Source organism: Lepisosteus oculatus, chromosome 16 (genome assembly GCF_040954835.1).
Source record: "Lepisosteus oculatus isolate fLepOcu1 chromosome 16, fLepOcu1.hap2, whole genome shotgun sequence".
Taxonomy (NCBI): Eukaryota; Metazoa; Chordata; class Actinopteri; order Semionotiformes; family Lepisosteidae; genus Lepisosteus; species Lepisosteus oculatus.
In genome coordinates this window covers 11,265,454-11,337,542 of record NC_090711.1, presented here as the reverse complement: position 1 = coordinate 11,337,542, position 72,089 = coordinate 11,265,454, and the positions used below count along the sequence as shown (strand labels likewise).

Here is a 72,089-nt window from a genome sequence, read left to right as displayed (position 1 = left end):
TCCATGGTGTATCCTACCTTGCACCTGTTCCTGTCTGAAATCGGCTCAGGCTCCCCCTGTATTGACTAAAGTGGTTAGAAAATGGATGGATTGTGTGGTGTTTAATTTTCTTACTGTCTGTTACCTCTCCTGGGGAAAAAGCAATGATCTACCTCATGGTGAAAAAGAAAAAAAATATTTCCTTGCATGTGCTCGACCCAGTCTTCTTTCTGTATAACAGAAATAAATAGTTCAGAAGGGGTTTTAAAGAGACCTTACTTCAAACTGTTACAAGAAAGTTGTTTTTTCACCTCAGGTAGCCAGTTTGTTACTTTATTTCAGGTCTCTGTTCTAAACAGTTGTAATCAAAATATATTTCATTATAAACTTAACATCAGATTAGTTATTATAAATAGTCAAAGAGCAGAAAATGCTGCAGAAAATGCAACCAATGTTAAATAACAGGTTACAAATAGGTAAAAATGTGAAAATCTTATTCTCTACTGCATTACAGCCACTTCAGGATTTATAAACTCTTACTTATAGGCCAACAAAGGATATTCAATAGTCTTGAGCTTGTACTAGTGTTTTTCTGAGTAAATATGCAACAAAAGTATATTAGAAGTTAAAATTTTAAAAAGCTGTTATTTTCTTGTTTTGCCAGTAAAATATGTGACAGTTGCCACTAGACAGCACATCTCTGTCTTACCCTTTTGGCTGAATGAATCTACATACATACTACTAAAGAAGCAATCATGTTGCATTTTATTGTTCTCTAAACCTGTTTTCTTAAAACAAGACTCTGGGCACAATATCATTGCAATCAGTAAATTCCAGAACCTAATTTAATTGAAACAGGATACTGTCCTTTTTTTATTCAAAAGTAAATCTATTTATAAAAGAACAAGAAGCTACACCCAGCAAATTGACAGCAACAAAGGCCAGAAACACTGCAGCTTATGTATTATTGTTCTTCTTTTCCTTTGTGATGTGGACTTATGAATCAGTAAGCAGCTGAGCTATGACAGAAAGGCATTTCACATTTAGCTTTCACATCTAAGGCAATTGAGAGGGAAAAGGCAACCTTCACAACTTTGAAGCACATATAAAACTTAGATCAATTGTATTTTTCAAGGTGCCAAAGCTTGCCATCCTCAAACCCCTAAATCAACATTTCAAAGTCTTTAAAGTGCTTTCTACTTTTGTGGGATCACAGGAGAGGGGATTCAGAGGGGCTCATTTACATGGTTCAAAAAAGCATCAGCCACATCTCAAGAGGAGATGGGGAAACTTCATGAGATACCCTTCACGTGGCTCAAAATAACCTACCTTCTGTGCCGGGATAAAATTATATATCCAAACAAACATCAAAGGGAATCATAATTGACATTACATCCCTGTAAACAGAGAAGGCTGGACAAAGATTCCTAGACAATGACTGGAAGAGGAGGGTGCAGAGAGATAGAAGGGAGACGTTTCTGGATTTTTCCCCTTTTACGTCTGCGGTCATTAAAAGAAGAGGCAGAAAGAATGAACCAGCTAAGTTTGAGTGACTCCTTGAGCAAGCGAGATCAGTAGACCTGTCAGTTGATTAGTCCTCCTTGATTAGCATTTATAAGAGCCCTCACGCTACACTATTTGCATTCCTATTTAGCCACGATATTGCGGGGGGCGCCCATGATTAAACTTGTCACGGGGCCTGATTGACAGGGTCAGATCTTCACTTAAACAGTTCTTTTGAAATTAAAAAAAACCAACAAACGTGTCGGCTTCTCCCTTTCGCGCGCCCGCCGAGCTCGCCGGAGCTCTTGCTGCCTTGTCATCGCGGCTGGGTCAGGAATGTTTTCATTTTAGGGATGGATTCTGCCTGTCAAGCGAGCGGGATGGCGTGTAGTTCAGGAGATGAGATGTGAAGGGTGTAAAACAATGGAAAGTGGGAAAAGAAGAACAAAGACAAAAGCTCTCACTTTATTAGACAGATTTAATTACTCTGAATGGAGATTAAGACAGGCGACACAGTGAGCTGTGGAATTAACCCTTGATTACTGAAAAGGCAGCTATAGTTACTAGAACTGGGAAAACAACCATTAATAATAACAATTTTAATAGTATTTTACTACTGAAAAGTACGTTGGATTTGAGGAATCTAACTAGAAAGGGTGAAAGACCACTACAGGAAACATGAACAGAGAGGAAAAACTGTGGACACCAGCAGTAAGGATTGCAGTTCTATGGTCATGGTTGCATCAGTGACTAATCTTTCTGAGAACCCGTGAAATGAATCATGCTGGGAAGTTCTAATCTCTTCAGCAAATGGCCTTCTTCAGTTACATTCCAGTTGCGTGAAAGCTGAAAAAGCAAAGCAACAGAATTACAGTCCGCTGCCACCTCAAAGCCCAAACTCCAGTCAGACATTTCTTAACCGGGGCGACAACCTGAGTGGTTTAAAATACCAGCCAGACTTCACATCACACATCACTGAATATTTTTTCATGATTATCAGCTTTCGCATTAGCCTAAAAACAAGAATAGAACACTACAACTTATCTGAAAAGTAGTATAAGGTAGAAAACGCCATATAAATTATATAAAGATGGGAGAGGATGCATTGCTGTCCAAAGAGGGAATCTATCACACTTTTATCATATAAAGTGCCTCTGACACGTATAGTATTAGCTCAAATAATTTTCAAAATTATGTTTTAGAAAGTGACAGCTATGCAGTGGTTAGCATAGCTGCCTCACAGGGCTGGGCCCTGGGTTCAGTTTCTGGGGTCTTGTCTGTGGTCAGTTCTTCCCCTGCAAATAGGAGTTTCCTCTCCTTGCTTCGCTTTCCACCCGCAGTTCAAAAACATATGATCTGCGATGGACTGGCATCCTGTCCATGATGTACCTCATCTTGCGTCCATTTCTTGCCAGGATAGGCTCTGGCTCCCCTGTGATCCTGCACTGGAAGAATTGATGAAGAAGATGGATGAACAGAAGTTTTGAAACGAGCATGTGACATATGAAGTTGTGAAACGAGCATGTGACATGTGACATGCCGACAGGTCTGCCGTGGCTCAGCTCTCCAGAAAAGTGGGTTCTCAGGTGGGGAAAAAAGTCCTGGGGATGTGGACAGGGAAGTATTTCTACTGGCAGGTTTGCAACACAGTTCTCACAGTATAAAAAAACTGACCATACTGTATGTTTTTGTGAAACAAAATCTTTCATTTTCTAATTAATCGTCCCAAATAAGAAAAAATGTTGTAAAAATTGTCATGCTCTTGGGGGTTTGCGGGATTTATAGGTGTCACTGTATTCCAAGGAGAATAGACTTACACTGACATGGTGTCTCTCTCCTCACAAAGCTCTGGCTCAGAGAGCTAAAGGAACTCTTCACCATTCTCTCACACAAGCATCCACATGCTGTAGTACTACCAAGCCAACACTGGATAATTGTGGTGGTTCGAGCTGCAGTACTGTGTGACCTGTGAGACAGGAGACACATGGCTCACCTCACACTTCACAAGATTCACAGTTTCACCCAAAGTATCACTTTTGATGATCAACGACATCAACTGTAGGTCACACAGGAAGGATGACTAATCCTGTGCATGAAATGCTGAGGATGCTCTCTGAAGCAGTTATAAGGGTAACACATTCCTAGCCAAGGTGCTCGCTCAGAGTGCAGATTGAAGTCCTAGGTAACAGGATGTCACCTCTGTGATTGCCTATGCAGCAGTGCATGACTGGCAGAAGGCTGTCAGGGTAAGGTAGACCTTAGTTGGCCAGGACCCAGCGAAACAAAAGTTCTAGTGTTTAACCAGGCACCTGCAGACTTGCAGGAACATCAGTGAGAAACAGGCACTCACTGTAAACCATATTAATGGAAAATGTGAATTTTGCTGACATGTGGACAAGTCAGAGGACTACTGTATGTCTGCAGGTCCTGACAGCCCATGTGCAATAAAACAATTGTAGCCAGAAAGCCAGCTTTTAAAAAAATGTCAGTTAAGGAGGTAAAAGTACAAAGTATAATATGTCCGACTAAGTGACCTGACTATTAATTCAAAGTTAAAAATAGGAGTTTTAATCCCAGTGTTTTGGCCTGCAAAGTTTTTCACATTAGGTCTTGACTCCTTAAAACTCCTTAATTCAGTTATTAAATATCTCACTTCACTCTTCCCTCTTGATCAGCACATTCAAATCATTGTCCCAGTATCATTACTAGAGACAGTTTGCTGCAGGTGGTGCTGACCTTTGGATGAGATGTTAAAACAAGATCCTGACTACTTGTCATGTAAAATCCCATGGCACTTTTTCAAAACATTTGGGGTGTCCTGTTGAAAGTCCACACAAAGTTAGTACGACCTGGCTTATCTCAAGTTCACTCGTAATATAATGGGTTTAGTTCACTACAAGTAGCTTAATTCAACTTCTTACTTCTCCATTTGGTCTCTTGCTGGTGCGCAGTGCCTGCCGTCAGCAACCAATCTAGGTGCTGCAGTTCAGTAGAGATGATGCAGGTTCCGTACTGAAATTAAAGTATGTCAGATTAAAAATGTTATTTGTTTACTTATTACTCATCTTACTATTTCTAATCAATAAATAAATTAGTAATAACCAATCCTGATCTTGTATAACTGAACCATTATATATAGATAATTTCAAGGTTAGAGACTTGGAAACAGGGGTAACTTGGGATCACTTTAGATATCTAACCAATTCTAACAAAAGCCAAAGTGTCCTTTGTCACTCAAGATGTGTCTACTAGTGAAATAAACAATAGTATTTCTGCACCCAGGCTAGGATGATATTTTTCAATAATCTTGAAAATACTGTAAAAAGGACATGAAGCAGCTTTTCCATCAGTAGTGTTTACCCTGTTTGGCGTGTTCCGAGATTGACAAACCACAGAAATGTTCCTCTTTTTTCCTTATCTAGCATAAGAAGCTACCGAGTAATTTTCCCTCCTCATCTTTGGTTAATGAGTGTTCAAGCAATGAGGGGGTGTGAGAGAGCAAGACCCATAGCGTGGTAGGAAAATGACGCAGAAAGTGGAGGCAGAAGATTAAAAAAATACAAATAAAAAGCATGTTCCTTTATTTGCATTAATCCAATCTCCAAACTATAAAAGGGGTCGCAATCATGTCATGAATATTCATAAACAACTAGATATTACAGACACAGATCATTCTAATCAGTGAGACAGAGTTAAATTCAAGTTCTAGGCCTCGAGTTTGTCCCAATTTCTATTAGAGCTCAACAAGACTTTCCCTGGATGGGAAACCAGTTCACCTTCCCATTGATACCAATCCGTACAGGATACCTAGTTACAGGACATAACAATAGTATCTGAAGGGAGGAAATGAACTTGAAATCGTATGGTTACGGATTCAAGCCTTTAACAGGTCATGTTTTCTCTATTTCAGGCATTTTTCTCAGACAATTAGCAGAAAAGCTGTATAACATATTTATAATTCCTTCAAATGTGTGTCTGACTACAAAAAAGTAACCTGGTATATGTGAAGAAATGTCAAACAATAGAACATGATATTTTTCAAAGAAGGAGGTGGGGGTGTGCAGTATCTAAAGTATCTGGCCTTCAAGGCGTTGCTATCAGAGCTCTGCATGCCTTGTATATTATGACAAAGAAGCAACTCAAAACACTGGAGGCCAAAAGTAGTGTGGTTAGACAAAAAGGGAATCATAACTATTCGTTATTTGTTAGCTGGCATGTCCAACAACAACAACGTCTGCTATTGCAATGTTCTAATCTATTGGAAAATTCCAGAATATGAGTCCAATTATATCAATGTCAGATGAGTCAATCTTTCAGGACCAAAAGATTTATTTCCAGGAGAGAATAAAAGCATTCCCAAAATGTACATCTCTGATGGGGAATGGGCAGGAAATTTCAAAGATCAGGGGGCAGAGAAGCAAGGAGAGAGTGTTGTAAAATAGAGTAGGTGTAACAATGCCACCCCCTGTAAAAGACAGACACTTGTGCAAGCGTCTCTGTACTTTCCTGAGCAATGTTTTCAGCTAGCTGCCTAGCGTTTGACAATGATTGCTTGGTGACTAAGTGGAATGGCAGCTGTCTGTTCATCCAGACCAGACAGAGTGTTGCTACTTCATCAGTCCCCACAGCCTTTTCCTGTTTTAAAGGTTATTCCTTGAGAATGTGGCACTAAAAGTGAACAGCTTTCTCCCAATCAGGTATTGCACTTCAAAAAGCACACAGATTCTAACATTCAGCCTGCATCTCTGCAGCATGCATACCTTCATTGTGTTTGTTTTTTCCTGATTTGCTGCTCGCTCACAGAACTACAGTTGACATACTGGGAGATCTCTATTTCAGCGAAGTGCTTGGAGCTCAAATGTGATATAGCTTCATAAGTGTCTGAACAAGAGGGTTTGTGATCATGTAATTAGCTGTAATTAATGAACAGAAAGTGAGGACTCGTTTGCACTTTAAATTATCCCATTAACTCTTGTCACCCTCTATATACACAAAACAGCATGAATTCAATTAGTTTTGTTGTGTTTTTTTTTTTGCAAAAGCAATTATTTATGTTACCTGATGTTGCTCTCTTGTGGCAAGACCTTTTAGTATCCTGCTTGGTTTTACACTGCTGAGCTTTTTTAAGACACCGCACCAAGAACCGGTTTGGGCTTCTCCAGCTTCCTCCAGACTTATTTCAAAGTGGCCCCTACATGCATTTTATGATAGTGGAAAGATATTTTAATTGTTGTAATGCAGAAGATCCTAATGTACATCTTCTCATCTGCCAATTATGTAGAGTTGTAATAGGACTATGATATAATATTTGAGTAGAATATTTATATAATTATATGTAATTTTATTTTACATTGGGCTTGCTAAAACAGCCATATATACAAATTTGTTCTAAGTGCTTTAACAATCTCCTGCTGACATTTTATTCCAGTGTACAGTATGTGTGTTAGATCTTGTGCTTCTCCATTCCACTACTTTTTTCTCTTAAATTGAGTTTTATTGTTTTAAAGCTGTGCATGCAATCAGTTGAAACAATGTAGATCTACATTTAGTAGGATGGCATCTGCGTAAACAGAAAGGTCTGAAAAGCTAATGTCATAGGAAAATCATAGCTGTGTAAATTGGTACTGAGCGGATACCTAGAGACAACCTTTTTTTTTCCTTTTTGCAGTCTTCCAGAATTCATACATACCTTATTTCAGTCCAAAAAGGAAAATATACATGATAAAAAACAATAAGCTCCAGGAGAATATGTTCAATAGGGAACATGGTTCAAGTTAATTATTGCTATCCTTTCCAAACAAAACAAATTTGCCCGTTATAGTTTAAGGGTATATTACACTCTTTTGCATTCTTCTTACATCCTATGCTTCAGCCATTGCAATATATTTAATACCTAAGGCTGGTTTTGCCAGTAATCACAAAGTAAACGCAAGATTGTATTATTGCTACAGTAAAATAGGAATTGCACCGTTAGACAAAATAATCCTATTTACATCATGATAAGTAACTTCTGGCAGGCTGTTTCTTTTAATTACTTTTCTATTTTATTTCATAATTCCTTTTAGAACTAATAAGAAAATATCATGTAGGATGCAGTGTATGTATCATACTGACTGACAAAGAAAATCTAAAAAAAGCATACATTTTCCTTATTAATGGTTCAAATGTCTTAATACTCTTATTAAAGGTATTTGCTATTATTATGCACAATATAAGGTGATCTTAGCAGTCCTGGGTTCTATTCTTTAACAAATGGTCTTTGCTTTTAGGCAAATCTATGTAAAACAGAAGACCTTGTTTTTAATAAAATAGACTATTTCCCCCCTGAAGACTATTTAAGCTAAAACGCTTAAGAGACAAAAGTCGAAATGATAAAAAAGCACATTTTTCATTGCCCTCTGTGATATAAATTTGCATTCATACTCTCTGAGGGAATTAGAAGAGATTGCAGAGCAATATAGCAAACAGGCACTCTACGTGGATATCACAGGCTAGCTGCTATCAAAATTTAGCTTTGCTTTCTGGTGACTCATTAAAGCAATCTTTATGTTATTTAAAATAGGACAGTCCCAATAATGGTTTTTGAGTGCTGTATGAGCTTTAGATTTTCGAATTTTCAGATAACCCGGAATTTTCCAGCTGGATTGATAGTTGCAATGAATTGCTCTTACATTTTTAGGTTTATTGCCAAACATGCCATTAGGTTTTTCACACACACAGCATTGATTTCCACTTTGTAACCTAGAGTTGCTGAGCTAGTTTATTTTAGGAACTTGTTGTATTTGGATTTGATGGTCTGGGACTCTTTGGTCTCATTGTAATGATCGAGCTTCTAGAGAAAAGAAAGAGATGCACTCACCCCTCTCGTGTATTTCCCTCATTAAGAGTTAAAAGCACATATTTGCTATTTGTCCAGAAACCCATCCCACACCACAAGGAGGTGTATGCTTATCAGATTTGGTTTAAGGTGACTAAGCAATCCAACGCATTCCAAGTGAATAGCTGATTAAATGCTTATATATACAGTATATGACAGGTGGTTATGAACCCTTGTATTCAACTCCAGGTTGAATATCCTTATAAATACTCATACAATTTAAGTTGTGCAATACTGTAAAATTAAAGATGCACTTTACAGCAAGACAGAATAAAAATAAACACTTGTATCCTGTAGTAATAGAAGGGGCCATGCAAGACAGCATTGCTTCAGACCTTGATCATGGAAATGTGTCAGACGTTCAACATTCATCAGAACACCACATGGTAACCTACTTCCAAAAGTAATGAATGGGTAAGAGATGGCACAATGATCTGCAGCTGGTAAAGCTGTTTAAACAGAAACAATTAGTAAGGGAAATCTAGGGAAGTCGTAAGTCATACAACATGATATTAGATCACTGACAAGGCTGAAAAGCCATTTGATACCTTACAGGGTCACTGAGGCTTGCGAAAATCAACTCAGAGGTTAGGAAGATGTTGAGACTTGGGATTGGTTGAGCTTGTGGTTGGGTCCTATTGTGCTACTGTCAAAGCCAGATGGGACTTTCAGATTCTGTAGTGATTGTAACTCAAGAGCATCTCCACATTTGATGTTTGCTCTGTGTTTAAGACAGGTGAACTGCCAAGCTGACCGTTACCTATAGCACTACCAAGGCTTAACAAAAGGGTTTAGGCAGGTTTCTCTAGGTCAAAAGAGAAGGCATTTTGTGCTACACCACAAAGGACAACACATTTCTTCTGGCAAAGTTAGAAAAGGCAAAGTTTAAGAACTTTTAAAAACCTTTATTTTAAATAATGCATAAAAGTGTTTCATTTTAGATTACTTCAGGATTGGAGTTAATTCAGAAAATACAATAAAAGTCATAAACTGTGAATAAAATGAAGATCGACATTTCACTCAGAAGCCTTGACCATCTCTGCGGTTATAAGTGTAATTAATCTGGGCGATAAAGCATTTTAAAGGCGATGTAATTAACAGTTAAGAATTTAACGCATTTTAAATTTTGTCATTTTATTATATACGTGAGCAATTAAGCGGTTATATAGGGGTAGCTGCCTACGTGCTTAAGCAAAAGTCTTCAACCAATGTGTGCTACCTGTTCTGAAAAACAGATGTGAAACTAGGACCTTGCATAATTAAAGAACTTTAAAAAACCAAAAGCATGGAAGAAAATTTGCATAAAACACAACAAAGAAATTAACAGATTGGGTTACAAATAAGTCTTCTTATAATTCACTAATAAGTGAATTCTTATGCGAATTTAAAAAGGCAAAGGGGAAGACAAAATGCTGGAGCAGATGGCAAGAGACAAGACAGAACCACAAGAAGGTTCATTGAAGACTATTGGAGAGACCTTCAGCCAGCACTAAACTGATACAGACTGATGATGATAGATACAAAGACGGATCACTTACACTCACCTTAAGATCTAAATAATCTAGTCTAAAGATGATATCATTAAATACAAAAATGGATCAGAAATCTCTACAAATACACACAGCCGCTGTAACAGGATTTAGCCTCAGACTTCTGAAGCACAATATGGAGCGTGCCGCCACCCAACAATATTGCCATACCTCTTTTATGCTTATATCCAACCCTTGTCCAGAGCTTTGATCTAATATAAAAACAAGGAAAAGAAAGACTTTTAATGAATCCAAAACCCCAATTCAGTCTAATCAAGCAAGCATTGAGATGAGTCATGCTTCAGTGATCTCTCTGACCACTGATGAGTGTCAGGAGGAGAGGCTGAGGATGGAAAAAAGTGATGCAGTACAGTATAAATTCTAATTATTTTCCATGTAGGGGTCTGTGAAATTGGCAGTCCTTTCCATTGGCAGTCAATAGAGCCATTTAAGGAAATAATGGTCGCAGTCACATCCACCCTGTAGCTGGAAGAAAAGAGGGATATATTCTATGGTTTATGAGATTCTTACAGAGGAGAGGATGAGATGTCAGGGGGGAAGGTGAGCACAAAATCTGAGAAATGATTTTATTAAGGTAATGCAGACGTAATTAATGAATCCTTGCAGTAATTGGGAAGGTGTGGGATGTTGTAATATCGTAATGATAGTCATCCTTTCCCCACACCCCTCCTGGCCGCCAAACCATCCCTCATCATCTCCCCTGATCTCAGGTGCTTAACCATGCAAATCCTCATGACAGCCTTCTATGTCTCTGTCTGCTTAATTGGGCAGTATAGAGTTGTTTATAGATATTGCAGACATTTAGGCCTCAGTCGGGGGCTGCTCAAAAATCATTAGCAAAGGCCTCAAAAACAGGGCTGTCAAGTGTCTTCCCGAATGTCGGGCGGGATAAAAAAATGTTGCTTCATCGTGAGCTGTATTCTTTTTGGCATCTGGACTAGAGAAGCTTCCTGTTAATAATCAAAATAATTATTTATTAGAAAAGGAGGGCGGGGAGAAAAGGGGTGGGAATGAGCCTGAGTAGAAGGAGATGAAGTATTCTTACTGGTAAGGGACTGCGATTGGTTTTATTCCATCTACTATCTGAAGGCAAAGAACGTAGCACTGAGGACCGATTACACTGTTCAGATTCTGCTTATCCGAGACCTGCCCCCTCCACTTTTTTTTACCACAAGAAAATAAAATTTACCAGGATAATTGTAAATTCTATTCTCATGTGTTCCTGACAGGGAAAGCCCCAAATTCAGCCACTCTGAGTACTGTAAGGACCAAAAGCTATATAAGTATCTTTTTAGCTTTTAAATTCTCTGTATGCGTGAGTCCTGCTCATAGTTAACCTATAATGGAGTTCACGGAGAATCATGCAGGATTCTGCCTCTCTAAACAGCGAAGGGCTCATAATCTTTGATTTAATGATGTATCTCTCTCTCATGCTGAGCACCGTCCTTTGATTTTCGTTTTTGTAGACTAAGAAACAAAGCACAGCTTAGGTGTTTGAAATTCAAGGATTCTGAGATTACTGTGCAGGAAGAAACCTTCAGGACAGCCATAAACAGCACTGTGGGGTGCATGAGGCATCTCCATACCCCACTAGGAGCAAGAGGTTTTTTCAAATCCATGTTTCTAAGGCCCTCTCATCACATCTTCCAACATTCTGGGGGCTGAGACATGAATGAAAACTGCAGCAGATACTGCATTTGTGAGATTAATATTTTTATTAGTCTCCAGTTCATTAACCCCAAGGACTTTTTTTTCTGAAGGAAAGTTACACAAAGACAGTCAATTACCCTGGAGTCTAGATGTTACTGCTACTTCAAAAAACCTACGAGAAAATATTTAGAAGCTTTCATGAAAAAAAAACAGTTTCCAATATGTTCTTACAGATAAACTCTGTCATTTTCTTCAGAGTCTCTCAAGTTAGTCTCAAACTGTGGAGATTGTATTGCATGCAAAATATTTTAATTTGCAACGTCATGCATAGAGGCTGCTGTCTCTGTGCCTTTTGACCTATAGACTTAAGCATTTTTATCACTCTCCTTTGAATAACACCATTAGATTGCAGACAAGGCAACTTTCTCTATTGCCCCAAGGACTTTGGAAAACATTCCCTTTAGAAAGTACTTGGTGTCCTTAAACTTCATTTTAAAATACACTATAATGTTACCCTTCTACTTCTATTTTCTCTCATTCTGCCAGGTTTTGAAATGGCTTTAGTTTTTATTTGCCCTTCATTTAAATAATTTATTTTTCTCATCTCTCACGCTTAGTCTTTTATGAATGTCCCAGTATATTTAATTCCCCTTTTCTTAAGGAATTCAATTCTACTACTCTGTATTCTACTATTAGTATTATAGTATTATTAATTAGTACCAACATATTTGGTTGACAGTTTTATCCAAGGCAATTTACATTTGTACTCATTTATAAGGCTACATGTTTTACTGAAGCGATCAGAGTAGAGAGCCTTGCTCAAGGGTATTACAGCAGTGTTGCAGCTGAGATTGGAACCCACATTCTTATTCATGCATCGATTTTCTAAAAGCATCATCCAATTCATAACGGGGGGCGGGAGCCTGAGCCTATCTGGGCAAGCAGCAAGTGTAAGAGAAGGTACACCGTACATGGGACACCAGTCCATCACAGGGCACACAGACAGACTGAAACGCAGACATGCACACATTCACACTTTAACGATGTGTTGGTCAGGACCCTATGCAGACGGTATAATCCAGAAGTAAGTGAAACGAACACGGGGAGGAGACGACGAGGAACTGGGCAGGTTGACAAACTGGGGGGCTTGACAACTGTGCACCGGTGCTCGGGGGGGGCGTGGCCAGGGCGAACAAGTCCAGAGGAGTCCAGGGAGAAGTGCAAAAGTCCAGAGCCGGGTGATCCATCCAAGACAAAGACAAGACAAGGTTTTAAACACCAGAAGAGGATCCAGTGCAGGGACGGGGAATAAAAGTGGGTTAACGAGGCCAGGCGCTCCCAGCCCCGGACCCAGATGGTCAGGACGCCGTGGTGAAGCGGATGCCCTCAGGTCTCTCCTGGACCCGCTGGTAGCCGGGCTTCCGGGCGTCCATCTTCCAATGCTGAGCCAGGAATAGTAAGAGCATGTGGCTTAAATAAGGAGGGGCAGGATAGGAGGCAGGTGCACGTAATCAACTAAAATGAGAAAGAGCCGGAGCGCCCTTAAAACGAGGGATTACGATCATGGCACACACCAGGACCAATTTTCACAGAAGCTAATTAACCCACCACTATACCTTTGGAATGTGGGAGGAAATTGGAGCACCTAGAGGATTCCCATGCAAACAAGGGGAGAACATACAAACTCCAACCAGCTAGGATTCCAATGAATCCAGGACACCAGCTCTGTGAGGCATCAGTACTAACCTCCATGCCATCCATTTTGCTATAAACATTGTATGACATCATTAAACAAGTTGGAGTACTTTTACTGTGATCCACAAAAAGACACATCAACAGAGTGCTTTGAGATGCTCAGGGTGAAGTTACTACAGAATGTCTAAGTCAGGGAACAGAGCCCAGTTGCAAAAAACACTTTACTGTGTTCCCTGAAGCATTTCTTGGGTTTAAGATTGCTGCACAAATCAGTCAAACTTGAGGATAGTAGCCGAGTTTAAAAAAATCTCAGATATTAGTATTAGTGTTAGATTTAATATTAAGTATGTAATAACATTTCATACTAGTTAAAACAGATTTTATTCATGTTTATTTAGATTTTATAACATTGAACACTTTTAAGATACTCTATCCTCCTTGGGCTGTTTTTTTTATTTTCAAACTAGATGTCAGTCAAATTTTTGCCTGTATCTTCTCTTCTCGGTTGTCCACATTCAGGAGTGTCATTGCTCAATGAAAAAGCAGATGGGTGTACTCTGATAATTTAGCTTTTGAAGCAGTGCAACATCTACTTACCAGGGTTGGTTCACCCATCAGTAATCAATAGACTCCATACACTGCCTACTAAAATAAAGCACCAGTAGTTGAAACCTGTCCCTGTAAACTCCAGATAAAGAACCAATGACAGAATCACTGAATTCTGAGAAGCCAACTGGGGAATTGCTCAAGTATAGCTACAGCTATGGCTGCTGTTACAATTAGCATCATGATAGATCAATAAAAAAAACAATTACAGCCATCAGGTGCAGTATGTACATTATCAAGGATGATTACCCCTTGGATATTGGCAAAATGTGATGTTATCAGATGAGCCCTGTTCTGTGGCTCATTTGTCAAAACCAAAGCATATTTTTTTTACAGAAGAAACCACACAAGGTTTAGTGAGGTTGAACTATAGGAATACCATTACTTTGGCTGCAGTAGGATAATGTTGAAGTGGCAGGAATTAATGTAGAGTCTGCTTCTTGTTTCCAGTTGTAAACTCACAGTACAGTGTTAAACTGACCAAATTTTGAGACCTGTGATCCACCTGTTGCTACAGAAACACCACTGTTAATGTAATGTCTTAATCATATACAGTATGAATAATGCTTTTTCACACACAAGAAAGGTCACCCAAGATTTTGTGCATCAATCTGGAATCAAGATTCACTCACTGGTTCATGGTATCATCAAGATTTTAACCCATTCAAACACTTCTGAGATGAACAGCTAAATAACTTGTCCTTTAAAATATACTACACACATGAGCAGAGATGTTATCTTAGTGTGAAAGCAGCTCAATGTGTCCTACTTTTCTATACAGCTGCAGAGGCTAGTGCTGGCCAATAAATCAATTTGTGGGGCTTGATGAGCACAATTACTTTTTTCTTGTCGTTTTTCTTAGTTAAGGTTTGGAAATAATACTGCGTAAAAATGAGGATGATATAAATGTATTTTCCTAAAACATAGATATCTTTGTATGTCTTAACATCCAAATATCTGATCTTTAAAAATGTGTGACACCTTGATGAGGATGAGGAAATTGTCTCCAAAATGTGATGGAGAGCTGATATTGTGCTCTTTATCACAGCAATAAGTAGGCAGTGTTGTTGTGTGCTGGTTGATAAATCAAGCGAGAGCACTTATTTGAAACATAGCTCAGATATGAGAAAATGTCAATTTTAAGACTTATACATTAAAGAAAAGAAACAGACTGACCAGACAGTCAACATACTTAAAATGTAAATCAAAAGGTGCTATACCAGGCAAGTCACACCTCCTCTCTTGTTATTCAGCTTTCCTAGCTAAAAAAGTACTGGTTTTCCAACACACCTAGAAATCAAAATCTACAATGCAATGCAAGAAATTAGACAATTATTTCCTGTTCAGGAAGACAGATATTAGTGAATGCTGTACACAGGGTTTAGACAAATTTGAATGGAGCTGTACAACATATGCAAGCAACAGAGAATAAAGAAAAATGAATCATTCACCAGACAGACTTCACAGGAAGGGATGTGTGCTGTATTTTTCATCATAGTCCACATAGTCCACACGCCTCTGCCTCTGCTCACAAAGTGAAGGGCTGTATGTTGATGTCTAGTCCAATAGCCTTTCCTGCCCCATCACCTGGGCGTCATTGTCAGTCCTAAAATTTCAAACGTAAAGAGCTTCTTCTGCTGCTTGGCTGCTAGTGCAGAACATCTTCCTGCAGCCTGTCAATGTGTGACCACAAAACGAGGTCATCCATCGTTGGTGGACCTATCATTGGATGGACCATTGGATCCATCCATGTTGTGCTACAGATTGGTGGTGGTGGGGAGTCTCCATTATCCGTAAAGTGCTTTGAGTGGAGAGTACAGAAAAGTGCTAGATACTGTAAGTGTAAGGAATTATTATTATTATTATTATTATTATTATTATTATTATTATTATTATTATTAAGATGTCACTGTTTGCCCCACAGTCCGGATTGCGTATTGACATGATTTAAACTATTGGGCCCAATGAAGGACAGTGAGCATACTGAGTTACTTATGGAGTTTTAAAATTGTGGCTCTATTTTTGTCAGACAATACAAATACATGTGTATCATGTACTGTAAACTGCACACTATGCATTTGTATGTTCAGGAAAAACCCTTTTTAATCAGCAAACATCTGACTAAGAAAAAGCTAAGCATTTGACAAGTTATTTGATTTTTTTTTTCTGTCAAAGTCAAATTAAAGACCACAAACTCCTATTGTCTGCTCTCTCATAAAGACACAGGTCTCATTACTGAAATGTTTCTTTCCATCAGTTCTTTCACATATCACTTTCCGAGTGACATTGAACTTCTCATGCCCTGGCCACAGACACACATCTCTGAACTTGCGCAATTACTCTTCATCCTCGCTAACAATTTAGTAATGAAGTATTGATTTCCAGATTCGTTCTTATGGACGATATTAGATTTTGTTTGATAAACTGTGCTGAGTGTCTAATCTCCACTGTCCCTTTTGCGCTGTCGGTAAAACAAAGTGCCACTGGAGAGATAATGACCAGGGAACATCGATGAACTCATTTCATCAATTTGTAACACTTGACAATGAAAAACAGGCACAATTTTTCAAGTGGTAATGTCCAAGTTTATTGCACAGGGTACGGACTTATTGGAAGGCAAGCGTCCTGTGCAGCATTCATCTCTAATTTATAGCCCCCCAGTGCCAGTAAGTTTTAAAGGAAATGTTTGTATCCAGTGAAGATATTAGTGTTGCACCTGGGTTGTCTGATTTCACAGGACACTGGGGATCTATGTGTCATGCCAAAACGAAAAAAAGCAGAGCATCAGAGTGATTCCAAGTTGAGAAAGGCTTTGCCACACATTAATCTTGTACAGATGTAAACCACTAATCATGTGGATGTGAAGACATGGTTTCCTAAATAAACCCCATTTTCCTATTTATCATCGATGGGCCAAAAACCTTCCCTGTTCCCATCCATGAGATGCGTAACAGCTCTCAAAACATTTGTGAACTCCTGCAGACACAGGCAGGGCCAACAGAACAGGGCCTGTCACCTGGCTGCTTGTTGAAGAGTCAAAGTGGCCAGCTTCTCCAATGCTGGAGTATATAATGCTTGCCGGTGATATATTAGGAGCTTTGGAAAAGTATAAAGGTCCAAAACCTGCATGATTTAAATGACTGAAAATGATTGAAAATCCTGCTTCATGTATACCCAGGGTTATTGAACTATCAATCTGACAAGCGGAATGTCTAAGTTTATATTGAAATCCAGTTCCATTCTATACAACACTGAAGTGCTGCGAATCTTGTTCAGTTAGTCAGGCAGCAAGAGGCTCATTAATTGCGTGTAGTCTATTAAGCCCATAAATGCAATGGGATAAAGACCTGAATCTTTCTGTTCCTGTGTGCACTGAAATTAAGTCCAGAAACCTGTAAACTACTGCCCTCTGACAGCTGAATTTTTCAGTATATGACTCCTTGCTCATTTCTTCTCACTAAATGCCATTTTTCAAGTTGGCTGTTATGTTGTAAGAGATGACTGGTGATTTATATGGATGTCTGTTTATTTGTCTGTTACCTTCTTTATCATCCTTCTTACTCTGGTGCATGGATGGTATAGTCTATCCTGGCAATGCATAACCATTTTATGATAGTTATTCACATTTTTCTTACACTGAAGAATGTTCTTTTTTTGCTTGCCAAATATGGGTCATATGGGTATTAGGCAAGACTAACTAGGAAGAATAATGTGAAACATTATTAAGTTACAAGCACAGAGAAACGTAGCTACAGAAATGTAGATCTCAAATAAAATAATTGTTTATTCATCAGTCCTTATTTGCAATAGAAATCCCGTGCTGAGCAGCCTAGAAAGATGATCACATGATGTGCCAATATGATTCCTTCAAAGCCGCTTGAATCAATAGAATGTACAACGGTGAGAAAATATTTTATGTACAATTTCTTCAGGTTAAGTGGCTCAGTGGTCAACAAAGCAGCAGATGCTTATTGTCTTAAGTAGATAGATTGTTTTAATAGATTTTCTTTTGTCTAATTGATTTCCTTTGCTGTTATTGTGCCACTAAGACCCTGTTTTTCCATCCTGTTCTTTTCCGTAATCGGACATTATACATAGTTTGATAATACGCAAGGACAAATACTATAATATTAACAAGGCAATGAGAAGACCATGTGAATACCCAAGTTCATGGTACAGCTTTCAGGAGGGGCCATAAAAATAATAAAAACATGTGTAGGAGCATTTCACACCAACAGCTCAATAAGATGTGCAAACATAGTTGATCTAAATAATCATGATAAATAATAAATACAGTAATACAACATGTTTAAACTTTTTTTTTGTTTTCATAATAAAAGCATGCATGGTACATGAGAACAAATTAACCATTAATCATTCGTCTAAGCAAATAAGTCTTTCAGGAATGTTTAACACTGCCAATCCAGAGAGCAACTCCTAAAAGCTGACTACAAACTGTCCAATTGAGTTATGATCCGGAGTAGAAGTAGTTTGAGTTTTTACATCAGATGTCCAAAGCTGGTATTTAAGAGCACATATCTGTCTCGTATCTTGGTGAGAAATGGGTTCGATTTTAGGTGGAGCAGAAAGAGCCTTAGACAGTTCAGTGTCTTTCCCTGAACTATTCATAAAATGGCCACGTTGACGATCTGTGATGTAATACTCCGATATCATTCAACAGAAAAAAACAAGACATTGAAAGGCAATAAAGATCACTTTATATCACATACTGTATGTTAGAAGGCTGAACAACTGATTTTTTCAATCCCTCTCACTGGTGGGGATTCAGATATAATGTGCACCTCTGTGGTCTTTATTACTTAGCAGAAAGCAGAAAGAGACTGACAGCCACACAAACACCTTATCAACACTGATCCATACCACAGCCGTTTCCAAGATAGGATAATGTTACAAACAACTGTGGCTCCTTGACAGCCACGATTCGCTTTGCAGCAGGTCTTTCCAGACCGCAGAAATTTCACAGGTGAATGCACACTTCGGGCTCTCGGAAGGCTTGGGTGAAAAAACGCAAGAGAAAAGGGTCTTATCAGCTCTTGTGTACGTGTGCAGATAGGTGATATCTCACTCAACACCACTGGTGTGATTTATCAGTGTTTGAAATTGGGAGTGATAAACGCTGTCTCTTACTCTAAACAGCAAAGGGAGAAACCTTCTCAATCCCATTCCCCACCTTCCTACATGTTTTTTGTCTTTATCGGGGGAAAAAAAAGTACTGGGTGAACAATTAGAAGATTTTACATTTTTCAATGTCGCCTCAGTCATCACGAGAACAAACCCCAGTAGACTAAGCCAACTCTTTTTCTGTGATCTGTATGTCTGGTGGTTTTCAGCTATTTTGTGTTCCAGCCAGGGAAAACAAAACAACACAATCCAAAAACATTATTACGCTTCAAGGGGTGTCAAGTAACATGAGAGAAGGCAACTTATTACTTTCAAAGGATGATCAAATGAACATTCCATTTACACAGGAATTTCTTTGGGATGAATGGTATTTCATGGTAAGGATTGTGGCAACCTGGAGCCTATCCTGGAACGACAGGACACAAGACAGGACAACTCCCTGGACAGAATATCAGTCCCTCGCAGGGCACACACAAATGCATAAACATGTAGGAACACAGGGGCAATTTAGGGATACATATTACTGCTTCAGTTCTGCATGTTTTTGAAGGTGGAGCACCCAATTGTGGTGTTAGATTAAAATGGGTGTCTGCTCCTTTATGGTTGAACTGTTGTTGTTAACCGGGGGTCAGAAAACATTCCTGTAAAAGGTTTAAATGAACAGAAATGAAGCCACCCACTTTTAAATCAGTTGTACATTTCAGTTAAATAATAACTTGTATAGCGCTTTTCTGGACACTCCATTCAGTGCTTTACAGGTAATGGGGACTCCCCTCCAATATGGAGCCCCACCTGGATGATGCAACGACAGCCACATTAGCTGTTGTTGGAGAGGAGAGCAGGGTGATGAAGCTGATTCATTGATGGGGATTATTAAGAGGACGTGATTTTTAAAGGCCAGGGTGAAAGAGAGGCCTCATATCTAGGTACAGGTCAGGCTCACACTTGCTTTGCTTCAGGGGGGTTGCCAGCTTTGAGTTGCAGGGTGATATAGCCTATTTAACCCTTACAAACCGATACCATGATCTGGGGTTAGATTCTTCTGTGACCTCTGCCTCAGTATATGGAAACTGGTTTGTGGACTTCATATACTGTTAGTCTCAGGGACAAAAATAACGGACAGGACCGCAGTAGGAGGCGGGCACCAAACCGAACAGAGAGAACACCATTTCGGGAATCAAACCCGGGGCTAAAGAGGCAGCGGAAGTGTTCTGAACAATCGTTGATGACCGACATCCATTTATTGCTGATCATTTTATAATGTAACAGCGGTGAGCCTACTAGTGAAAGAAAAAAAAAGGAGATCTAATTAGATAACCGCCCCCAACATGCAAATACAATTCTAAATTGGAAAGAGCAGCTGAAGTAAGGTTCTGTGAATGATTTCTACAGTGATGTGAAATTCTAGATTTCAGCTTCAGATTTTATATATATACAGTATAAACACATAAAAGAGTCACAAATACAATAATTTGAAGGCGTCAATGTAGAAATCAATTAATCAACATCAAAACATTGCTGGGGTAGAAACAGGTGTGCCCTGAACTAACGTGCTTTGGAAAAGGCACAGAATCTCCCAAAAAGTGGTTTTAGATGTACATTTACTGGGTTACAAGCGATGTTCTGATTCAATTTAATCTAATCAAATTAATGATTTGACACAAAGTTCATGCAGTCATACATACTTTTGCATTTTCTGGACTTTGACTGTTGCCTGTAGAGCTCTACAAACTTCAGGTTTTAGATACTGCTATGTACATAACTTTCATGTCATTTGGAACAAAAACCCAAGAACCAGGCATCCTCTGTAGACTGAAGATTCAGATGGCACCTCAGAATGACCACACAAAAACCTTTCAGAAACGGCAAACTTCATGTATCCGTCAAAGACTGAGTTTTAAGAACGTTTCCCAAGGTGGCAATTTATCAAAGAAAAATTCTGCAGCATACAGACATAAATCCTGTAAAATGTGGGGACTTAAGTCCTGTTCCTGCAAATACCCTGCAGAATTTTTTTAGCAATCCTTCATAATTTGTAGAACCCTTTCTTACAGGATCCTATGCAATGAGTTCCTTTTGAATCTATGAAAAAGATTCCTGAAGGTCCCAAAGTCCTGCAGGACATTTACATGCATCCAAAGGGATTGTTAGTTTTTGTTGCATTAATTCTTTTTTTTTTCAGTTGAGAGTCTACCAAATACTGTAACAATAACAAATAAGACAAGCACACAGGGGCTTTTTAGACTGTGCAAACCACTTCCAAACATTGTGATTTCTTCGAGTCATCATGACGGATTAAAGTGCGAGGGACTGGAAATGTCCCAAGAGTCAGTCTATTGTACATTGCAAGAGGAGCAGAAACTCTTTCTGCTACACAATTCACAGAGGACCTAAAATAACACTCCTTCAACCGACAGAAAGCAGTACAAATCGATAGATCATCCTCACTGAGCTGCACATTGTTTCCATTCTCTTGCGCTTGCTGCTGTGTGGAATCTCATTCAGGCACTGACACTTATTATGTCGGACCTCGCAGTGATGCAGCCATTATGGATGGTCCCCCTCTTTCCTGTTGTTTCTTCACACAAGGAGTCAGCCCTACACAAATGAAAGCAAACAGCCCACAATGGTGATTAAAGATAAAGAATGACACGTCTGCTGGGACTCTGGAGAAATGCAAGCATCTTCAGGCCCACCATTTTCGTTCACCATGGACTTTAAAAAATGGTCTTCCTTCCTTTTTTGTAAAGCATTTCATTTCCTTTTCAACTAGGAAACTCGGCAAAAAGTAAAAGCATTATGGAATGTAAGAGTTGATGTTTAAAATGCCCCCCCCCCGGTCTCTATAAAGTAAAGAAAACGTCATTGTGTATTTCTTGTAAAACAGGTCAACATTAAGGCTGGCCTTAACTTTCCAAAGTTAAGGAACTTTCCACCATAATCAGTTTTTTGCAAAAAACAGAGACAATCTAACTTCTAGTACTCCTGATTACTAAAATTAATGTTTTCAGTTTTGCTTTGACGCAGGAAGAATTTTTGCATTTATTCACAAATGTGAGCTTACGTAGTATGACATCTGGTAATAATAAAATGTTCTTGTATGAATTCACACCTAATAAAAAAAATGACTGTGTTAGAGTGAATGTGTGCCAAGTGTGAAGTCAGTGGTGAACCACCAAGTGTGATCTTGCAGGCTGTTGTGTCCTTAATGATATGCAGTGGTACAAATGACATTCCAGTTAAGTAAAGTAAAGGGCAAAAGGCCACATACATTTAGAGGTATCTAGAAATGCAGGGGAAATGAAACAGTTTAATTATACTGTTAGGGTATCCATGCTTTGGAATGCTACATTGAAAAAAGCAATACTTAATAAAGCATCTGCTTTATGATTAAGTGCTTGGTTTGAGAAAAACTCCAGCGCTAAAAATCATTGCATCTGGCTCATTTCTAATTTGCTGTTAAAATTTATTTGTATGTTAATTACTTCTGCCCTCAAATTTGGTTGTGAAAAAGTACAAAATGGCATTTTTCCAAAAGCTGACCACTGTGGACCTGCAAGAAGCTTTGACTGAAGCAAACATTTGTACACTACCACTACCACTGATCTTTTCTGTGCTTAAGAAGACTGCAAAGCAGCATTTTGTAACGATGTGTTGGTCAGGACCCTATGTAAAATCCAGAAGTGAAACGGACACGGGGAGGAGACGCCGAGGAACTGGGCAGGTTGACAAACTGGGGGGCGTGACAACTGTGCACCGGTGCTCGGGGTGGGGGGGGCGTGGCCAGGGCGAGCAAGTCCAGAGGAGTCCAGGGGGTAATCCAGGGAGAAGTGCAAAAGTCCAGAGCCAAGTTGTCAATCCAAGACAAAGACAAGACAAGGTTTTAAGCACAGGAACGGGATTCGGTGCAGGGACGGGGAATAAAAGTGGGTTAACGAGGCCAGGCGCTCCCAGCCCCGGACCCAGATGGTCAGGACACCGTGGTGAAGCGGATGCCGTCAGGTCTCTCCTGGACCCACTGGTAGCCAGGCTTCCGGGCGTCCATCTTCCAATGCTGAGCCCAGAATAGTAAGAGCGTCTGGCTTAAATAAGGAGGGGCAGGATAGGAGGCAGGTGTACAGATGTGAAAGAGCCGGAGCGCCCTTAAGAGGAGGGATTACGATCGTGACACATATGCTGGGATATTTTTTAATGACATGCACATGCAGTGTATTAGATAAACACTGGAGGGAAAGGAAAGCTGAGCTGTATTGACCTGCCTCTCCCACTTGCGGTAAGGAACCTTAAGAGATTGATTTTGTCCTGAGATCGACTAGTGTCCTCTTCTATTTAGTTTTTATGGGGCTACTTAATGGGTGGGCTAGAATAATGCAAACTGTATCAATCAACAGACTTTCTGTACTAAACGAGCATCACACCAATGATATGGACAAAACAAAGGGCTGCCAAGACACTTGATTGGGGATGTAATATACAAAACAGGAATAAAATGCATTTTCAGTTTCATTGACAGTAGATGGTTTTGTGCACTTCAGGTGTAAGAGTTAGTTATGCGTAATTATTAAAGGGGGATCAACCAGGGAGATAGAAGCATCAATCAGACCACCAGAGAATATCTATAGTGCTTTCTGAGGAGCTGTGTCTGACATGTCACTCTCTGAGTGTAAGGAGGTTCCAATTGCACCTGAGGGGGAAGTATAATGGCTGTCATCTGGAAACGCCTCCTGTACAGTAAGTGCTGTACCATCTGTTCTGTATGCAAGCTTAAAAGCAGATTATTTATTTTAGAGGAAGCTTTCAAATTCTCTAGGCCTGTGCTGTAACTAATACTAAGTATTTCTCAGGATACAAATGATGGTTTGGTTAATGTGCACCAGGAAAATCTGAACCTCACCAAACGCCAGGAATTGATCTCAGAAAACAATATGGGCACATTTTCAAGACCTGCCACCAAATCTGCAGATTAAACATTGCCCATTCCGGTTTTAAATTATGAATGGTGCCCAAGGGATCTCAGAACCAGTGCAAGTACAGAGAAAAAGGGGGAACAGAACAAAATGAGACATTACAATCTTGTGTCCTTTGCTGCAAAGCTTGTAAATAAGCCTGAAAAAAAAAGAACTTGGCCCACGAAACATTTTTTTTCTTATTTTTCTTCTTTTTAAGCTGATCATTCGGGCTGGACAGATTTGACGAGAAATGGGTTCTTTTATAGCATGTACAACATAACAGATCAGGGGGGTGCAGTGGTGGGGGGGAGTTTAGGAGAAGGAGGGAATGAAAGAAAAAAAAGGTGCTTCAGGGAACGTGGTGTAAATGAACTTCCAGGAATGACACAGTGAAGCAATGAGGCGTGGATGGAAAATATACGCTGCACATCATCAGATAGAGATGCCAGTCGAAATAGCTTCATTGAAGTGTCAGTACTCATCCGTCAATCAATCATCCGGAGGAAACAATAAGGATGCAGAGATGGGGCAGCTTTTACGGGGCTTACTCATGGGTATCGGAAACAGCACTTAAACGTAGTTCTGACACGAAGGAGGAGGAGGAGGAGGAGGGGGTGGGGGAGGCAAAGTGCTGAGATTGTTTTCTATACCAAGGAGGCCGGAGAGAAAAACAGGGGGAAAAAAATGTAAAAGACAGCTGGGCCCCTTTCAAAAAGATACTGAATAGTAATAATTACAAATATTCCTCTCACCAAAAGAGTTCTTGTCTTTCAATGATTTAGAGGACAAAAAGCACTGGCTGGCCTTACTATTGGAGGAAATAATGATACTGAAACAGAGCACTTCTGGTGCCTACTACAGCCTGAAAGGGATCTGACCCAGAATGGTGCTTGTTGTCTGAAGGGTTTTTAACCTGCATAATTATTAATATTTAAAGCAATTAGCACAGATGGACTAGCAGAGTATTGTGATGTGGAAGTTGCTGTTCATATGCAGCCTTGTAAAGACATAGTACTGTCATGGGCTGTACTATTGCAGATCTACCGTGATGGACAAACCCTGAGAAGCAGATTAGTCACTGAGAGATCTGTACCTCTGATTTACTGTATGCCTGTTGAGACTCCAGTAACATCTGGGAACATAGTAAAATATTTGAGGGAAATTGAAGTGTCTAAATTATACCCTGACACCAACAATCTTTTTTTAAAAATCTTCTTTTCAGGAAATCCACCACCGCTGAGGCAACACTAGCTCTCTTTTTCAGGGTTAATGAGCAATATACTGCAACACTTGTTGATGCTAGCCATTCTGTTTACTGCAACATTTCTTTTGTTTGCTTTGTCATGTTGTGAAGCTCGGTTTGTAATCATTAAGAAATGTAAGAACTTGAAACTTGAAGTTTCCCAGATCATGGTTTTCCCATGTACTCATCTCCCTCAAGACACTGTGTAAAATAAACCGAAATAAACTGAAACTGAAACAAACACAACAGCTCATGCAAATAAGGTGAAACCAAAGTTAACAAACACACTCACACAATTGAAGTGCTACTGTTACACCTCTGAGTCACGACAGACCTCAGGGTTATAGTTATACTTTCTTAAAAACTACACCATCCTTATTAAGGAAAACCTTTCTTGGCAGACAGCGGATTTTCATTTATTGTTGTCACACAGTGAGGTGAATGAAGCTACTAATTACAAATTTAAACTGCAATGAATAGTACGCTGTAGTACAATTGCAGTGCTGCAGTAGTCTTGCTGCTCATGGGAACAAAAGATACACATGTGATATTGCTCTCAAGTCGTCCTGCACAATGCATCACAAATTTATAAGAAAAGATGCGTGATATGTGAGAGCTGTTTTGCTTGTAGATTTGAAAGAATAAAGATGCTATGCGGAACACACTTTTGTTAATTCTGTCATTCTAATACTCAGCTCTCCAAGTGGAAATAGCATAGCAACTGTTCATGTTCCCCCTTTTGTCAAAAGAGGCTTGTATTTTTTATAGCCTCTGCTGTTTTCTGCCTTAACCAGTTTCTTTCTCTCTGAGCTCTCATTCCCTATTAGGAAAATAAAATAATTTGCTTGCAATTCTCCTGTATTATTAGTAGTCATAGCAATATTTTTTCCCTCCACCCCAACATAAGAGGACATCTTTATTTGTAATACATTTTTCTTTTCCTTAATACACCTCTTTCTCTTCCTTTACTAAACCGTTTTCATTTCCTTCCACTCCATATATTCAACATAACACTCGATATTTACAACTCTGTGTGTTTTTTTTTTCCACGGGAACAATAAATGACAAAAACTGCACAGAAGTGACAATTAAGCAATATCCTTTCTCTATCCTTTAGATCACTGATCTGTGCGTTTTAACAGGAAACAGATATATAGAGTGTAACAAGTAGTTGTAAGGACAAATAAACAATTTTCACGTTTTCTTATAGAACACCAAAGAATATACAAGAGAGATACATAGAGTCATAACAGTTAGTCATTGTCCATAGAGAGAGCAGATGAGAAAGGAAAGCAGTGACTTCCACAGAGGTCAGACAACTTGAGCAGCAGCCAGTTTACTATTATCCTTCTTCCACGTCCTGCCACCTGACTCAATCTGCATTCCTCTCAACCGTCTATAAGGCTGAAGTCATAGCAATATTAGTATTATGATTATATGTCAATTGTAGTATGTGAGCAGTAGAAAAAACAGGAGATCAGTGCTGGGTTCCTTGGCCAAGTCACCACCAGTCCAGAGGATGGGGTGAGACCACTTGGGAACGCATCTGTTTATAAACAGGCTGTTTTTAACAAAGATAACACCATCCCATCCTACAACCCCTCCTCCCCCTCAATTCAAGCCTTGGTCGTATGGTTTGTCACTAACATGTAATCCGCTAGGGCAGTCCTGACCCTTTTGAGCAATACAACAGGAACCAATTAATTCTACAGTGTGCTCCACTGAAAGCGCATAACCAATCTACCTCACTGAATTCTAACAGAGTAACTGGCACAAATATTTCACATCATCACTGCAGCTGAAGGAGTCAGTGTTTTGAGCCAGGAAAGCATGTGGCGTGTTTAGCAGTTCCACAGAGCTACTAACACTATTATCTCTATTTCAATGCATAACTCAAGCATTTAGGGAATAAGCAGACCATGGTGCCCCTGTCTGCATATTTAGTGTAAACACAATAACACCATCAAGCTGGGACTCCTGAGTGCACCAGTAATGGCTCTTATTTAGAGAGCAGGTTGAGCTCACGTATACTGTCAATGTCACCGGTCCAAGACTGGGCTACGTCATTTGCCAAATGCTACTGAGATTCCCCTAGGAGTAGAGCACAAAAGGGTTCCTACTGGAGTCAGATAGACCTGAGTCTTCCAGGGTGTCCTTAACTTGCAACTGAATGACTCCTGGGACCTGTCAGGCACCTGTGAGCCTACAGTGATGTCACAGAGAAAGACTCTTCTGTTTGAATTGGTGTCAGGTTCTTGTCTAGTTTGCAGCAAATGAGGAAGAACTCTGAAGTCTGGGCATGTTAGAGCAATGCACTCGCAGGTCCTCATCCTCCCAGCGTAGCATAAGGGTTGTAGCTGTAAGCAAAGCTGATATCTGGTGATAAATAAGTGGAAGAGTGGAAAATATAAAATAAAATACCAGCCTCCTAGACACTGCATAAAAACACTTGATGTGCTACATTAGCACAGCAAACCACTCAAGGCTGATTTGGGGTGAGTTTTTGGACAGACAGACAGACAGACAGACAGACAGACAAACACACTTTATTAATCCTGTGAGGGAAATTGCAGTGCAGCAGCAGCTAGGCATAGTCAACACAGTACACTGTAACGTACAATACAATAATACAACAATATAATACAATAAGCACAGTCAGTGAGAAGTACAATAAAAATGGATTGTAGAGAATTGCACATAGTATAGAATATACAAAACCAAACCAGAATATACAGTATGCAAGAAGATGTATTGCACAGTATAAATATATTGCACACCAGCTGTAAACAGAGAATTCATGTTTAGTCCCAAATAAGGTCAATGTTGCCCCTGCCCAGACACACAGTGTTGTAAAGTCACTGTTGACTGTTATAAAGTCTTATGGCTTTGATCCATCCATCCATTCTCTAAAGGCTTTACCCAATGCAGGGGCGCAAGAGAGGTGGAGCCTATCCTGGAAAGCAATGGGCACAAGGCAGGATACACCATGGTCGGATACACCAGTCTATTGCAGGGCACACACAAGACACACTCACACCAGGGCCAATTTTCCCAGAAGCCAATTAACCTACCAGTACATCCTTGGACTGTGGGACAACACCAAAGCACCTTGAGTTAACCCCTGCAAACATGAGGAAACATACAAACTCCATGTAGATAGCACCCCCGGGATTAATCCTGGGTGTTAGCAATACTAACCACAATACCAGCCTCACATTTGGATCCATAGGTCTTAATTGTAATAGAGTTGTTGTCATATATACATGTGAAGCTATAGTCTGCCTTAATTGCAGTGCTCTTTTACGGACCATGGCTGCAACAAAAGTGCAGCGCTAAATGGCATTTTCCAATCCATTTCCCTTCTTTCCAGTCTCTTTTCTTTTCTTTCCACAGCAAGGGGAGGTTGGATGTATTTGTTTTGCGACCACAAACCCCACACATCAGACAAACTAAAATCTTCAGCTCTGCACATAAAGAATGGGAGAAGAGTGGTGGCACGTGTTTGATGTAACATGTATTTATGTTTCCTTCCAGATTTGTGTTCGTTATTAACAGATTATTTCCAGTATGAGCCCTGAGGTTATGAAACACCAAACAGATGCACCAGCAGCTGAAGATGAGCCGGTCCCGTCCTGATGGGAAATGCTGAATAAAATCCCCTTAATTCAGCTACTAACAATCTGATGAACGACAAAGAAAATTATATCCTGGGGTGTGCATTCCCTAAACTAGCTGTTACGTTCTCCCTAGCAGCTGTGCCAGGGGCTGAGTCAGCAGTGTTTCATCAGCCTATTACATCACTGTCTCCTGGTATCTCCACGACAGTTGCCCTGGAAACAGAGCACCTGGAATTGGTTAACAGGAGCTCCTTGGCCCATGTGTGGTGCACAATGAAGACTTGGATCCAACAGCGTTCAGGGCTCCATCATTGTGTTTTGGGGCTAAGCTCCTCGAGCCTGGTAGCTGTGTCTCCCTGCCTGTTCTGTCTGTCTGTTCCAATCTGCTCTGGGACCTGGTCTGGTTTGCTCTCTCTTGGAATCTTGTCTGCCTGGTATACCTGTCTCAGTCCCGACACCCTGGTATTCTTTCTCAGATCTCTGTCATCATGGAATGGATTCCCATCAGCCTAGAATGTTCTCTTGGATACCTGTCAGTTCGGGATGCTCTCTCAGACCCCTGTGAGCCTGGAACTCACTCTTCTGGATTCCCTACAGCTCAAACCTCCCTCTGTCTGCCTCGTTCTGAATTTGAATGGATCTCTTGATCTTGAACCCTTGATGCTTGCCGCTGGGTGCAGCCCAAGCTTCTGTGGTTCTCTTTGCTCAATTTGTTATAATAGACATGGGTGAGAGTACATAATGGCCAATATAAAAGTAAGTGTAGGGACAGGTGGACATTCTGTTTTATAACACAACCCCTAACACCGGAGAAGCCATTTTGTGCTGGAGCCAAGTCACTACCAACTGACCAAATAGTGACCAGATAGGATTCTGGGATCTGCATTACACAACCAAAACAAAGACAATCGGTTGAATTGCCACCTCTTGATTGGATGGTACTTAGTTTTCTTACCGGGAATCTTCCTTGGGATGGAGGGCCTAGTTGAAGATCACTAACTGAGAGAGTATCATGAGATCAAAGAATGGACAAATCCCACGCGCACCCCTAATCACCAAGGCAACAATAAAGAGAAACCACTAGTGAGGAGCTGGTTTCAAGTCAGAGGAAGAAAGTTAGAGCAGCTTATCCTGAAAACCTCCCTCACATTACCCAACACATTGGGGAGCAGAGCCAAAACTGTGGTTTTCTCTACGTCAAAGAGGTTTTTCATGCATCCTGCCTACATTGTGTAAGAGTGAAGAGTTGCAAATACATAAACACAACATGTGGCTGAGATCACAAACATGGCTAGAGACTGTGAACACTGACTGATCATGAAGAAGGTTCAGCAGCGCCTTTATTTCTTGAGGTGCCTCAAGCGATGGGGGATGCCAGTACCTGTGTTGGTGAACTTCTACCGCTGCACCATCGAGAGCATAGAGATACAAGAGATACAAGAGCATACAGACACTGACCACTAGATTCTTCAATAGCTTCTATCCACAAGCAGTGCGATTAGCGAACACATTTAGCCATGCCCCTCGGACCACACCAACACCCTCTTCCTAATTATGATTTCTTATTTTTGGCACATCTCCAGTCATTGTTTACACATCTGCATTGTTTACATTTAAACTGTTTACTTGTACATTGTCTACTGTTTGTTTGTATATTGTTTTGATGCACTGTCTGCACTGTTTTTACACTTGTTTTAACAATCAAGAGACTTTCTGTAAGTAAGAATTCCATAGTACCAGTACATGTACCGGTTACATATGGCAATAAAGTTCAAGTTCAAGGGTTGCAGCTTTCTCAGGCACTAGAGACCTGTAATGGTGGATTATATCTGGAATGAGATAGACACTGGCAAGGACCTTCAGAGAAATCTAAACTAGAATGGAAGGTGGAAGATTATGAAGCAAATCCAAAAATTGGAAACATGAGATACACTGGAGAGTGGAGCCCAAAATAAAATGTTATAATGTCAAAGAACCAGGTAATTGTTTAAACCTAAATGCTAGGAGTATTAGAGAGAAAGTACAAGAACTAGAAGTAACGTGATTATTAGGTACAGTAGGTATATTATGAATCAGGGTGAGGACATTTATTTAAAGACTTGCACAGACAGGTGAAAAGAGATATTAAAAAGCCAAGAGAGGGAGACAAACAGAGGCTAAAATAGTTTGTATTATTACTACAGCAACAGATCAGCAAAGAATTAAATTATGCATCCCTGAAACAATAATATATATAGGAAAGATTTAAATATTGAAAGGAAAATTGTGGTGCTTTTGTAACAAAGATGCCCCAAAACTCACTGGGGTAACAGTCACCCTCTACAATACCCCCTTACCCCATATGGAGGCAGACTTTCCTACAACAATAAAAGAGCAGTACGGTGTCTAAAAAAATCACACCCTTTTTGTGCACAAGTTCAAATATCAACCTTTTGTTTTAGGTTTAAAGTAAGGGTGTAATGTAAAAAAATAAGCCTAACATTTTGAAGGCAAAAAATGAACGAAAGGTGCCAGCAAACTCCTTGGAGTAACCTTAAAGCCCTTTTTGGCAAGGGAATTTCTGAGATATTCTATGCTGCAAAATATCACAATCAAAAAAAAAATCATCCCTCCTCAATAAAATTGGGATTAAATCCCCTAATACCCGGTGAGCGCTACCATCTTATCCCTCACGGCGGGGCTATCAATTCACAGGTATTGTAAAATTTATCACGCGAATTTATGACACAGGAAACAGTAAAAATAGTTGCATATACAGTAATATTTTCTTTGATCAAACATACCTTAGCATAAGAAAAATTGAGCTCTTTTAACCGAAATAAAAGCTGTGGGTCGTGACAAAATCCCCTACTTTATACTATGGTTCGGGCGGCAGTCTTAATAAAAAAGCCTAATTGGAACTCGCGCGAAATTTAAAAATAAGGTCAACAAATATGGCTTCCCGACCATGCCGAAAGGTAAGAACATCACCGTTGCCGTGAGTTCACAAATGTAAAATTAATTTCTCAGGGTGGAATGTAATAAGGTGTGTCGAGTTAACAGACACTCGTTTTATGGTAGTCATCGGGGTGAGCACACGCTCGTTACAGTATTAAAAATATATTCCAGTTTACAAAGGAAGAAAAATCAACATCGTGGTTGTGCCTCTATTAGCATCGAGTTGGTTCCAAGCACAAGGCACAAGAAGCGCCTGAACAAATCTCCAGGACTTGATACTGTTATAACGGAGAAATGAAAAATGTTGTTCATGGAGTGTTTACAGAACCTTTAGCAGTTTATCAATATGCTGATAATGCCTATTTAATGGAGAATCCAAAAATTCTCCCATCCAAAACCCATCCCAAAAAAGGGGGTGACAACCACAGCAAACAATTTTAGGTTTTACTTTAGAATCCTTATTTATGTAAGGTTGTGGAATCAGAGCTAAACTAAATGATCCTCTTCCTGGCAGTAATAGACCTGGACTTACCAAAGTTGTTTTGCTTAACCAGTTTGTTAGAGTACCTTGAACACGAAACAGTATGGGATCCTCATGGAAGATTAATTCTTAAATTATAGGTGGTATTGCATTTAAAAATAAGAGCATGAGGGTCTAGTTTGTAAGCCGCAATTCTACGCAAAGAGTTGTAGAAGAATGGAACAAGCATCTCAGCCACGTTGAAGGTGACACACTAGCTTCCTTCAGGATGAACGAACTCTTTCAAAGCTGCAAATCACCCAATAAACTGAAGCTAAACCATTTTTATGTTTTCTAATTTTAATGCATGCAATTTAAGAATTATTCAATAGGAAACAGTACAAATAAGGTGTGAATGCTCACATTTTGGATTCTGTAATGATTGCTGTACCACGTGGATCTGCATTAAGGGGCGAGCACAGATCTTTCTCATTGAAAGCTGATCTATATTCTGGTATGGTTGGTAATGTCTGTAAACTGGACTAGTTTCCCCAAAAAGGAAGATTTAAAAACAAGGTAGAAGTGGTAAAGGCAATTAAAAAATGTCAACAAGAAAACTGGGCAACGACAGGTGGATAGCACAGTAGACAAAATATGCAAGTGGAATATCAAGCAAAAATGTAAAAAATTGGAAATAGCTTAAAGTGTATAAAAAAGACCTGAACGTGTTTTTGTTCTTGTTGACAATGTGGGGGGGAAATTAAACAGTGTAGCATATAAATCAAGGCATGATCAAATGTTCTGTTAAACTAGTATTTCCCAATTAAAGTAGTGTAGTTTTGACAGTTACAAAAATATGAAGGCTCTGGAATCAGTCCAGAGAAGAGCAAATGGAAACATTCCCAGGCTCAAATGAATGTACTATTTTGACAGACAGAAAAGAATGAATCGTTTTAGACCTATCAGAAGACGAGTAGGAAACCTGATTCGTGTATTCACAATCCCCATTAAAATCAACCCAACAGACCTCTGAAGTATCAGCACTGAAGTATGAACTAAAGGAGACAAGGAAACTAAGGGGAAGTCATTTAAAACTGAGAACATGAGGCAGTTTTACACAAAGGGTTGTAGGAGTCTAGAACACGCTACCCATCCATGCTGTTGAAAGATTCCCTGGTTTCTCAAAAAAATGGGTAGATGAGATATTTGGATGAGCTAGCTATGAGCAACTCAAGACTTAAATGTGCAAAATGTTCTCCTCTTGTTTGTAACCTTCCACGTGTTCTGTTTTTATTACATACCTTTTGGGGTGCCAGCAGTTTCTTGAGATGTACAACATGGTTCTCCATGTTGCAGGTGCCACATTGCCAGACAGAAGAGTTGAAGTTGATTGGAGGAGCAGCTTGTCTCTCATTAACATCTCTGCAGGATTCTCCATTTGCCTCACGGCTGGAACAGCTCTGACTGCCTGATCCCAGCTCTGCCTCGGTTGTGTTTAGCTAATTTTGGACTGCTGCTTGGGGAGTCCTGGCCCATTGGCTTCTCAGTACTGACAGTCTTGTACTCTTCGTCTTCAAGTGTACCCTTTAAACGTCAAGGGAATAAAATCAATTTCAACAAACACAGCAATGTAAAGTCACATCGGTTTTATTTACAGTTTATTTTTATTCCCTAAGCTGAGCTTCTTGATTCCTTGACATCAAAATAAAACATGACACGTCATATATTATCTATGTATGAAAATCCATTCCATCCTGGTCCATATGGGCACTGTACTCTCCTGACACTTAAATCCCTTTGCTGAGCCTTAGCTGAGAGCGAAGGCTTTTTAAATAAACTACATCTTTCCTCTCTCCTAATGGGATAAAATGAATATGCCTGTGCACAATTATGTGCCAGCGTTTCATCATTTGACAGATTATGGACAAACCCATTATTTTAGTCTGATCTAAATTGCTCATCTATGCATTTTTTCTTTGTTGTGACCAGTATTTTCCGTCATGAAAAATTCTTTACCAATTTAATGCACAACTTTTAGTTACTTATTAATCTAAAAGTAAATCTTCTAGTGTGACTTTAGGATATCCCTGAACTTTTTCATTCAAAATCATTATATATCCACTCAGATAAGCTTGAAAGACATTTGCTATAATTATCATTGAGAACATCCTCCACACAAAGGAACAACATGAATTTTAGTGCTCTCAGAACTTTGTCACTGTTAACTTAAATGTTAGCTTTCTTCAGTGTTTCAAAGTGTAAGGTAAGATGGACAGAGGTGAGCTGAAGAGCCAGCAGTGACCTGCTGTGGTAGAATTCTGCCTGTACAGAGCCTAAAGTAATTTGCGAGATGATGAATGCAAGCTAAGAACTATATTGTGTAATTGTGATGTCAATTTTGTTCATCACACTTTCATTGTAGTTTTTAAAGTTTCACTAAAGCAAAACCAAAATATAGAAACAATTTTTAACAGGCTGTTTATGAAGCCTGTTATAAAATGGTTTTCTTCTTCCTGTATGAAGATTTGTGGCTTTTTCTGATGGGAAACGCACACACTTCACCACATGGTTCAGTTTTATTTCTACGGCTTGATTTAAATGCAACAGTTGATTTCTCTCACCTTTTCATTTTCGTAATCTCCCCAAATGTGAGGTTTTCTAAGTGCTCTAACAGGTACTTGTACTTCATTTTGTTACATGGGAAGGCCCAGACACAGAGGTAAACAGCCAACGACAAGCAGTTTAGTCTTCCTGTCGGTTGGCTGCTTAGGTGGAGTGAAAGGAAATCCAATTACATTTGGATAATTAATCAGTTCAGCTTTTGACATTTATGGTCATTTATTTTTTCCTTTTTGCTGTGCCTAACAGTTTGGGAATGGACAGAGGCTGGGCTTAGATAAAAAATGTACAGACAGACACAAGGGAGACAAAACTGGCAAATACCATTTGGATTGTTATAAAACGACATTACAGCTATAAGACTAAGAACAGAAAAGAGAGAAAGATTTAAACATCAAGCATTATGATACCTAGCATTGCTTTAAGCTACTGTTTGGTAAAGCTAGCTGTGTAAACAAGGAGCATTTTATCCTGAACGAAAAAAACAGTATATTAGTAGAGGTGATTTTGAGCTTTGCAATTTAAAGGTCAGCAAGGTAAGACAAAATTCAATTTAAGGGGGGGTGGAGATGAAAGTTACTAAAATAATTCTACTTAGTTGCACAGCCGATACTTTCATTTTAATGGTATTAAATTTGCCCTTGTTATTAAATGCAAGAGTATCACTGTCCTATACGTTTTGCCTTGTCTTTGTGTGTTATCTGCAACACAGCAGTAAAATAGTCTGCAAGCGCAAAATGTCATAAACACTCAATTAAAGCACTACAACACTAGAAGCACTACAACAATGTGGAAATTGAATTAAATAGCTTGAGTGATCCTGTTATGCAGTAACCCAAGAAACCAAGCATGCAAAAGATTAAGGATGAGAAAGAGTTAATGGCATCAAGAGTTCTGTTGTTGGTTGGAAGGGTGATGCAGAGCAAAGCATAGGTTAGACCTGAATTCACAGGAACATGACCTGAGGGATTAAAATACTTTATATATGCCAAAAGTAAAAGCCCGTTAAAGTGAGGCAAGCTCTTGTTATACAACTGCTCATTCATTATGAAAGCAGGACATCCCTCCCCATGGATGAAAAAGGGTGCTAATCAGAATATTCCACATCTTAAGCTTATGACAACCACCTACACAACAGGCCAGATATACAACAATCAACAGGGTTAGAAGGCTGGCCCAACTTCAAACACTTGAGGACTGAAGCTTGAGCACCTGAACTGATAGTAATTTGACCAATTAATAATTGCTTACAGTTATATAGGACTTTTCTGGACACTACACTCAAAGTGCTTTTACAGGTAATAGGGACTCCCTCTGCCACCACCAATGTGCAGCATCTTCCTAAGCTTCGAAACACATCGGTCCACCCTGACCCGTAGCATATAAATGAAAGGTCATTAAGAACAAGGGTTTGCAAATCCAGTACCTGATATCAACAGTCTTGCAGTTCTTCATTCCAGTACAGTTCTTAATTCAATTGAACTCATTATTGGTTCAATTTAAGTAGTTTAACAGATGGTGCCAACTTTTCAGGTGCTGCTGCTGCTTCTAAGAGACATATAAAATCCGCAAGTCTGCAGCCCTCCAGGACTGGAGCTGGGAACCCCTGTCCTTAAAATATGGGGAGGGGCTCATCATTAACATTTACGGTTCTTGAAAGCCAATGTTGTCTGTAGGTGTTCGTTCCACCCAGAACTGCAATGCTACTTTTAAATTTCAGGATTAGAAGGAAACAGCATTGATGAGTGCATTTCAAGGCACAATGAATGTAAAATGTACAATGTAACGTGTAATTCCTCTAATTTACATCACAAAATAGACTAAATTTGCAGCTCCATATTGCCATCACTGTCTGCGATCCAGAACGAGGCACCGGAACATCCGGTGATGTGAACCAGCCCTATTACATTGTAAACAAGCAGGCTTTTATTGTGAACCAACCATTAATTTATTTTGTTTCAAAGATTTAATAAGCAGTTTGAGAAATTGGGACTGCAGTTCCCCTTCAATGAGCAGTTTTTCCTTTTACAGAGAACCGATTGGTTCACCATTCACCCATCCGTGTTCCAACTGCTTCATGCAGCCTGGGGTCGTGGGGGAGCCAAAGTCTGTGTCCCCAAGCAACAGGAGCAAGGCAGGATACACTCTGGATAGGATGCCAACCCATCACAAGGCACACAGAGACACACACACACTCACACCAGGGCCAATTATCCCAGATGCCAATTAACCCACCAGCATGACTTTGGGCTGTGTGAGAGAATCAGAGGAGACCCACACAAACAGAATTGAAGCCAGGACCCCTCTGCTGTGAGGCATTAGTGCTAACCACTGTGCACTGGGCTGAAACTCTGAAATTGGTACAGGATACTCATATAATCAGCCCATGATTAAGGACTTAGCTGGAGCAAAACTCAGAACAGACCATGTTCCTCTAGTGCCTGCACTAGGAACCACTGCCTTTGAGATATCTCTGACCTGTCCAGTAATGCATTAACCAAGCTCTACATGACACCTAACTCTTCGCTGTGCAGGACAATTATAATTAGTTTGACTCTTTTCTCCCCTGTTTAGTTTAAAGTAATACTCAGTAAATTTGACCAGTTCTCAAGCCAATATTGAACTGATTTAGCTTAAGAGCTCAGTTGAAATGAAAAGCTGTAGACGAAGACCTGGATTGGATAGCTCTGCTCACAGAAGTACCGAACACCTCTGATTCCTCATTTTCCCAATGACACAAGTGTGTGAATGAATTTATTATTCAAAACCTATGGCAAAGCAAAAATAAGAAAAATAAATTGGGTATTCGTCATAGGCTGGGCAATAACCTATAAATCAGGCATGAATGACTCCAGTCCTGAAGTGCCAGAAGGTTTTCTTTCCACCTGAGCTCTTAATTACATAATTAAAGAGACAGCAGCCTTCAAGAGTTGACCACCCCTTCTGTAAAGCCTTGTCTATTCATACAGTTATTACACACCTCAGAAATAAATGCAAGAATGCATTCAGAGTAATGTAAAAACATTTTATTTTATTATGTGGTATTAGTTCCACATTTCTCTGCTGAGAATGGTGCCCAGCTGTAATAAAAATGAACTCAAAGGCTCCATAGTAGTGGTGTAAATTCTAGCTTTTTGCCTGGATGTCACACAATCATGATTTGTTGTTTGAGAACTCTGCTGTGGTTGCTCGATTTTGTGCTCTGTGTTTTATTAGCATACTAATCATTTCCGTGTCACGACTATAAAAGAGACATTTGCTCTACTTGTGGTGTAGGGGATAAAACTGAAAATATTGTCTCAGAGGGGTTACAAATGATTATGAAATTACATTTTGCAGCTTTCAGAGGCATTAACAAAATTATGTTTCAAATTATAAAAAACATAAAATTGGTTACAAATGAGAGGAAGCCATCTGGCCCACCTAGCTTGTATTTTCTTTTTTTTGGTATCCGTACATTTGAGATATGAAGCCTTAGAATCTTATTTCTGTCTGTACGTGATGATCTAGAACATGCAGGTCTTTGTGCTCCCTGTGTTCCCTAAAAACAGTGTTTTGGTTCACTCGTATGCAACATTGGAATGCAAAACTGAAGACACAGGAAAAAAGACAGTATAGGATAGGAAGAAAGGATATAAAAAGTGCATGGCGTAAATCCATGAACTCCAGAAAAAGCTGTTCTTGTGCCTTTAAAGGGTTTCATATAATCTGGATCGCTCCTTTGAATGGTCAGTTTTGTTTGTGGTGTAGTTCGACCCCTGAGGACTTTACACTTCATAGTGGCTGAAGTCACGTTCCCTTCCAATTGATGAGTTAACGCAATCACAATCACAACTCTTTGGTGACAGCCATTTTATTGCTGCTCTCTGTGTAATGTACGTATTGACAATGAGCTGAAGTAAAACTGGTTATGGGAAGCCATGTAGACACATTAGCTCTTCAAATGGTTTCATTTTATTTAATGTAGATTTTCAAATTAGTAATTTCATGGTAGCAAAAAAGAAAGAAACATCGAGCATAATTGGCCGTTAAAGAAAATTATTTTTACTGCAGGAATGGAAATGTATTTTCAGGAACAAGGAGCCAGTGCCTTTATATTAGGCCTAATAAAGTATTGATATTCCAACTGCTGCTGCCTTCGAGTTTGTCTTACTCTGTATTTCATTGACAATATAAATGACAAAATAATGGACAATGGGTTCTGAAAAGCAGTGTGGCTACTGCAGGGTTATTCTGAAGTGTTTCTATTCACTTTAACAGAGCACACTGCCTAGGTTGCCTAGCAATATAAGTTGCCGAGAACATGCAGGAGTTTGGTTTAAAAACAAGCTTTAATCCTAAGTCATTAAACTGGAATCCTTAGACAAAGTGCAGGTGGGCTTCTGTAGAGCCCAAGAAATGTTTTTTTTAACTCGTGGCCAAATGTATCATGCACCTCACTCAGGAATTCAAATGCTTTAATCTTTTCTCAGGTTTAACAATATACCCTGTTCTCTGTTTAGTCATTTGGTTTTAGATGTGGGTTGTAGCTTTGTAGAAACCATATGATTTATACTTGTCCTTTTTAGTTTAAGAAATAATCTTTAAATTGGCTGAAACAAAGGTAACATACAGGAACAAATGACGTCCACGGACAGTATGAATAAGTCTCCTGCAGTATATTTTATTTTTACTTCTGTTCTCACAAACTGAATGTTTTTGTAGTTTCCACAGTCCCAGATAAAGGTCTGTCAAGTACTGTATCTGGATTCAACCTTCAGAGTTAGAAACCTTTTGTTATAGTAAATATAGATTATTCAGTGGAAAAGTGGCTTTATTTGATAAGATTTGATAAGTAACACTTTTGATAAAGGACTGGATAAAATTTATTTGGCTGCATGTACTACTCAACTAGACTGAAGGTCACGACATGATGAGAGACTACTAGCACCTGTTGTCACGGTTCAGTGTTAATCCAGACGTTATTTTTCAGGTACAAGTGTGAGGGACAAGGGACTTATATTTTGCTAAGTCATCATGGGGTGTCATATGAAGTTACGTCACATGCCACCCTAAACTGTAACATACAAATAAGCCTTTCAGTCTCTCAAATTTTCAGGTGTTTCTGTTCAATCTCACAATTGTAAGACCTCCACAAACACTTTCTTCTGAAGTGCCAGTGTCTATAGCCTGACCTCCAACACAGACTGCCACATCTCAGTCAGGGAATTAACTAAGACTCACCTCAACTGAGGAAGTCTGCTTCTAGGACATCATGTAGTTAATGTAGTTAATAGGAAGGGACACTTTAGCAAGAATAAAGATTACAGTGATGAGTGCTCTGGGGAGGGGGACAAAACAGTGAGAAATCTTATATCACAGCATAAAACATAAAGATTTCAATGAACAGCTATGCAGGCCATTCTTGAATATGTACAATACATTAGAATTAATGTATACCTATAGGTATCACTGTTGGAAAAGAAATATAGACTAGAAATACAGAACTCTTATATTTTAGTGAGATATACAGTTTCTAGCTTAATTGGAAGTTACAATTAAGGGAGGTTTATATGAATTCATTACTTAGAACACCTAAGGCAAATGGAAGAAGTATTCTATATAGTGTTTTACCCTAAAGCTACTGTTCGTGTGTTAACACACATTCTGATTTAGTCATTTCACCCCATCACTTGAATGATATAACAACATATATAGGCATGTATACAATGGCTATGCCTCAGCACAGTTCCTTTAACATTATGGTTCCTACTATTTCATCAGAAATAACCAGACTACCAATTACCATTATCAGAATGCAGCCTGTCCACACAAGGGCTTCAGCAATCTCAAAAGCACAGGGCATCAAGCAGGCCTGAAATCACGCAACTGAGTTCTCCCTGCACGTTGGCCCCCCTTTTGCCGGTGGGAGGAAGCTGGAGTACCCAGAAAAGACCCATGAGCAGAACGTGCCAACTCCACACGAACGTGTGCCTCAGCCAGAACCAGGGCTAAGGAGCACTGAGGCACCATCATACTGTCAGCAGTAACCTTCTATTTGTGCACAGAAGAGTACATATCAGTGGTATCGACTAACAAGACCACGCAGGTTTACTTGCTTTGCATCTCCTCCTGGTGGCTAAAAATAGTATTTGTGGTTCCAGCGATGTGTTTTTTTTATTTCAAAGGTAAATATCACAATGCATTTAGACTCTGTTCAAATGTCTATTTTTCACCAAGTTTGAAGCCTGGAGTTTTAAGCCAAGGTATTGTGAGCTATTAAATATTTGTTTTTAATATCGAGCTTGCCGGCTGTACAGAGCAAAGAGATGTCAAGGCGTGAACACTATTTAACCTCCACTATTTTCTTGAAGTGGCTGGTAAGACGTAGTGGGCACGCAGAGCACACAAACATGGACAGAGACATGCAAAAAAGCTCCGAGCTAAAATGGAATGTCTTCCATTTTAATTTCTGAAATAAGTGAATTACAAGGTTAAAAAAAAAATGTGCATTTTATTTCCTTTAGGGATTTAGAATTATACAGCAGAGAAAAATGAGTTTGTGGGGGGGGTTTCTGCACTACATCTGCACCAAGTTTCCTAGAGTCTAGGGACCTGAAGATGATGCTAACTGAATGCTCATTTTGTGTTTGTGATTGTTCAAGCCCATGGGCTATATGCACTAATGTGAGCTAATGCAATAGATTACACAGCATAAGCCCCAAGGAAAAGACAGCAAACAGATGTGGTATACTTAAAAAAAAGTTGAAAGTCTTTAATGTGCTCAAGACTGTCCCTTGTCATTTGGTGTTGACAGAGAACAGCATTGTGATGTGTTTTGCATGTTGCTCCTTTTCAGGGTTTTGTACTATGGGCATTAACAATACAGCAAACCCACATGGGTGTTTCCTGTTGAGAGGGAGAGCAAGAGAGAGAGGAAAGAATATGGCAGGGTGTTTACAAGATTCAGGGGAATTCAAATTAAAAAGGAAAAAAATTACAAGTTTTGAGAAAGGCCACTTTATACATTGTCCTATGAGGATATAAACAGGCATTTTTTCAGCTGCCAACTCTTTTATAGAAAATCTTATATTACCTGTAGTGATAAGAGAAACCATATCCCAAAACTTTCACTAAGCATCTTTTCACACCGATTTGAGATAAGGCTAAATTTGTTTTCAGCAGTGGAAATGTATCACAGCCTCCCATAGATCACGTATAAACCCATGGTTTAGTGGCCCGATACTACCAAAAAAAAATAATGACCTAGTCATGTGACATATACAATCTTCCTCGCGTGAAAGTGGAATAGCTCATTTTAAAACCGGATTTTTAAAAACAAAAGGTAACTAGCACTGTTTTAGCATCCTGAGTTTAAACGGGAATTGTTGTAAACACTGCCCTCTAGTGATGAAACGTCATCTGCTCATTTGAAATCAAAGTGCACCACATTTTTGGATGTAGTTTTGAACCTTTGAACATATTTAGGAAGACCAACTTCTTTAATATAAATGTTTAATGTAAATAAATTCCATTGAATGTTGCTCAAACAAGCTCTTGAGCCCGAGAAACACCACTTGACCTTGACCATTGAACAAATATTCAATTTACACTTTAAGAGCATATAGAGCAAAATTAGTCTACTAAAATCTTCAAACATCAGGAAAAACAGCTGCATAACTGCAATCCTCTTCACAAAGGTCCCCTACCGTTATTCTCGTTCTGACAGACAGTTATACCTTGATATCATATCAGCACTGCTATTTCAAACAAAACTAACTCGGTACGCAAAAAGTTTCTTCTGCTTAATAAATGAAAAAGGGAAGTAAAAATTCTAGTTTGCAGAAGCCAAACCCCAAGTTTGGGATCATATATTTTTGCCTAGGTTAGGCTTCTAAATGATGAAAATATTCTAGGACACTTTTGCTGTGGAATCATTACCTCTTAGACCTTTGTTGGTTTACAGCTGCCTTTTAGTTCTTTGTTGGCCATATGATAAGCAACATGTTTTTCAAATTTTTACTATTAAGTGTCATGAATTGAATTTGGTGCCACTACACAAGGAAATGTAAGTGTTCTATTTGTATGATGAGAAACAGATTTGTACAAAAATCAAAAGAATGACACACACCCAAATTGCAAAACACTAGATCTATATTTACAAGTGAATGCAGTGACAGGTTTCATCTGAAGTACAGCAGACAAATTAAGTATACTGCTTACACCCAAGTTACTTCAGGTTTCACACATCATGAAATAAATAAAATAACAAATGGTACCTTAATATTCAAACTGTATATTACACTGTAAGAAGACTACATTTATCCCAGTGCATAATACTGATGGATTCATGTCATTTCATCACTTTAGGTAGGCTGACTTTTTCAGCAACTACAATGTTTATAAAAACTAGGATTTGCACTCTAGTTTTAATTACTTTTCCTGCAAAAAGTAACAGGATTTATCCTACAAACACCCTAGTTTTTAACTTTAAGTTTTAGACACTTCTATTATTTCAAAAAAAAAGAAAAAATGGAATATATTCAAACATACCAAATGTTAAATATTTTAAATAGAAACGCATAAAAAGCTATTTTAAAAAAAGGTAGAAATGCATTTCTTGTATTGAATTTTAATTTTGCGTTTCCAATAGCTAGATTGACCCCCATTTAAAGTCAGTTCATAACTCATTAGCTGTAACAAACGACAGCTGAACACTGCTCATGTTGTTAAAGTGGCCAAAAAACCTTGAAGCGAGAGGGGAAAAAGCAGCAACAGGTTCACAATAAATATTGGTAACTGAACAATTTTATATCAAAACTGTATAAACTAGCAAAATATTCCATGAAAGTGCAAAATTAAAAAATATATATATTGGATATGTACATATGGCTCAGCTCAGGAACAAGACCTAACTAGATTTAAACAAATCCAGTAATACAATCATGTATTGACAGATTCTATTATGAAGAGAACCATTTAAGTAATGTTACTGAGGCAATTCAACATTCTGATTTTGTTCTGCAAAGTCTAAAAACAACTATGCATTATATTCAGATAGAGCAACAGGTATATAACAGGTCTTTGGGTTCATTTAGCACAATCTTAATGATCGATCTGGAGTTGCACACACATTTGAACATGGTGCTATTGTGCGAAATCATAAGACAACAATGCAATTGATTAAAATACAGCATTCAGGAGAAATTCACATTTCCAATCCACATCCTATTGTAAGAAACAGACATATAACAACGTACCAATATGAAACTGTACACTGAGCAATGTTTCAAGTTTAGACCAGGACAGATAGGGGAAAAAAAATCTTATTTTTGTATAAACACTTTAACACCACTTTTTCCAACAACAAAAAAATCAATTTACTTTCCTAAGGGTGCTAATCTATCAAACTCAAGGGAAAGGATTCAAATGGTGCTTCATGTTAAATCATATGAATACAAATTTAGACAAAATGTACCTGAAGGCCAATACAGATTTCTTTCACTGCAAGGGATGTTAATCCAATCTTCCCAGTAATTCATAATCTCCATTGCTCAACTGCATACCCAGCAATGCTTATTAAAAAAAAACTAATACAGGAATACAGTTGTAACAGTAGTATTGTGGAAGTAACAAGAGTCACATCCAGAAACATAAAAGGCAGAGGACTATTTTAAAAGCAGTGAAGAAAAGCATTTATCAGTGCCTGCTATTCCTTGAAAACATACCTACTTTTTCATTGTTTCTGCACAACTGATAGTCTGGTCTGAATCTAAACCTGAGTGTGGTTTTAACCAAGTAATTGTTCAACATGAAGGATGCAAAGGAAGGTTATTTCCACATTGAAGAGCAGAATTCAAAGTTTCCCCAGACTAGGCAAGTAAATATTACAGATCTATCCAAAATCTGTGTCGCTGCAGATAATGAATTAAATCTCACTTCAAGGAGAAATAGATCCCAGGTACAAATAACTGTTTTAGGACATTGTGTGGAAAGAGCACAATGCAAGGTTTAGTGTAAAGCATTACCTAACACTTTGTGCCAAAAAAATCTAGCTGAAGAGTACACTACATTATTGAATTTCACTGTTTATTTGTCCAAAAGGATCTGTAATTAAATTGTGTAACTTCAAAATAATAGTGCATTAAACTGATGGTGTATATTATTTTTTTTGGGGGGGGGGTTTGGTCCATGTCTTCAATATAAGGTTTTTTCATGTAATATAGTGAGGAAGAGCAAGAGTAGTGTTTTAAATCACAGATTAACCCTGTGAGTCTGTAAAGGCAGGTTCACCTGTAATTCTGCTGTTTCACCAACACTTTATGTGATGAACTACATGGCGACTTCTACACTCCTCATTGTAAACGGCCATTTAGAGAACTAGGGTAGAAAGGGGTGTGTGCAACAGTATTTAAGAAAATCGCTGGTCTTTAGTATAACAGGCCCCCCATACCTGGCATGTTCTTGATCTTTGCTCAAACCAATGGGAGACATGGCTCCTTTAGCAAAGTTGAAATGAATCCTTCTGAAAGAGCTCAGTAACAATGTGCCCACGAAGCCTCTGAAAGCAACTCTAGGAAGTCATTCCTGGCACTAAAAGGCGAGTGAGAGCCAGCACAAGCAGCTAACAGGCAAGTCTGTCAGCTCCAGCAGAGAATAACCAACATTCAGAACTATTCACGGAAGCAAAAACCGAACCAGGAGAACCTGCCTAGGGGTGCAAAGTGTTCCATCATAGCCTGGCCAAACGGTCCTTTTACATCATCGAGCACTTAGAATACAGTACTTCTATACAACCAAGTGTTTAGAACACTGACTTCCTCAACAGAATGCATTTTTAAACTTTATTAACATTATAATTACTATTAGAAATTCTTTGCAGAAATCACTGCACAGTGCCTCTTATCTGTTTCTGCACCACTGCAGGCCAGCTTCAAGCCCATTTAATTCTAAAGCACTTAAAAAGTGGAAGAAAAAAAAAGATTTACCCTTTATAACTAAAGGATGACTAAGTCCTACTGGACCTGGAAATGGTTTTAAGTTTATACATCGTATTTATCGTGACCTGAATTCCACAGATATAACTCAAGACCGCTATTATGTCCCCACTCCTCAAATCTCTCTAGGCACAAACTTTTTTTTTATTTGAGTTCTAAATATAGTGAAGCTTTAACTGATTTGAAAGTTAAGTTGTGTATGCAAAGATACATTTACACATGTTTTTGTAATGGCACTGCCAACACTATAACAGTAGTGTTTCCGATATGTACAGGTCACAGCTTATTCCAGTGGGTTGAGTCTCTCTTTTCCTCTAGGCTTCCATGTTGTGAACGAAATGGAAGTCATGGAGTCTTCAGCATTCAAACCTAAAAAAAAAAATACAGAAATTAGAGGGCATTTTTCCCCACTCGCATACTAATTTCAAGCAATTTGCAGCAAGTACAGGAAGGTTAATCAAGAAATTTACCATCATCTGTCACATCATATTTTAAGCATTCTTATCAGCAGGTCCGCAGCGTGCATTACTCATAGGGCTGGGATTGTTTCTCCTTTGTAGTACACTTGAGTAATGCTGATAGAGCGATGGTCTGTTCCCTGAAAGGAAAAAAAGACAGCTTAATTAAAGTGTCATCAAGAGCATTATGAAAGGCTTTCACTCGCATAAAAACAGTGGTAGTGATGCTTACAGAAATCATAGGTGGAGAAGATAAATCAATTCAATTGAAAAAAAGTTGATTACCTTTGCGCAATAAGGAAATGTTTGGAGAAATGCAATCTTAAATGATTAAATGATCTCAATAGGTCTTAATACAAAAGGGTGATCAAACAAATTCCATTTCAAATAAGGAAAAAGCACGTCCATGAACCTAAATGATTATTTCCTTCTTTGTAAGTGTTTATTAGAAGGTTAATTTAAAAGTATCCTAAGCAGTTCTGCTGCGAGGACACTAGTTCCACATGGAGAGTTCCGAGCTTTTTTTCATGACTCTGTCAACAAGGTCCATCAGGCAGCAAGTCAGGCAGACTAACACAACAGCAGAGTGCCAGAGAGCCGATGTGAGGATAACACAGGATGAGGGATTCCAGAGCACTTGTGTCTCCTCTGGGCAACAACAACTGGCACGGTGAACAAGCCATAATGGAGGTCTCATAGCTTAATTAAGTTCACCAAGTGGAACGCATCTCCTCATGTAACACTCGAAACAGGCTTTTAAACCGAGTCTCCAGTCAGTTTGAGAGCAAGGCTTCATTTACAGTAAACTATGTTGCCAGAAAAACCACATCCTTACTCTTCAATTACTATTTTATAGTTTTTGCTTTGCTTTTTTTTTTTCTTTAACCACAAAACCTGACTAAGGATTATATTCTTTAAATAGGAGGTCAAAAAGGGGTATGTGATTTACAGTAGTCAGAAAAAGTAATATTAAGATGCTTGACATATCAAAGAGTAACCTACTGATTTTCAATGTTTCATTTGCATTTTCCAAATAAACATTCCAAGTAACCACCCTGTGTTCTGTGCAGTGTTGCATGGCCTGATAATCACAAATCTACTATACCTAAAATGACAGTTATAAAGGATAGTCTAAATGCCATCAACCGTAGTAACAAAGACCAGAGACGTATAACCAATAACTTAGAAAGTGGTGCTTGTATGGGTTTTGAAAATTTAAAAATGTAATAAAATGATAAAATTCTTTAAAGGACAATATTAGCTCTAAGAACAGGAAATACCAGCCTGCACAGTGAAGACATTTATCCAATGCTGACATTAAGCCCTTGATCTCTGTAAAGTTATTCTTTATACAGAACAAGGTCTGTTACAGCCAGACCACTAAACTAATTTTTACGGAGCCAAATTTAAAACCACTCCATTTAAAAAAAGGGTGATGAGGATAATGTGCAAAACCTCTCCTTTTATTACTTAGACAACCAATGGTGAAACCCAGATAATCTACTTGTTTAGTTCTGTTAGTCACATTCCCTGTGACATGAGCTAATACAATGAACCGAAATTAATCTCATCCATCACTGAAAAGTGCTTTAGCAAGACGTCGTATAAACTAATAATCCTGCATTTACACGATAAGACAGTACACGCGTGATTTTTGTTAAATGCCGGGCCAGACGCCTTTATCCACGACGACCTACTTACACATTTAGAAATACACGTTTTTAAGTAAAGGACAGGTGCATAACCCTTTGGAGCTCAATTTTAAAGACAGACGCATACCTTCTGATGCAGCAGACGCAGTTCCCTGGCTAGCACTAGACACTCCTGTGTTGTACAGCGAAGCGAGGTCACTCGGGCTGTATGACCGCAGGATATTTATTACTTTCCAATCTGGATCCATTCCATTGGCTGACGTTGAAGAGACCGGCTTGACTGGCGAAAAGGCATGAGGCATTTTGGAAGGCGGGCTTGCCTGCGATGAGGATTTCACACCCCGTCCCACAGACAGCAGCCTGCCATAGCTATCCCCTTTCCTCAGCCCGGCTGTCTCCGAGGTTTCGCAGACCGGCGCCCCGGAGAACTTGATCCTCTTGCTGGAGGGCTCGCCAAAGTCTACGGGTGGTGGGTTTCCAAACCGGCTGGAGAGGCACGTTCTCGCCGCGTCGCTGGGCCACACGATGCCATTCCGCCCCTGCTGGCTCTGGGGCCCGGGCCCTTCTCTGTCCGCAAGGGTCTGCCTTATGGAGACCACAAAATTGCCCCTCTTGCCGTGGGCTTCGGGATCTCTGGGTTTTTCCGAGAATCTCGACTGGCCTTGCCGGACATCGGTCACCCCGTGGCGAAGGCTGCTGCCGTGAGCCTCTCCCATCCAGTAGCGCTGTGCGTCGTGATGGGCCGCCTTGCCGCAGTCGGCCTCGGGGGCGCGCGCGGCTGCCTGAGAAGGCCGGGCTGGCTGCGTTTTCTCCGCTGGCTTGGCTGCCTGGCGAGGCGGAGATTTGGTCCGGCGAGGATATTTCCTGGAAAACGGCGGCAAGGGTTGAACGTCATTTCCCTCAAGAGCAGGTGGGCAGCCGGTGTGCCGTTTCTGTTTGAGGGCAGCTATGGAGCTTCTTAGGCCATTTTTCTTCGGAGCATCAAGCTTTTCTTTATGTACCAATTTCTGGTGCATTAGAAGGATCTCTGGGTATAGAGTTTTGTAAGTACACAAAGGACAGGTATTGGTGAGTAATGTGCTCTTGGGCACCGAGGTAGCAGAAACCGAAAGGGACATCTTAAAGGACAAATCTAATGGCACCTCAAATGACTCTTCTTTCATTTCTTTGTCTTCCATCTTTGAGTCGAGAGATAAGGCATGTTTTTTAAGCGCTTCGTCACTCGAGCCTGACGGATGACCAGCTGCAACAGCTGAATTCTCACAATCTGTTTTAACTGCACTGCTCTGTGTAAGTTGGCAGGAATTCTTGATAACAGTCTTGCTTGAGCCCAGATCGCTCTGAATCCCGACATGAGATGCGTTTTCGGACCCCGCAGTGGACAAAGGCCACGATTTAGACTGCTTTGCATTATGGTTGTCAGCTGCAATTCTGGCGATCTCCTGAGACGATTTCTCCTTGGCAGGCGCAGACCCGTCGGGTGCTGGTGACGCTGGAATTGGCTTACTAGAGGGCTCAGCAACAGGCTGTTTGTCTTTATGACGCCTCTCCAAGTGGTATCTCAGTGAGGTCTTCTGAGCTGCAGCATAATCGCAGAATTCACATTTATATGGTTTTTCCCCTGTGAAGAGAGGAGAAAAACATCAGTGTGGAGGCCACAATGACACTTACATTGGCCTAACAGCAAGGGGATTATCACAGTCACGGAATGAAACGTCTGATATTTTCGTCACAAGTAGCATCATCCAATGAAAATTCTTCACCGATGTAACTGGTTAAGATGGTTGTTGGTTTTGTGTTCATGCTGAGCTCCTAATCATCAGCATTCTTGTCTTTAACTGATCTGCTTATAGAGATTTTTATATAAAAATTCCTATGATGTTGTTATACTTACTTCCCAATTGCGTTTTTTTACTTCATCTAGCAGCTACAAGTGTGGATGAGATCATTAGACTAATCAAAGATGCGCCAAATGGCCTCCGTTCATTTATAACTTCTCTCATGTTCCTAAAACGTGCTCTTCTGAAACATATTTCTTAAATATTCAAGATTCAATGGTGCAAAACACCAAAATTAAAATAATTGTTCATAAAAACCACAGTTACCTGTATGTGTCCTGAGATGAATATTGAGGTAATAGTTTGAACGGAAACTCTTTCCACAGTAGCTGCATTCTTTTGAGGATGCAAGAATTTTCATCTTTCCCTTTTCTGAACCATCTTCACTTTTATCTGTATAGAAGACAAAATTATATTCAGATTAAACTGTGCACAACACATGCTGACAAAACACCATTTAGCTCCCAACTGAAATAACCCCAAACGCTGTTTTGCAACAATTTTGCTATTTATATACAAAGACGTATTCAGGCTAATTTAAGATGCACTGCTGTTGTGCTTTGAAAAGAGTGGAAGTTTTAAATGTGCATCACACTAAATACCACTACTAGGATTCTGCAGATCTGGGCATTGTGCAAATTTTCCAGAGGTTAAAATCAGGTCACTACAAAGAAGTTTATCCCGCTGATACAAGCCAATACAGGTTGGGCAGCTGCCCAATGTGGGCAGGCAACAACCCGAGAGATAAAAGCTTAAATCAGGAACTCTCAAGGAAAAAAACGTGCTGATGGTGATTAAAAAATCTAAGGAGTTTGTTTTTCTTGCTTGTAATGTGTCTACACCAGCAACTAACACCAGAGGGGGCTGAAACCAAGACAAAGGAATAAGTATAATACTGTGCAATGGAATGAAGAATGAACCCAACTTTAAAAAAACAATTTAACTTCTTTGTTCTTCTTTTTTCTATTTCATGCATAAGCAATTTAAAGTATTGAACTTCCATACTATATTTGACTTTCATCTGCATCGTAACCCCTTTCAAATATATACTTATAACATCATTTTTGTAGTAAATCCTACTGGGGGAAAAACAGTGGAGAACATGTATAGACAGCTCATTTCATTTCATTCCAAAACTTGCATACCTCAGAAATATGAAAAGTAGGAAAAAAAACTACTGCACTGTATAACATGAATGCAGCTTTCTCAATTCCTGCTAGTTCACAAAAAACGTTTTCATTTGCAAGTGTTGTGGTTTGTTCTGTAGGTAGTGGTGTATCATGTGATGCAATATGTTTGAGATAGATTACATTTATGTCAGACACAAGGTGAAGCTTAATGTTTGAGTTTATCACTGTACTTTATTAGAAAGGGGCTGGTGTGTCAGGACATACAGCTGCCATTTTGATATGGGTTAGCAGCTAACAGACTGTCCAGAGTTATCAGCTAAAAAATTACATCAGCAATCAGCTTTCCCATGGATTTGCATCTCTATTTCCCCTGCTCCCAGATACTTCCTCTTTAATCACAGAACACCAATTCATGATTGTCCTTATTAGTAGAAAACCCACTCATTCCTGGTAAGGACTGTGGTAACTCCAAGTCAGTCTAGGAAACAGAGGGCACAGGCAAGACACCAATCCAACACGGGGCACAGCAACACTTCACAGACTAATCTAGGCAGCATGTAATTGGAAGGCAGGAGGAAAACACAGCACCTAGCAAAACATGAAGACTGTGCAAACTCCAAGCAGCAGACACCCATGGCCAGACGCAAGCCCAGAATCCAATAGGTGTAAGGTGGAAACACCAAGAGTAATTCCTAAAGCCCCCCCAGCTGCTTTTCTTTTTTTGATTTTCTCTTATTCTCTTATTTCCACTAACTTATTTTTTTAAATTCTGCTTCAAAATACAAATATGCATGGGTTTTCCCTTTGCTTTCACTGTGTATCTTAATATAGGAATTTACTTAACTCTGAAATGGGGTGAAATTCTTCGGTCTGAAAATGTCAATGTGATTAAATAAGTTTGCCTGTAGCAACATTAAACACATCCTGATATAATGGTTAAAAGCATACCTGACTGAAAGGCATCACCATGCAGTCCTTCTTCTGAGCCATCTTCAGAGCACTCTTCAGTTCTGTCTAACATCCCATTGTCACTGGAGCTTGTGCTTAACTGCTTGCCATCTATCGAGGCTGTTGGACTCTCAGACCCACCCCTATCCTTCTTGTGTATCCTCGAGTGAAGCACCAGCTGGTGGTAGGTCCTGAAGGTCTTCCCACAGTCTCCACACTGAGTGGGCTTGTCTTTGCTGCTTGCGGACTTCTGATCCAGCTCTGGTGAAGGGGTTTCCCTTCCTGCGTGCTTTGATCTCTGCTCATGTCCAAAGCCCTCTTTCACCGCCTTTTCGCTCTTGCTTGTGGACCAGATTTCATTCAGTTCCTCTTTATCCGAACATGAGTCCTCATTATCCGTGCTGACATCCGGGCCAAGATCTTTGGTCTGTCCTGGGCCGACAGCTATTTTACCCTTGGTAGCAAGCTGCCAGGCTTGGTAGGTGTTAAAAGGGTCAAGCTGGGCAATCCATTTTGCAGACTTTTCAGATTTTGCATCCGTTTCCGAGGACCGGGAACGCAGACCAACAAATTGCAAGAAGGATTCTTTGGATGCTGGAGCAACACTTGCGCGCTGCCTGTCCGTTTCCTGTACTCCTTCATCAGGTTCAGATTCCCGGATGTGAATTTTGCTGTGCTCCATCAAGATCTCTTTATTGTGGAAGAGGAACCCACAAACCATGCACATCTTGTATGGAGAAATCACACTGACCGATGTCTGTTCTTGGACAACATCGTTGATGGTTACGGGAGTTTCCAGGTCTTGCTGCGCCTTGTTCTTTGACCCCGGCTTCCCATGTGTCCTCATGTGGTTTTTCAAGAACCAGGGCTCCTTAAAACGCCTCCCACAAACGTTGCAGCTGTAAGTGAAAGAGTCTTTGTGCTTCTTCATGTGACACTCCAGCTCCGCTGCATCTTTCACGGGCTGTCCACACACCTCGCAGCTGACGCCCTCCTCCTTGTCACTGGGAGGAGTTGGCTTGGCCCTGCCTTTCTCGCTCCGAGTCAGAAACTCCGCTTCCACGCGCAGAACCGCCGGCCCAAACAGGGTGGTCGGGTGCTGGGTCAGGACATGGGGGCTGAGCTCGTCCTGGTGTTTAAAAGTCTTCTCACAGAACATACAGTCCAAGGGCGTGCACCCTTCCACCTGAGCCAGAGCTTTCTCTGGAATGCTGGTGTGCGGGGTCATGCTCGAGCCTGTGCCTGGCATGCTGGCATTGGTATTCGCTGTATCTTGACCCAGTCCATCGGGACTTTCCATGTATGATATTAAAGGATGAGTAGGCATGTCTCTGACAATAACAAAAACACCTTTATAAAGAAGTACAAGGCTGTGCCAACTATCTCTCAGAAATATAAACTACAAAAGCCTTTGAAACAGGGATGTTTCACAGCTTTTAGATTGAGCACATGAGTTTGAGGTTTGCAAAATATCAGGCACTTCCAAGGAATCTTGTCTTCTTCCTGCACTTCTGCATGTTAGAATTGTGTAAACTGGGTTTCTTTGTTCTTCAGTCAATGTTCATTTATTCAGTATGTGATCCTGCAGGTCTGCTCCTACATGAGCCATCCTTTATACTGGTGCTGTGGTAAAGCATAATGAGTTACATGAAAGCCTTTTCAATAAAGGATATTAGTATGATTACGTTGCGTCTCTTTGTTCTGACACATTCAGCAGTAACCGGTCTTGACAAGTTATGGGCCAATCAGCACCTGTAATTTAGAAAGAAAAATAAAACCATTAGATGTGACACCTGTATATCTATTGTCGAAATACATATGAGTGAATACCATGAACCAGCCCCTTACGTAACATGATTAACTCAGTTTATAAACAGAATGTTAAACTGCAAAGACACTAATATCTCAAACACTTGAAGAGTAAAAATTAAAGGAGGCTTCAGCTAATACTAGAAACTTTGTGTTACAAAACAAAACAGGAAATACATCCTTTACCAGTATTTTACACAAGCATTTCCTCAACTGTTAGAAGCATGTGCCAAAATGAGTACAATCACAACAACTTTTGTTTCTTTGAACACATCCTCACATCTCATCCAATGTTACAGACTTAACCTTACACATAAAGGGTCTGGCATTCTCTACTGCAAATATTGCATTAAACAGACTATTTTTTTCTATAACAGACAAAAGAAGAGTTTACAAATGTATGCTTCCCCAGGGTGACAATGAACCATAAACCACAGTACAGCTACTACTGACTCAAAAAGAACTCTCAATCTGGCAATGACATTATTCAGAGCTATCCTTCCTCAGGCTGCAGCTGTGAAAAGGTAAGAAGGTTGTGCAATCTTTAAACTTTCCTCCAAATGTGATGTTGTGAAGTACAACGCCATTTTCTAACAGTTCAGATCAAATCTAGAGTACACCTGGAACAACGATAACATGATTTGGAAGATCAGCAAGGCTTTGGGAAGTCTTTCTGAGCTAAAGGCATACGTTACAGGCAACGCAAGGAATTTCACAATCTGAAATCCTGTGCTGGTGCTGGAAGCAAGTCAAGACTAAACGAAGGTTCTTGAGAGTTTCACTTTCTACAAAGTTAAAGAACCATATAATGCTGAAAAATCTGCAATAAAAATTCTTGACATTAACACTGCACAGCAGTATATAAGTCACAAGCAGAGCTTTCATGTGCCCCATTTAGGGCAGAGACATACAGAAAGTAAAAGCAGGAAGTTACAAGCAAAGAAAAACACTCTCACAGGCAAACAACAAATATACCATTTCATATCAGTAACTCTGGATAAAATATTCTGAACAATGACCAAACTGATTATTTTCCATTAGCTTCACTCTTGAATGATGAGAAAACTATAAAATGGCTCAGCTGAGACAGAACAACTATGCATATATAAAATACATGACCTAAAACTGTTTAACCCGTCTTTCATGTATAACCAAAATTAAAATTCGGTTTTCCACCACACCAAGACAATGTCAAAACATAATTAATTTGGTTTAGCTTTTGCAGTTTGAACCTTAAGACAGACAAAATAATTAGAAAGGAATAGTGTCATTAATTCACCATCTTCCTGTACTTCTTTTGCAACAAAGTCAAAACTTCTACCATGTATCAAACCTTGGGCAATCTGAGGAACTCCAGCCACCCACACAAACTCTCTCAAAGAGATCTAGTGCTCTTAAGTTGGGGGGAGGGGGGTGGGGCTGGAGCTAAAAGATCACATAAACGTGCAGGAATAAGACGTGTAAAAAATTTAAATATTCCCCACGCACATAATCAAATGTACTGAACTCAAGCAAAAGGCATGGGTAGTGTCAGGGTAAGGTTATTACAATCTACTATATTATGGTAGAGTTTACTCCATTTTTTGACAAGTGATGTTTTTGATCGATGTATTACATTATACATTCACAATGATTCTTTTTACATGTGAGCTGATTCTCAATGTTAAAGCAAATACAGCCGTTTCCTCTCAAAGACATTATGGACTCAAATAACTCAAATTAAATATTTGCAATGTGCCTTAATCACACCATCTTGGTTTGATAACTTGATCACCAGCACTGAATGTCAATAAGTGCAGTAGCACATGAAAACAGTGCTGCACAAAGTGGAAAGCAGGGAATCCAGAACATTACAGCAAACCTACAATTCCTCAGATGTACATCTTATCAAAATACACAATGACAAAGTCACCGACAACATTTTAGATAACTGTATTGTGCTGCCCTACACACTCAATAGCAACACAAACAAAAATGACCCAGCAGTTTTTCTTACAATATGCGTACTACAATAAGCATTTACACAATGCTCTGTTTTTAGTTCTGGATGCAAGCAAATCACTTAAGGGTTTTTCAGTTCAGTTCCCCTGTGTTATCAAGTGACTTTGCCTAGGAGAGCTGCAACCCAGAGAAACCCAAGCGACACATATCATCTTATCTTGGTCGAGGGGCCCAACAAGGTAGCAGAAAGCAGCTTCTTTTCAAGTCGACACTATATTAAGAAAAACATCTTCCCTTTGAACTGAAAATTGAAACTTGTTCTGCAATTTACTGATTTTATTTCTATAAATCAAAGTTGAACACCACTTCTTGGGCTGTATAGAAAACTAAACTGGCCCAAATGTTGTTCCATGCATTTAGAAACTGTACTTTTCAGATTATAATGAGTCAGAATACACTCATGTAGAGATAATCATTAGCAAAATACAGTCTTGTGACCCCAGAGCTAAGTCAAGGTCAGTCTGTTAATGGATATCTGTTATGGAGAGGGGAGAAATACTGTTATTTGATACCAGGTAGTGGTTTTTTTTTTTGCTTTTTAAAATTTCATTTTTTGGTGCTATAAGTGAAGGCTTTAATCACTCAGTAAATAAATGCCTGCAAGATTTCTGGAACAGCTTTCAGGCCTTTTGAATGAAAACATCCTCTCTACGGTGAATCTGTGAACAAATGAGAGGGAAAAAAAAACAACCTCAGCTTACCTCACTTGACATATTAATAGGCAGAACTTGGCCTGTGAGGAAATGGCAAATTCATATACAAAACGTGGATGTTAAAATGTTAATCTGTATTATTCCATCTAGAGACCTATGCCAGTGTTTACATGTCATTGGCATGTAAAAAAAGTTATTTTTAAATCTGTATTCTAAACTTACCATTGTGTGAATATACTTATAACAGTTGCTAAGCAAAGTTGCTTATTTTGTCAATTTAATCATGCAATTAAGAGTATGAATGGACTGAAATGCTGCATTTACAATACAGTATGCTAACTTATAACAGGTTATTAAATAAATGTCTGTCCTAAACATTTTTAGCTGTGTAAAAATGAGTTAATCTAAAACAATGCAGTTTATATGAAAAACCTGAACAGTTGTTGTCATATATTGTTTACCATTCTTATGTTAATCATTGACAGCAATAAACAGACAAGAAAGGCCCCCCCAAAAAAGAGCATGAAAGTCTTCATTCTCATGATTCAGTATTTCCCATACTGACTGTGTCGTTGCAGTAACTGGTAAATCCTAGCCTTCACACAAGTGTTAGAATACCGATGACCTTTCAGAGTAACAATCCAAAATCACTACAATCAGTTCTGGGTGTGTTTTAGATTTTAAAAGAAATTATAGACTTAAATGACAGAAAGAAAAACACACCTTCATGGAACTTGTTCAAACCAGAGCTTAGAAAACGTCTGCAAGTAAGTCTGATATTTGAAAACAAACGCTATGATCTGCCCTGTAGCTTGACTAATAGATGTTTCCAGCTGGCCTCCGATGCCAGAGATCTTTCCCTGTTGATCAATGTAGTGCTCCAGCTGTAAGAGCCTATATACCAGTTCCCAGTTGGACAGGAGTAGCACCTTTTATCTGCCACACAATTCTCCTAAGCAGCGCCATCTGGGGAAAACAGTTTTCCAGCACGTAAAGCACAATACCACAAGTTGCACAAGACCCAGACATGTGTGGACAGTGAAGGTGACCGTCCCAAAGAAAGGTACTTTAAATGTGAAAGAGCAAGCCCATCATCGCAAATGACTCATGCCATGGCTACCAACACCAAGGGACAGCAGGTGCTTCCCTCTGTAACTAAAGGACTTTCCCAACAAGAAGTTACCTTCTAGTTTATGAAACAGGCCCAACACGAACAATACGTATTCCCACTGCTGTACAAGAACACCACAACTCCCTCCGTAAACGCCATTTCCACAGAGCTGCTCCGGGTGTTGGGCAATGAGAAGTATACTTGTTAAGAAATCTAGAGTCATTCTGGCTCCTCTCCTGTATACAACCATAAAGATGTACCAACAAGAAAGGCTACAACACCTCTTCACACAGGCAGGATTTTAAATACAACTAAAGCTCTAAACCGTGTGGCGATATGGTTCAATTAAATGCTGCTTCTTATAAGAAATTAAACCAGCAATCTTCAAAATTAGTATAAGGAGGTAGAAGAAGAAGGAAAAATAGTTTGGTCTGAATTTGTTGTAGACTTATTTGTTTTGTTGTTCTGCTTTGCAGACTGCTACTGCAATTATCAGTTCACTTGTCAGTACAAGATAACTTGATATCAGCAAACATCTTTCTCTGCAGCTGTAATGAATAAGCCCAACAGTCTTTGACAACACCTCTAAACTCCCTGGTTAGATTACATTCTTGATTTTTAATCCACTTGGCAAGAAGAGAGTAAACGTCCTAATCAACCATCTGCCTTTTGTCACCAAGCCTGAAAATGCAGAGACTAGAATCTTTTTTTACACAAAGCCACAGGTAATGTCATAGAAATAGAACAAGAAAAGATGAAAGAAAATAACTGGGTAATTAACTTGGATTTTAACACATAACTACTTCGTCCACATTACATATCAAATCCTCATTTGACAAATGTCTTTCTATTCTATTGTTAAAGGTTCACTGTAATTCAGTAACAGTGCTGTTTGAAATATATAAAACCATCACACACAAGGATAACTAATACCAAGAATACCATAACTTCTCAGTCATAAAAAATGCTTTTAACTACATTTTGTGTAGTGTGCCCTTCCCTAAAAAGCAAAAATTCAATCTATAACATAACTGAAATTTCTTTGTTTTCTCTTCCTGAAAAAAAAACTGTAAAATATTTTTCTATGACTAGTTTGAGTAGGCTGTACCCTATTTTCCAAACAAATGTTAATGTTTGCAGCGCTCTCTGTCGATTGTCTACCCTGTGATCAAGTATAACAAGTTTTGTGGAAACTAAAATTCTTCCAGTTCTGCTCTGCTCAGCGTGGCAACAGGCCAACAAAGCTCTTCAAAAACACTCCTGGCTTCACCAACACTTCCTAGTTTCTTTAGAAAAGTCAGTGGTAGAATAACTTGACAACTGACCCAGGAGACTTGCCACTTATTCAAAACTCACAAACTAAGGTGGTTTATCTCTCACAGTTCCAGTTCTCCTTTTCATACCATCACAAATCAACCTGCATTCAAAAAGTGATGGCATTTTTAAAATTTTCCAACGTTTTAAAGAAATAATATGTTTCAGTATCAAGTATACAACAGTCAACGAACTGTGCATTATTCTTGGTCATGTATGCTAACTATTCACATTTTTGTAAAAAAAAAAGTCTCTACATCATGATTAAAATAATTTGCAGCAGAGTATGTCAATCTGTAGTTCACTTTAACTTGGTCTACAACCTCTCACCGACCATAGATAAAACACATGGCAATCTGCTTGTGGGGTCACAAATTGCACTTCTGAAATGTTCTGAAGTCTAAGAAAAACTCCAGAAACGCATCAGACCATCTTTACAGCCACCACCACCCCCTAACTACAACACACAACTGCCACATTTCAAATCGGGATATGAGCTTTTACTAACGCAGCTTTGGCGGTATTGTATTCTCGTGGACTCCACAATATTTCACGATCCACCACCTTTCCTTTCAGAAGCCCCGTCTTAACGACCGCAGCTCATTGTACAGGCAAGACATCCCCTCTCCAGCCAAGAGCAGGCCAGCTGTTGCTTTTCCATGACTTAATTCCTTTGTTGTGGGGCTGCGCTTGCAAACCCATTCAGCAATCGCACACACACACACAAAAAAACACAACAACCTCCGCCAACACGGTACACTCTAGAAACCCACATAACGCCAGGGTTTGTTGGTTGTTGTTTTTTTTTCCCCAAATTAACGTTTCGGGGGGCCACGGCTAAACCCACCGCGGGGGGTTTAAAGCGCTACAGCTCCTCGGTCCCCCCAACAACGGCTCCTGCAGCCTTGCAAAACGACGGTTGTGACATCACCGCTCGAATGAATGGATCTTCGAAAGCGAGGAAACGAGAAGTTCAGCATAATGTTCAACAGCGACGTATAACCCCCCCCAGCACATAATATGGGCAGGATTGGCAACACCTCGTTTCGGGTTTTGTTTTGCCCCCCTGTAGAATGCACACCCCGAGGATAAGCACCAGAGAGAGACGACCCCACACCCGGGCGATCATAAACTATTCCTACCGCGGGTAATTTCATCGGCTCGCAGGGGCTTCAGCGCGACTGGGGATCCCGACCTGCCGTCCCCCCACCGGGCACCTCCAGCCCGCCGCACGGCTCGGCGGCGTGAAAAGTTTCAGCGGGGGCTATTGTCGCGTTATCCGAGCTTTCGCTACCTATTCAGACGCACCAACCCCCCACCAGCCCAGCAACACGCAATCACTCATTAGTCAGCAAGCCGCTGCCTGCTATTCAAACCTGCACTTCAGTTACTTCACCCGTGGGCTTTGCCCAACTGCCCACCGGTACGACTCTAATACGCGTATGCAATCCGCGGAAACTCTCAACTTGTCCGAACCCCTCATCTTTTGTTTTGTTTTTTTTTTTTTTCCGGGTAGAGATCTTCACCCACCAGGTATGAAAAATCCAATACGAGCCCCCCCCCCCCCAAAAAAAAAAAAACTAGAAAAATCGTCGAGTGCTCCAATAAATCAGCCCCTCTAAACACCTCGGACCTTTGGCACCAGCCGGAACGAGCTCCCGACTACCAGATTTGTCTGAAACTAAAAATGGGAAGCAGCACACTTCCGATTTCGTTCTGAGGCGAACTATTTCATATTCATTACGAGTTTGCCGAACATCTTCCCTGACACGTGTTTATTTTTTTCCCCCTCTCTCCACACTTTCAGTCCGAACCGATTGTAGCTGCGATAAGCTTGTTTTGTTTTGTTTTTTTGTATTGAGGCAATCGAGATGCAGGCGTTAGTATATCAACATCCAGGCAAACATCCACACGTCTGTAGAGAAAAATACGTATCTGCTTTCTATTCGTAGCTTGAGTATAGATTTTGAAGTCGACACAATGGCGAGAACTGTGCACACACATTCATATAAATATATACGCAAAAGTATGGATCCTAGCGATTTAAGCTTCTACTACCTTAAAGTCCGATAAATAACCTTGAAGTCTTCCAAATGTCTCCTTCTATTAGTTCCCTGCCTCTGCTCACAAAGCAAATCTGTTCTTCATGATCCTACACAAACACTGGGCGAGTTGCACTGTTAATCGACTTTTTTTGTGGAGGGGGGGGGTGGATAGGAGAGAGAGGGGGGGGTGGTGACGTTTTCTTTTGTCCTGTAATTAAAATGAGGCAACTACTGTTTATCAATTTTGCACTCAAGAGACCGTAGGGACAAAAGACACACACACCAAAAAAAAAAAAATAATAATCACCCAGATGAAGCAAAAACAACCTGACAACCGATCAATTAACTTTCAGGCTGCCTTTCGTCAAAAACCGCAACGAGTTGATTTCTTGCTCAAGCGCATTTCGGGAGGGACGTTGCGCGTTGAAAGTCTCGTACAATAATCAGAAATAAAATGAAAGTTGTGGGGACTTCCTGAAATACAATGTAGAGAGACATGAATGGCTATTCTGTATTCTTCGGGTGCTTCAACAGTTGGAGAGCCACGCTTCAGCTTTAGAAGGGGATATTCCAGCCTGCCCGCTTCCGACAGTATTTCGTTGAATTATTTCTGACCCAGTGATTATTGATAAAGCTGCCTCCAACAGTCACGACACAGTCAGATGAAATGCGAATAACTTTATTTGGGAGAGGAGGGGGGAGGGGGGGGGTATTATTTCTATACCCACTCGTGCAAAATGTCCGAAATTGAGTCTACAGCCCTCCGTGGCGAAGTAGATCACAGTCTCGACCTATTTGTGATTCCTCAGCCAAACCCTTTGTTTAATATCCCGTCTTGAGAGGGAAGATAGAGCGACGGTTTAAGACACACGGACAGTATTTCCTGCTTTGTGTGTGTGTGTGTGCGCTCAGTGGAGCGTGTGGTTCGCTAACATTAGGATGATTGAATTGCTCAAAACTCCAAAATCAACTAAGGAAAAAAGAACACATTCTAGGAAATTTTGAAAAAAAAAAAACAAACAACGATCTCACCGATACCTACCCAGGACTTCACATTCTCGGCAGCCTTCCCCTGAGTTGCCCGTGTCAGGTGCTGGCTTTTCTCTCCTCCGTGTGGGAGATGAAGAAAGTTGCTGTGTCTCCTCTGTTTGTAAATCTGCAGCTGTTGCGCTCGGCGCGCGCTCTCTCCCCCCACTCAACGTATTGTTGAACGTCACTGCGCGTGCACGAGTCAGGCCGCCGCCGCGCGAGGTTGCGGGGGGGGGCAGGTCACGTGACACCAACTTATCTATTCGTTCTTACTTTATTGGATGCGTTTATCCCCGGTGACTTATACATGATTTACATTCCGACACACTCAACTCTACAAAAAAAAAAGTGAACATTGATTGATTTAGATAGGTAACAAGCAGAACTAGGCTAATTGGAAGGTTTTTTCTTCCGCGGAGGGGTGGCGACACAATATTAAGTGGGTCATACTTACAAGTACCAGTTAATGCACCTACCACACCCCGCGTGTATATCACTGTTTAAAAACGTAGTCCCTTAAAACACCTAAACAAGGTTGTTTTGCGCGGCACCAATCGAATGAATTTTGTACCGCATATGTTGAGCACTTTTTGTTTCCTGAAAATATTGATGTATCAAGTATTGGTTGAAGTAATTTTTGTATTGTGAAAAAAATAATTCCAGTTGGTATTTGAGCAAATGTTGGCAATTTGAGGCTGTCGTTTATCCTACAATTAACTGGGTGTTAAGCTCGAATTTGCACTCTTTTAAAGTTCCTAAGTTACTTTTTTTAAGTAACTGTATATATAGGTTTGTGAATAGAACGGAAACGTTGATGTATACCATACATTTCTGATGGAACCATCACCTTTTCCCTCAGAGAACAGCGGGGAAGCTAGGTTTTGTTTGAGAAAGGGCAGCTGATGTGTTTTACATACCCCCAGCACTGATTCCCATAGCGTGCCATGGGCTGGGGGAGGGGCGGTGACGCAGGGCAGAGTACATGTACAGCTCTCATCCACATGTGGATCCTTCTTCCTACCTCTCCTCCACCTGGCTGTGGCAGCTGGCTGAAGCCAGCATACAGCGAATTATTATTAATCATTTTCAAACGTTTTAGTTTTGCATGTCCTACAGGTCTGAGACGGAAAACAGGAACAAACTAGACCCAAAGCTTACCTCACATATTTGACTCCCATTTCCTGAAGAACATGCAGTCTTCACCATTTAGCAGAAGGTTCTGAACCTGCATTGATCTTTCTCTCTTTGCTACACATTTTAAAGCAAGTTAAAAAACAGCATTGTATAGGGCCTCAATATCAGCTACACATTACTACTGTTAACTGCAATCAAATGCACTGTAAAAACAATTAATTCATTTTCAATTCATACTGAAGGGTTACATCATTTATTGTGGAAAGTTAAAGTTAAAGGACTTTTTCTCCGTTCAGGTCCCTTGAAGCTGTTTAATCGTATTATTTAATGTCCATAAATGTGGTTTCCGGACACAGGAGAGTTGCTTTGACGAACGATATTTGAGATTATTCCCAGTGTTTAACATAAAAAAACTTTGCATTAACCGATAGCCTGCTTCTAAAATCGTAAATGCAAACTGAAAGAAACGAGAGGACTGGAAAGAGGCAGACGAGCATGTGAAATCCGTGCAACCTGTACCATTGTATTTAAAGCCTACACATATATGAGAGAGAGATGGTTGAAGATAGCACAATAAAAGCACGAGAGAGAACGACCGTAAAGAGAGAGTGAGGAAAAACATCTCCATCGATGCCCCCCTCCATGGACAGAACCTCAGCTGTCTGTCTCTTTTGTGAAACACACCCCAAAATACGCAAACTACGAAGTGCTTTCTACGCAGACCAGGGTGTTACACTCAGGTATATGGACAGTTGAAGAAAACTTTCTTTAGCCCTCTTTGCCCAAAGAAACAAGGGAATGTATGTTTTTTTTTTATTTGGTCCACCACAACGAGGTCCATAATCAAATGTCCAGCAGCGGTTTTTATTCCACCTCCTTCAAGAGGGAGAGTGCTGAAAGTGGTCAGCTATCATCCCCCTGGGAGTTCCCCTGAAAATCGCTGTTTGCAGGAGGAAGTGATATAATGAGAGTTATGCTAGTTACACTAGCTGCTAGCCCCCTTTGACACAGAAGACTGTGAAAATGTGTTCCTTCCTGCCCACATTGAATGGTAGAACAGTATCAACAGGTGAAGAAGGCTCCACGGCCGAAACGTTGTGTTTTCTTTCTTCTTTTTTTCAGCATGGAATAAACCTATTAATTGTTCCTAATTAGTATATAGCATTATAGTTTTTCATTTTTATTAAACATGCAGAAACAAGGAACATCCACACCATCTGAGTCCACTGTGTTATGCCATATAAAATCAAACTGACTGAGAAAAAAATAATATTTTTTTAAATAATTCTAAGCTTCCACCAGCTGTCTTTCCAATTTCAGAATGATTTTGTCTAAGGTGGGTTTGCAAAACATAACCCCTTTCTCTGGTAAATTATTTTTGTGCTCAATAACATAGCTTACCTTGTGGTTTTCTGATTAACCTGCACATTGCAATGTACTGAGTTTTCATTGTAAATGAGCAAAGACAAATAGAAGCAGCCAACAGAAAAGACACTCAGGTAAACCACTTTACCCACTGAAATCCATCTACAAAGCCTTTAGGATCTCATCCAGAGAAATGTCCATTGTGATGTACAAGTAAAAAGAAAAACATTTATTTCAAAATAAACTTTTCCACTTTTCATCTTTATTTTCAACATGAACATAGGGTAGATAAAAATCTGTGCGAAAAATCTAAACTTTTATTCTTTATTTATTTAGGGATTGGTAGTAGAATGCAAATTTTATTCTGGTGTATCTAATCCAAGTATAGTTCAGTATAAACTCTATAGAGCAGATATGATTAAATATTCAATGTTGTTGAAACATCTGATTTTACCTCCTTACACATGCCGTATATTCATATAGATAGAAAACCTCAAAGGGATTTTTTTTAAATTTGTATTAGGTCTGCATTTTGTCTAAATAATGTATATTGTACAGGAATAAATTCCACAATTATGTTAACATAAACATTAACGTAAAACAGCCACACCCTCCCTCATTTGACCCATCTGCTCCAATGCTCAGGCATTGGCGTTTACCTTCTTACATAAATGCCATAATTTAAATAGGATAATTAAGATTAATAAATTAGACCATAAATCATGAGTTTGCCGAGTTCTAGTTTCTAAATCAATTACATGCATTCACAGAAAACAAATACACATATAAATATGAAGAGATGATCTGATGCAAATTGTTTTTTAAATAATTTTAACGGTGTATCTAATGTAAACCTTTTTTCTTAATATATTATTTTTACATTGCATTTCCAAAAACTAGATATGGTTGATGTACTTGGTACCCAGCAAGATGTGTTATTTTGACATCTGCAGCCCCTCTCTCTTTGACCCTTGTGCTACTACAAATAAAAGCATTTCCTATTTCTGCAAAAAGGGTCTCAAGTCACAGTTATCTCACAAGCTTAACAGATCCACATCATTTTGCTTTTTCCATCTCATCTGAGATGAGAAATCGACTGTATAGTGCCAGAGAAAAAACCCACTTTACGTACGAGCTCAGGAAATAGCTGGGTATCTCAGAAGAAAAAAAGAAGCATTTCCTCTTCGAAAGCGTAAAAAAAAGAAAGAACAGACTGCAGCATAAATGTAGTACAATCCACCTCCAGCTAAAAGAATAACTATTCTTTACAGCAGTGGCTTAGTTCCTTATTTTACCTTGTGACCTTCAGAAATGGGACTGTAATGTTTAAACTGACAACTTTACTAATTGCAGTTAAAAAGAAATTTTGAATAAATGGAGAAAAGAAATGAACATGAATGATAAAACTGAAGTAAAGGAATCACATTTGACTTAGTGCTGCTATTCTGGGAGAGCTCATTGGCATCTTTGAAAACCCATCAAAATGAAATTGTTGCTCCCCACTTTTTACAACAATTTTTACTTATATCTCAGAAAAGTAAAGGCAAGGTTTTAAAAAAGGAATATCTATGTAACAAATCTTTTGTACAGTAGGTATCACTTGAATTCTCTGTCTGCAGAATAGTGGTGGTTGAAATACTTCTGCCATAGGGACACCATTATTTTAACTGGGCAAATTTTACATTTACATTTACAATTTTAAGTCAGAGAGAGGTGTCATTAACTGGAGCCTGCATTTGCAGTATGTCATGTCTCTGATACCTATGTCCATAAATGGCATTAAATGGGTTAAGCCACTCTGGTGTGATGCAAGAGATGTGTCTTGAATAAGGATAAAACATCATTTTTATTGAACAACAACAGCACAATGGATTTCTAAGACAATACTTTTGACAATGTAGCGTGTAACAGAACTCTAATGTCAAATGGCATTGACAAATGACTGTGAAATAAAACACCCTGCGAGTTTTATTGATTATTTATTTGTTTTGATTAAGCATCAGCGAAGTTAATCTAAAGATAATTAAAGAACCGTTTATCAGTTCCTACTTCCTGTTTGAAAATAGTGCAGGTGATCTAAAGAGAGAAAAGTAAAAGTTTTAAACCTCTATTTTAAAAATGCATTAAAATAAAGAAGTAAAACCCATGTATTTTCGTCTACTCTATCTTTTCAGGACAATCAAACAAGTGACCATGACAGAAGAAAATGCATTCTTGAAATAGCGTTCTCCTGCAAACCAAATTAATGAGTTTTTGAAAAATCATTTTCAATTTATGCAGGACTGTGTTCGAGATTCTGTGGGAAGCAAATTGTGCTTGTAACTGCTTCCTGCATTTTTTATTACAACCATAAAATTAGCACAACATAGTTCCTCAAAAATATATCTTTTGTCTTGTGTCTGCAGTCTCGAAACTTAATCTCTCAGCCGTTAAAACACAAGGACATTATGCTTACCACAGGCATCAAGATTAATGTTTACATTAAAAATTGTCACATTCATTCCATACCTGCATATGTTCAATATTGTTTAAGTATGATTTCAAACATAAAACCTCAGATTGTCTCATATTTAAGGTGCAGTATATGCAAAAAAAACAAAACAATTATAAACTACATGTTAAAAAACTATTGCATCGTAAAATTACAATGGGAAAAACTTAAATGCAAAATGTTCAGATGAAACCTTGGAAAAAATATTTAAAATGATATGGCTTTGGACATATGATTTAATGTACTGTAAATGGTGACACATAAATAACAGAAAAGAGTGAATAGGTGATTACTTTCAGGATTATAAATATACATTGATTAATGCATTTATAATAATATGTTACTAATCTGCTCAAAAGGTATTGTATTTATGAAAATTACAGATAAGAACCTACATACTTATTTAAGAAATTGTCCTTTAATGGAATAAATTATAGTTTGGTGGTGTTTGCTGCTGTTTAGATAGGATGTTCTTGCAAAAGTGCTTCAGCTGTCTACATAAAACCTATCCAACCCTTACAGTTAATCACCTAGACTGCTGTGCTCGAGTGTCATGCATGTCAAAGTACTCCACGCCCCTCCCCCACCCCCCTACCCTAATTGTCAGAGTGCAGCTTCTTCTCCTCAAGCTAACTGTGGTACAAGTGGCCTGCAACTTTGTCTGCAGACAGATCCTGAAAAGTTTCACCATTACTCATCTCGCCTTAAGAATGTACATAAACCTGTACCAAACCAGATTAAACATACGCTTAATCCATCCCTGTAGTGACAGAAAAAGGCCATCTTGGGAAGATTCACTCAAAGGTGTAGAAACCAGACAAGCTCACGCTCGAAATGGCCTTCGCATAGCTCGGCTGTCCCACCTCCCTCTTGTGAGGCAGCTCTCGTCCTGGCCTAGCGAAGGCGCAGAAGCCCTGCTAGGACTGACAGGGCTGTTCTTTGGAGGGTGTTTGAATTAGGAGCAGGTCACACTGAGCCTAGACAAACAACAGGATGCTGACAAAAAAAGGTAAAGAAGGGCTGAAACACACCCACATTTGGCATGTAAATGCAACTTGGAAAAGTGAGCTTTTTGCATTTCTGTAAAGCTTGGTTTCTGTGCTGTCTTTCGGTGCACAAGTGAACAAGGGACTTACTCTATGCGTGCACTCTAAAGTCCTTAGGGCATGGACAATGACAGCAGCAAAGACCCCATTTTGTATTGATCAGCTCTGGAAAAGGCCAATGAGAAGGAGAACAGCAACAGTGTAACTAATACTTCCCAATAGGTGACACAGTAAGGAAGGCTCCTGTCTACCACCACTGACCTGGAAAGGTTTGCATGAAGTTGCTTTTTTGGGAAATCAGGACTTGTCCGATGTGATAAAACGGGTCTCAGCTTTCCACAACAGTGTTGTGATCAGCTGTATCACCAAAGCATTTTTTTCCCTATTGTTATTAAACTGCCTGCCCATCTCCCCGTGAAAAGACATTTATTTCACATCATGATTTAGAAAATTGCTGATTGCACCACAAAGCAGAAACCAAGAAAAGCCTGTATCTTTCTGTTTCCTGTTTTATTTGTATTCCCCTCTTCAAATCCCTTTCTGTATAAAACTGTAGCAGAATAATTTTGTATGATACTGGCATGCAGTGTTATATGTCCTAGGAAAGGAAAACACATTTACTGATGAGTTATTCATTTACAGGAACAATCTATGTTTTCATTAAAAAATAATGAAGTGAATCTTTAAAGCAGAACTCTAATTCATATGCACAGTATGGTACTCTTGAAACTAAATGTGTCATATTTTATCCCTCTCAAGCTTTCTAAGTAGCATTAAAAATGAAATGTAGAACTATTAGTACAAAATGAAATAGGATTTTGTAGTATAACTAGAAAATCAGAAGCAAAATATAATGTTGTGATATATTAATGATAGAGCTGTTTATAAATATTGGAATAATACCTGATACATCCTGGCATACACTAAACTCTTTTGTTTATAGCATTTGAAAACTGTCACTGCAGTTGGCAGGGGAATGTATCTGTTTATTACACAGCAATCCTAATCCTCCTGTTCCCTCAGGACTACTCTCCCCCCGCTTATTTTACTGCATAGAGGAAATGATTTAAAGATGTAACCATTTCAGTCCCTGTCTCCAATTTTTTTTTCCTGTGACACATGCATGGTCCCAGATTTTGCTAATTATTCCATCAGTTATCATAGCCTCTTATTCCCAGCAAGAGCCATGGGAACTCATAGCCAATCCAAATAGTCACGTCTGGAACCTATTTTTGTTGCAAAATAAATCTCTTCTCTAATCAAATAACTTGCTGGAATACAGTTCTGAACAATAGCCGCCATCGATTATGTGACTTTGATTTGAGGTTGTATTGACGTTTCCATTTGAACTCCTTTTATTAAAACCTTTATTACACTATTTTATGCTTAAATCTTTGATTTTTACATGTACTTACGCATGCAGTATGAATAATATTTTACCGGAATTCAACATTTTCTAGCTATCCTAGCATCCCTGGAATTAAAACTGTCTTCTCTTTGACACTCACTAATGAGAAAATATAGACATGTTCCTAAAATATCAAGTAACCCATTTACCAATGTATTATTTTCTAAATAGTTATGACTTTTTATTGTGCAATCTTCAAGGGTCAAAATATTGTTGCACAATGGAAGCAGAAGATAAACTGTTTGACCCACCAAGTAAGCAGTGGAATACTAAGTGTATTTGGTGTCCACAGAACCGTTTTCTTGGCAATTATTTTTCAAAGTAACATTTTGAACAAATGTTATAATAATTTTACGACACCATGCAGTTTGATTTGATTTGATTTGATTTGAGTATTGTGTTCTTCTATTAATTGAACTGGACACATTGCTCATGAAAACATTTACAAAAGTTCTAAAAATAAATATATTTATTTTAAAAAATATAAATCGATATATAAATCTGTTTATAAAATAAATAGAAGAATCCTAACTTGCTATTTCAGCTAAAACACATTTGTTCAGTTCTATGGCTGTCCTTATAATCAACGATACATTGAGTATCCATCATGAGACAACTTTGGCATATGTTCTTTTTATTATTAAAATGGAGACAATTGGTGGTTCAGAAATTTAACTATCTTAGTAATCTAGGAAATAGAGCAAAGAAGGAAAAACAATATTCTGCTTAATCAGACACTTACCTGCATTTTAACTTTATCTTTTCAGATCTAAGAAGATAAGCAAGGCAAGGCCTGGACACCTGGGTGGAAGATGTCCTAAGCAGGTGTTTTTGGAACAGTAGATGACATTTTTTCCACTGGACCAAACTTTCCAAACCATTGCCAAGGTATGATGACCGGAGACAATATGGGTTTACAAATCCAATTAAATTCCAGGCCAGAAACCAGCAGGTTTACTATGTCTCTTTAGTAATCAACATCACCGTTGTGAATGTCTTGTTATTTCAGGTAACACCCATTTAAACATGGACATATTGCCTATCCATCATGAGACAACCTCCTTGTCAATAACAATTTTATTATGGTACGGATTTTTATTGTGGTATACATTATCTCAAAAATGAGAATGTACATTCATCCTAGAACTGTAGACTTTCTGGTGAATTAACTGATTTTTGACACACATCACTAATACTAATACAGTATGTCTTTGCATTACAGAATGCAAGACAGAGCCTTATTGTGTTAACACAAACCCACCTACATAAAGAAGATGCACTATGTCTGCAACCTGGAGTGTAACTTTCTGGCTAACACTGTAAAGCTCTAATGCTACAATAAGACAAACAGGGCTGTTGTTTTGCAGAAAGTGTATTATTATGTCTTGTTACAATATATAATACCTGGACTGTGTAAACTGAGACAGCAAAAGTAAATTCCTTTGAAAGAATAATATATACAGTATATATAGGGAAGCTGGTTCTGGGTGGATTAGAGATTGTCTATCTTTGGTCACGGTATTTATGGATCTTTTATATTCTTGCATACCTTTCGCTTGGTAGGTTGTTGCTCAGATATAATGATGAGATGAAGGGAGCTCACACATGGAATACATATCCCAGACATGAAAATAGAGAACCTGCATTGATTGGAAGTTAACCAGCTGCTCGACGTCTCAGAATACATGGGAAACACAAATTACGTTTAAATCCGTTAAATTCAATAGACCCGATGCTTCATCAAGCCAATACATTACTCTCCAGTGTAACACTGCTGCAAGCAAATGCTCTAACATGCTGTATTGATCTCAGCAGCAGAATCCTATGTATTTCACCCGCCTACTCCTCAAAATAAAGACCCTGATAGTGGAAATGGCAACTTGACAAATAATGCTCATTAAAGTTCTTAAAAATAATATGCAGATTTCATAAGACATAAATAATACAAAGGCCCTGAAATACTTTTTGGCAAGTTCCTTCTGCATGGCAGTTTGAATTCCTATTCCACAGTGTTTACTAGTTTTCTATTGATTTCTGAATTTGTAAATAATTATTCTGTGTCCTTTATTACATAAAATATATTTAGGTTTTAATAGAAAATTAGCCTTATATTTAAAATAAGTAAATAAATAGCTTGTATAATGAGCTAAACTGTTGTCAAACTACATATTATTTTTCTACAAATGCTGAATAGTGTTTCTGTGTAGGTGACAGCCAACTTCAAATGCAAATTGAATCAGAAGCTTGTGGGTGAGGGGCAATGCTAAACTTTGTATTATCGCTCCAGAGACCAAATACAGAGGCTTACACTGGAAAAAAAGAAAACCGCAGGGGCTGTAGGTAACTTCAGTACATTTATAACACACAACGTATGTAAACCCAGTTTTGACTACATTAGCCAAACCACCTGTAATTAATTACCTTATATTCTATGAAGATCAATGTAAAGAACAATGCACATTAATTCTTTTTCTTGTTTTTAATGTTCGGTCAGGTATTTATTGTTACTTTCACATCATGTTGCACTTTTATGTACTGTATTTTGAAAAGAAAGGCAATACACATATCTGATTTTTAAAGAACATGACAAATATCAGAACAACTTTCTCGGCAGAGAATTCTGCAGAAATTAACAGAACCCACGCAGTCTAGTCACTTGATTCAACTTAATTTACACTTTCTGTAGGAAATGTATTTTTAGAAAGAAAAAGAACAGTGTGTGTACAAAAGATCATCAGAATTTCAAGTGTACTTAAAGCAAGTAGCAGTAATGTTTTACTTTTTTAAAGAAAACATATCATTTAAAAAATGAAAAGCACATGGATTGTCATCAAAAGACATACATTACACATTC

General features: G+C 39.2%; 1 protein-coding gene and 1 long non-coding RNA gene across 7 annotated transcripts; one reads left to right on the top strand and one right to left on the bottom strand.

Moving 5' to 3' along the window:
* The first annotated feature begins 31,716 nt into the window (after window positions 1-31,716).
* LOC138223347 (uncharacterized) lies at window positions 31,717-33,833 on the top strand. 2 transcript variants are annotated; one of them, XR_011181789.1, is made up of 2 exons: window positions 31,717-31,768; window positions 33,528-33,833. It is a non-coding gene; the product is annotated as an uncharacterized lncRNA (long non-coding RNA). The 2 variants fall into 2 exon arrangements; XR_011181788.1 differs by having other exon boundaries at window positions 31,738-31,768; window positions 33,525-33,833.
* A 9,109-nt stretch (window positions 33,834-42,942) lies between these two features.
* Window positions 42,943-61,947, bottom strand: znf217 (zinc finger protein 217). 5 transcript variants are annotated; one of them, XM_006639483.3, is made up of 6 exons: window positions 61,805-61,947; window positions 51,830-53,581; window positions 50,019-50,144; window positions 48,041-49,534; window positions 46,274-46,401; window positions 42,943-46,172 (listed from the first exon to the last, which is right to left on the bottom strand). In XM_006639483.3, exons 2-5 carry the CDS (start codon window positions 53,154-53,156, stop codon window positions 46,295-46,297), a joined length of 3,054 nt encoding a protein of 1,017 aa, XP_006639546.2. In that variant the 5' UTR covers window positions 53,157-53,581; window positions 61,805-61,947; the 3' UTR covers window positions 42,943-46,172; window positions 46,274-46,294. The 5 variants fall into 5 exon arrangements, with proteins under 5 accessions (XP_006639546.2, XP_015220143.1, XP_015220144.1 ...); XM_015364657.2 differs by lacking the exon at window positions 61,805-61,947 and adding an exon at window positions 60,776-60,888; XM_015364658.2 differs by lacking the exon at window positions 61,805-61,947 and adding an exon at window positions 60,248-60,403.
* Window positions 61,948-72,089: the final 10,142 nt, after the last annotated feature.

Bases quoted from the DNA above. Each gene is read 5' to 3' on its own strand.
- znf217 (XM_006639483.3), bottom strand. From the start codon at position 53,156: ATGCCTACTCATCCTTTAATATCATACATGGAAAGTCCCGATGGACTG. The intron at 49,535-50,018 runs GTAACTGTGGTT...CTCTCTTCACAG, and splicing joins TCATCTCAGGACACATACAG to GGGAAAAACCATATAAATGT. The intron at 46,402-48,040 runs GTATGCGTCTGT...TTTTCCTTTCAG, and splicing joins TGCGTCTGCTGCATCAGAAG to GGAACAGACCATCGCTCTAT.